Below are 72,089 nucleotides of genomic sequence, written 5' to 3' on the forward strand. Positions count from 1 at the left end.
AGTGGGGGGGATCACAATGGAGCAGAGCTGCAGGAAGTGCTTAGGGCAGCGTCCTTGTCCATGCCTAGATAACAGATGGCCACAGATAAAGCTGCTGCTACTGTTTGAGCCTTAAAAACTCACCTTCAGCAGGCCACAGCTATTGTCTAGGCCATAATTCTTTTCGTGTCCGGTTTTAGACAGTATTGAGAAAGCAGACCCATGATAGGCCAACTAACATTTTTGTCTTGCTCGTCATTTCACTTTTCATGTTTGACTAATATTGAAGACAGACTCAGACTGCATTATTTGACATAGAGATCCTATGAGAAAGCTTTATCCCTCTCCTTCTGTTGCACAAGTTCCTCTCATTTGGAAGCGCCGAGGATAGAATTTCCCACCCTTAGTTTACTTGTTCTAACCCCCACCATCACTTCATCTATAAATCACTGGGAAAGGGGTGCTCTCACATAGAGCACTTCTCATTTACTCTGCTGGAGAGTCGGCTGCCTTTCCTGGAAGGAGCCCTCAGCACCTCCCAGGTTATGAAGGTGCTGCACCCGCCCTCAGCACCTCCCAGGTTATGAAGGTGCTGCACCCGCCCTCAGCACCTCCCAGGTTATGAAGCTCTTCTGCTGGTGTCTGCCCACTGGTAAAAGTGCAGTTCAGGCACTTTTCCTCCTCTCACACAAGTTGTTCTCTCTTAAGCCAGCTTTAACAATAATAAAATTGGCAATCCACTGATTCGCATATTATAGTTGTGTCTAATTTTGATTGTTAAATAAGCCCTAAAAGACAAGCACATGATTAAGTGAAGATTTAAGCCTGCATGTACAATGTAAAAGAGGTGGTTTCCCTCTTTCCTGACTTGGTGCATGTGTGTTGGAATAAGGGGAAGAATGAGAGTATAGAAGTATTATATTTATGCTTTTTTAACCTAAATACTAAGTGAGGGGGCATGATCTAGTCTCTTTTTTAAACTTGGCATTGTAATGGGTAACCTAAAAGCACCAAAAAAAATCACTTTTCCTAAAAAAAGAATTAAAATTTTTTGGTGGGGGAGCAGGGTCTCACTATGCAGCCCTGGCTGGCCTGTGACTCAACATGCAGACCAGAGATCCATCTGCCTCTGCCTGTGGAGTGCTGGGATTAAGAATGTCAACCACTAGGCAATCATGAGCTACCAGGCAATCAAAAGGAACAAATTAAACAATGCATATTCCAATGACCATTCTTGGGAAAAATCAATTTATATTTTAAATATTTTGGAGTTTAACTTATTTTTTCTTTAGGCATAATGTATTAGAGATTTGGAATCTGAGGTATTCAGTTTTTCATTTATAAAGGAATTCAATTCTACTAATAAATGTCTTACAAATGTTTATATCAAATGAATAACATCATGGATGAGTGTGAACATTCATTTTAATGGGCACACACAGTAGACAGGGTACATTTCTGTATAGTGTTCAAAAGGGTTTAGAGTCACTTTTATTTTAAGTTATTCTAGAATATGATGAAAATTACTTGCCATTTCTTATGGGAAAAGAGCATACATATGTTCACACAAGTTTTCCCAGCTCAGGCAGGTAGGTCTGCATCTCCAGTCAAATGTCATCACCACCTCTTTTACGTTCTGAGACCTTTGCATAGCGTCTATGTTTTAAATGACAGAAATCATAGCAAAAGAACATTTTTGGCACATATAAAGTTTGAATTCAGTTTCCTAAATAAAGCTACAACCAAATACCTGTATCCTATATTTTTACATTCTTTAGAGTGGAAGGCAGCCACGCCCATGCCTTAGCACACTGTATAGTTGTCCTGGAATGTGCCCTTACACAAGCCTTTACACACTGTGGAAATAGCCATGGCCATATGTCTAATTACAGTAGAGTGAAGTCACACTCATACACAGAGCACTGGCTAGCTGCAGTGGAGTGAAGTTATGCACAGTCACAACACACTGGCTAGCTGCAGTGGATCGCAGTTGTGCTCATGCACAGCACACTGGCTAGCTGCAGTAGAGTTAGATCACACTCATGCACAGCACACTGGCTAGCTGCAGTGGATTGCAGTTGTGCTCATGCACAGCACACTGGCTAGCTGCAGTGGAGTTAGATCACACTCATGCACAGCACACTGGCTAGCTGCAGTGGAGAGAGGCCACACTCATGCACAGCACACTGGCTAGCTGCAGTGAAGTTAGATCACACTCATGCACAGCACACTGGCTAGCTGCAGTAGAGTTAGATCACACTCATGCACAGCACACTGGCTAGCTGCAGTGGATCACAGTTGTGCTCATGCACAGCACACTGGCTAGCTGCAGTGGAGTGCAGTTAAGCACAGTCACAGCACACTGGCTAGCTGCAGTGGAGTGAGGCCGCACTCATGCACAGCACACTGGCTAGCTGCAGTGAAGTTAGATCACACTCATGCACAGCACACTGGCTAGCTGCAGTGGATTGCAGTTGTGCTCATGCACAGCACACTGGCTAGCTGCAGTGAAGTTAGATCACACTCATGCACAGCACACTGGCTAGCTGCTGTGGATCACAGTTGTGCTCATGCACAGCACACTGGCTAGCTGCAGTGGAGTGCAGTTAAGCACAGTCACAGCACACTGGCTAGCTGCAGTGGAGTGAGGCCGCACTCATGCACAGCACACTGGCTAGCTGCAGTGAAGTTAGATCACACTCATGCACAGCACACTGGCTAGCTGCAGTGGATTGCAGTTGTGCTCATGCACAGCACACTGGCTAGCTGCAGTGAAGTTAGATCACACTCATGCACAGCACACTGGCTAGCTGCAGTTGAGAGAGGCCACACTCATGCACAGCACACTGGCTAGCTGCAGTGAAGTTAGATCACACTCATGCACAGCACACTGGCTAGCTGCAGTGGATCGCAGTTGTGCTCATGCACAGCACACTGGCTAGCTGCAGTGGAGTGCAGTTAAACACAGTCACAGCACACTGGCTAGCTGCAGTGGAGTGAGGCTGCACTCATGCACAGTACACTGGCTAGCTGCAGTGGAGTTAGATCACACTCATGCACAGCACACTGGCTAGCTGCAGTGAATCACAGTTGTGCTCATGCACAGCACACTGGCTAGCTGCAGTGGAGAGAGGCCACACTCATGCACAGCACACTGGCTAGCTGCAGTGAATCACAGTTGTGCTCATGCACAGCACACTGGCTAGCTGCAATGGAGTGCAGTTATGCACAGTCACAGCACACTGGCTAGCTGCAGTGGATGCAGTTGTGCTAATGCACTAGCATTCTTGCTTTGGCCACCTGGCACCTGTAACACTGGGGTCAGTAGTTTTAAGGCCCCAAATGTTTACTGGTGGTTCTTAACATAAAATATTTGCTGACCTGTGATTAACATTTTCTAAGTATATTTTGTGATTTTAATTCTAGTCTGCTGGACTGTTGCTAAAATAAGCTTAAGTCTGACTAGGATTTAAAAGGTTTTTCTACTTTTAAAATAACATTACACATCATTGGCATGGTGATTGTAATGGTATTTAACAGAATAGTAAAATGTGTATATTGCTTTAAGTAAAAATTAAATAGAATAAATTAAATATTAACTATATGAACATTTTTAAAAAGTTCAAAAAAGGAAGAAAACATGACCAGATGTTAAGCCTCTTGACTTAGGTCACAGAGTTTTTAAAAGTTTTAATCTGCAGTACTTTGGAAATAATATATTGTAAACTATCACTTTGACAATGAGAGAAATATTGGATAAAATTAGAGTACAGCTGTTCAATTTAGAAAAGTTATTGGTCAAAGGTCAGAAGTTCCTGACATAGTATAATTATATAACTGTTCCTGGAACAAACAAGTAGATATAATTGTGGACTAAAACTCACTCCTAAAACAGAGTCTTAATTTAGGCTGCATAGCAGCTTAATGTCAGCTGCCTTCACATTTCCCCAATGACAGCTACATCCACACAGCCACTAAGGAAATGAGGCTTCAGGTGAAGAGAGCTTGCACCCAGTAGAAGCATTGGTAGCTCTGCACTGGCAGGCATTTCATCCCAGTTTATGCTAGGAACCCCTTTCCTCATAGGAGCCTGAACTTACATGCTATAGTCATAGGATTGTTAATATTTTTAAGAGTGCTAACACTTCTAATGAAAAATATCAAATGATTATTTTTTATAGAACCAGAACCACAAATTTATGCCACCTATCAGCTCTTCATTCATCTATCATTAATTCATTTACTCATCTAGATTGTCAATTTAACACTACAGAAAAAAAATGGTTAAGGTGTTCAATTTCCTTCCTTCCTTCCTTCCCTCCCTCCCTCCCTCCCTCCCTCCCTCCCTCCCTCCCTCTCTCTCTCTCTCTCTCTCTCTCTCTCTCTCTCTCTCTCTCTCTCTCTCTCTCTCTCTCTGTCTGTCTTTCTGTCTGTCTGTCTGTCTGTCTGGTGCTAATGACAACCAGATACACTGCTACACTGTTATTTGAGAACCAGACCATCCAGCCCAAGAGTTCTCCTTGACTTTCAGTGAGGTCTGTAGACTGTTAGCATCCCCAGAACCTGGGAGACAAAACTGTCATGGAGGTTGGGCTCATGAGGCCTCAACAGGAGGTGGGCGCAGGAGGGGAGCTATTCCTTCTGCTGGTGGCAGCGAGTTAGTTAAAGGGTTAATGCCAACCAAGTGAAAGAAGATGGGGCTGAGAGGAAGAGGAAATGATTCCATCCTGAGGCACAGCCTGAATCATGTGGCGTCCCGATGAAGTACAATTTGAAACAGAAGGAAGAAACTACTTGGCAGGTGTGCAGTTTGGGAATAGTCAGACAACCAAAGAGAGATGTGTAGCCAGGGCCAACGAGGCGGTGGCGGGAAATAACATGTTATTAGGCCATTGTGGAAGGGATCCTCGTGTTGTCCCTGTCAGAATCTCCAGCTGTGCTGCCCTGGGTGCCCCCACGCCACTACATTCAGTACACTGTTGTTATTCGCAGAAGGGTCTGTTGCTCACGTGAGCACACTGAGGTCTTAGAGGCAGGTACACTTTCAGGTTGATCATTTTGAGAGGAGTTGAGGTATTTTTGCAGAAACGCCCTTATCGAGCCCCCATCTTTCTCTTCAGAGACCCTTCGTGGCATCAGTGCTTACCCAGGAAGCAAACATTATTTGCACGAGTAATGAAATGCAAACTTAACTGACAGCTAATTCAAACTTTTATAAGGTGAAGTTTTTCATCTTCAGTTCTAAACAGACATAGTTTCTATATTGGAAATCATCAAAAAAATTCAAAGCTTCCATAAAGTGTTCCATAAAAACACTTATTTTCAGTATAATAAGTAGATAAGTATAATAAGTAGAAGATATTTTAGCCTTGCCTAATTCAAATTAATAAGTCTTTACTTAAAATTCTGCCGTGGGCAAGCACGTTATGAAGGAGAGAATGCTTGCCAGGGTGACATTGCTTTAGACAGAAAGCTGGCACTCAGCTAAGGTCAACATGAGAATCTGCAGAATGGAAAACAGACATCTGACTTTACCTTCCTCATTATGCAACTTGGCTTGTGACTTCAGGCATATATCTTGATACATATGCTTACAAATATTTTGGGGGATTTACATATATTTGTGCCAAATTTGCTTGGATTTAACATGACAATATTGTAAATCTGAAATACTGGCCTAAGTGGCTTGCGTATTTTCTTTCACTGTGGGTTCAAGAACTGCATGTTTTATTAGTGTTTAAAGATCCCACACTTCTGTACTCCAAACAGCTAGCATGCCCAATCTGACTTCTAAGGGGTGACAGGTACCGAAGGGAGTATGACTAAAAGAGGGAGACAGCTGAGGACTTTTTGCCCAAATAATAAATTCTCAACTTCAAAAAGCAGCACTTTGGATGTGTATGTCATTTATCTGTCGGGGCTAGGGTGGGGAGATAGAGGCATTTTACTTCACACTTCTGGAAACAGGTTAGGAATTGCTCTATGCCTGCCTCTAGAGAGTAGTAAGATTTTTCTAGAAAATAGGAGGATTCCAATTAACGCCTTCACTTCTAGGCTAAGACTAAGATGTGTTCTGTACAAATAATTTAGTCATGAAATATCCCCAATGAGAATGCTATTCACTCAAATACATTAAGCAGAATAAAATCTGGACTATCTCCTTTTCCCCTTTTACAAAAATGAAAATGTTACTGTTTTAAGACAATTACAAACTCAGGAGGCAATTCCAGTTATCAGCCTACACAGGTGTCATCAAAACGAGAAATCCATAAAACTCAGGAAATAAGAAATCAGATACCAATCATCTCTAATTGCCAAGGCTTCCCAGTATGTACCCACCCTCCAAGCTAAAGTTGATCTTAAACCTTTCCTGGAAAGTTTGAGTACCTCATCCTTAAAAAATTTAAGAAGCCAAAATACCACATAAACAAACATAAAGGATGCATTAGGGAGAAAACTCACTTTTCTTTGGCTGCTTTTTCTTTGGATCTACACAGTCTGGAAGAATAGGTGATAGATTCGCCTCTTAATCACAGGCATGCCAACTCCAAAAGGAACAGAACGGGTCATCAGCATGATTGGATCCTCCCTACAGTTTTTCAACTTTGGAGGAAAAAATAGGCTCTTTCCTCCAGATCTGTGGCACGTACACAAGGCTCCTCCTCAGACAGAACCACTCCTGTCAATGTCTACTTAAAACCACAAGGAAAAAAACTTCCCTTCAGAATGTCCTTAAAGGGAAATTTGACCAGTGCTAGAGCTGCAATATCTGACTAAGCCCCCGAGTTTAAAATATAGAACATTTATGCAGAGACACACACTTGAGAATTTCCACTAAGTTCAATTAAGGTCATAATTATAAAAACTATGTTCTCTGAAAGTATTTCGTATTTCCTTAACCAATCCATTTTTGGTTTTGTTTTCTGGTGGCTACCAGAATCCTCCTTAGGGGTAGGAAACAGCTGAAGGGCGGGCAGATGTTTTCTGTTGTCTGGGAGAGATGAGAGGAACTCTCACCTTTGGAGTTCTTTGTAGAGCAGATGAGATGTTGTGTGCTGCCTCTATCACTTCCTTCTTGGGAAATTTGAGAACTTGGAGTGCTGGACTTGAATAAAATAACTCAGGATAGTTCCCTGCTTTCTGCACTTGCAAAGTGGATGGATTTCTGCCTGAGTCCCCAGGTGCGAGCACCTATTGTTAGGTCATTAGCCACACTGTGTGACTTCACTTAAGCTCAGCCTTACCTGGGCTTTTGAAATCTTCAAACTCTGAAAAGTAGCCAGAGAAGCCAACTGTATCAGAAGAAAGCTTTTGTCATGAACTAATCTATCACAAGAATTCTCAGTGGGTCACACAGACCTGTATGACAAATGGAATTCGTTCTTAGAATTTCCATTTGAGACCATTCCTTCAGTTTAGAAGCTGGGATAAGAGAAGAAATACTCAAGCCATAACTTGATTTACTTTCTGACCAAACTTACAGTGCTTTTGTTTTCAGCCATAAAGGCATATGTTAATATTCCTGAAGTCAACTCAGCTAAACACAACTAAAGAACCGGGAGTAGGAAACGCAGAGCCCATGATGAACTGTTTTATTCCCTTGATGAGTGGAGCGTTACAATGAAAGATGAACAAATCTCATCAGCAAAAGTACACCTCCCTTTTCCTTAGTGATGGAGTTCAGTACTTGCTAACAAGGCAGCTCCTTTCACCTTCAAGAAAGGAAGCAGTCCTGGTTTTGTCACAGCACCTCTGTCCCCATCAAGTCATGAGGCCACTGTTCTCTAGGTCACATACATACTTTTCAGGATGGCTTACACTCACAGATTCGACTTTACTGACCCCCTTAACTTACTGCAATTTGTCTTTCACTTGAACTCCTCCACCAGAAAGGGCAGAAAAATTTTAGGATCATAAAGGATGCCGACTAGAATCTCCCAGAGCACTGCATACTTTATAGGAAGTTCCTCTGGCCGGGCCTATTATTGAAACCGGATTCCTTTTCTCACTGTTAGACTTCCGGTTTCCCCTTCCCCTGCAGGTTCAGTGTTAGTTCAGTGTTTCTCTGGGCATTCCATGCTGCTCCTTAAGAGCTACTTTCCACGCTACAACCAGTAAATCTTCAGTGCCATCTGACGTGGCTCTCCTAGGTTGCCCGAACATATCCTATGATTTACTGGGATCTTTGTGACTTGTAGCCATCTCAGCTTTGAATGAAGCCTTGTATCTTCTTTCTATATTTTCTCAGGGCACGGCAATGCCATCCTCATGTCATCGTAAATCTTAGGTTCCCTCACTTATTCTCCACTAGCCTCCATTTTTACAGCTTGTTGGATTCACTTTGTTAAATGACATCTCTTAGGCATATCATTATCCGTGCATTCCAGACTTAATATAACTACATAAATCGCTTTATCAACCACAAACAATTTCCTCTGCCTCAGTGTGGTACCCTCTTATCCTTTCTTTTTTATTAGTGATACTTAATTTAAAATGTCTTACTGAATTATAAAAATGCATGTTGCCTAAATTCTGAATATAGAATTTAAAATTACTTTCCAGCATAACCTAAATATTTTTTCTGTAGAATTTTGTGTGTATATGTTAACTACATAAGGTAATATTTAGGTATTTGTATAAATGTTTCCATTATAACAAAATGTTCACTTTTTATATTACATATAGCTTTAGAGTTACACAATATTCTTAATCAGAAAAGACCAACTAAATAATGCATAGCTATAGCAAAGGATCCCATTTCTAGGTTCACTGATAACCAAAGACAAACTAAAGAGAAAAGCATATGTATTATTCTGTTTTATAATGCTGTAATAAAATTTCATGGCCAAGGCAACTTACAGAGGGAAGGACTGGCAGTTCCAGAGGGACGGAAGTGCATCGCTATCGCGGCAGGCAAGCCTGACAGCAGACGGGCATGGTGACTGAAGCAGTGAGCTGAGACCTCACAATGCCGGGACAGACAGCAAACTTGAAAATTGTGCGCAGTTCTTGAAACCTCAAAGCCTGCCCTAATTGACATATTTCCTCCATTAAACCCACACATCCCAAACCTATCCAAAAGGTGCTACTAATGGGAACCAGGTATTCAAACGCCGAAGCCTATGTGGCACAATCTCATAAAAACCACTGCAGCAGCCAGGCGGTGGTACGCGCCTTCATCCCAGGACTGGAGGCAGAGGCAGGTGCATCTCTTGAGTTTGAGGTCTATAAAAGTGAGATCCAGGACAGCCAGATCTGGCTTTGATCTTGTAACCCTGTTACAAAGTAATTCTGTTTCAACTCCCTCCCCCAACAAACCAAGAACAAAACACTACAGCATACAAATTTATTTTTCACTTGACCTGAAAATTTTGAAAGTATCAAAAAGTCAATTATTTTTTTGCCTAGGTTTGTTGAAGAGTATATAGTTGTGAATTATGAGTGGACTTGGAGGAGCTAGGATATTGGGGGTAGGAAAACAGCAGAGAATTAACAGCAAGCCATGATTATCCATACACTTCTAGTCACCTAGGCTTTTACCTAAGATACTGAGACTTTCAGCATCAATAAAATATTATCTATAAAGTAGCTGTGAATAACAGCTGTAATAAACCTTATGACGAAAAGGTATTTCTTTCCCGGCAAGCCACTGTTTGTTTCTATCAGCACCAAAGGTACTATCAAGCATTTGTTAGCCCAAGAATCATAGGAACTTGACTTAGGCAGAATTAAAAATGGAAAACCTACTGCCTACACTTAACTTCATGTATATTTATCAAATACTACAGAAATAACTGCGTTTTCTTAGTGTATTTGTTTTGTCTGAGACATCTACCACATAGCTAAGGCTGACTTTGATCTTGTAATCCACCTGAGGTAACAGGTGTGCACTAACATGCCTGACTTAACCCTGCATATCTGTCCCAACCTTACATTATACCATCAACCGCTTATCCAACCTTGATAAAGAAGTTAACAGTGTTAATTAAAATCTAAAGGCTAAGAAGAAAAACAGGTTGACAATGTGGTTTTCCTTGCTCCACTGAAGCACAAAAGATGAAGTTCTGGAGTTGTGGCTGGTGAGACAAATGAAAGGTCTCTTTGGTGGAGCAGATGCCAAGTGAACATGAATACCGAGTTCAGAGGGACGCTTTCTCTCTGTGTAAGGTGCACGGCTCTTGATTCCTGCTGTAAAGTGGGCACATTTATTTATTTTTAATTTTTTAGGCTACATTTACTTCTGAATTAATACTGGTTTCACAAATATGTCTATTTTCAAAGATGGGGGAAATTATCAAGTTGCCTTCCTGAACGGAAATGATCCTTGGCTAAGCTAATCTTGTGATAGATTCATCTGTGTGTTTTCAAGGGTATGGGTTCAACTTTTTAGCCTAATGTATGAGGCACTTCACAGCCTCTTCTTCCCTCTTTTACCTTATACCATCATACCCCAGATAGTTCCCTAAATGTCACATTACTGATGTTAATTAATGCCATAATACTTCCGCATTTCATTTTCTCAGCCTGGAAATACCCTGTTCCCCTTCTTCCAGTTTTTGAGGCTTATCATTTTTCTTTCAGGATTGAGCTGAGAGCTCATCTCCAACCTCTCCTCTGTGGAAGAAGGCCTGAATCACTTTGAATTCCATCTGTTCTCTCATGAAACCCTTTGTAAATAAAACTCTGTAACTGACTTTTGTCATCTGCCTAAAGGTATCATCAGAAGCACATCCTTTGATTTTACAGTTGTGGTCTTAGCTGCCAGAGAAGATCCAGGAAACTGCGAAGCTTCAGATCAACAGGTTCTTTCTCTTCCATACCAAATTTATCACCCTCATCAGAACAGCACCACGCTGCATCACTTGCCACATGTGAGATGAACAGAGATGCAATAAAGAACATGTGTGCCAAAACAATGTAACACCAAAAATGTACAAATTTAATAAATGCTTAAATTAAGTTACTCCTGTTGTGTGTGATACAACTCTTCTCTCAAGACTGTAAGTCATGATTCTTACCAAATGTATAGTAAGACTCTTCTATTTTCTCACTTGCTACCTGTCCATAAAAGTAGAGCAATCTGTATGACCCCTTAAGGCTATTTATTTATCATTCTATATTTTTAGTATTTAAAAATTGTCATTCATTAAAAATAGCAACACATTAATAATAGTGATTCAAGACATGTGTGAAAAATATGCACCCCAGAGGCATTTTCTCTGTGTGTTTTTACCTTATCGCTCATGCAACATTGAGGTTAAGGTTTCATGGACTTCAGCGAAAACAGAAAATCCAACAAGCCTTCTGTTGCATCCTTTTATCCAGTTTATCATAAGTAGTTGATACAAAACAACAAAAGCAAGACATTTGGGTCAGGAGTTGATGACAATACGGCCTATCATCTGAGTAAAGCACTTCTCCAAAGATTCCAATGGAGCCCCACACAGAGGTTTAGCTACTATGTACTCATGCTCTACAACATGGTGGCTTTTCTCAAAGCACACTGAGGTTCTGACGGTCCCTGCTACTGCTCACTTCTGGGTAGTCTGAAATGGGCTACTGTTGACTATACTCGTCAGTAGACGGAAGATAATGAACATTAAAACTAGGAATGTTTCCCACATTTCTATTAGAATAGCAAGAGTTAACAGATAATGAGAACATGGCTATACAGTTGCTGAAATCTGGCTGAGAAATTATTTACTAAGATGATTCACAAATTTTCAAACAATGAAAAACAACAAGATGTAAGAAATTATTTTTGTGTAATAAAAATATCACATTCTTTAACAAACAATAATTCAAAATATAAGTGTCATATGAATTGCAATTGTTAAGTACTTTTCAGAATAGCATATACAACTTAAAAGAATAGACAACTTTATTTTAAATAATATTCTTAACCTAATTCATTAAGACTATATCAGAAATTAAGTCTTTACAGTCGGCATATAATTTTATTTACAAAACAATAAACTTTATTTGCTAAGGGAAAATAAAAAATTTGGGGACAAATAAAGTAAATTCAAGTAAGATTAACAAAGCTTTACTTTTTCTACTATATTTTTGTAAATTAAATTAAAATGAGTTTAGTGTTTTCTGAAACAAATAATGTTATTAAACAAAATTTGAAATTCAGATTATTCACAAATTTGGAAGCTGAATAAAAAAATAAAATGATTTTGGAGTCACAGAGAATTTACTACTTTTCTTCATTTGTTTATATGAAAATATACAATAGAAAATGTGAAATCATTTATATTATTTTCTTTTATGTGTAAGGGTGTTTTGTCTGCATGTAGGACTAGGCACCGTGTTGTGTACATGGTGCTCAGAGGCCAGAGGCATTGGATTTCCTGGGTGTGGAATTACAAAGCAGCCATGTGGTGCTGGGACTCAAAATCGGGTCTTCTGGAAGAGCCGATGCTGTTCCCCCTGAGCCGCCTCTCCAGTGCCTTAATGTTTTCTACAAAGTTTTATCATAAATTTTAACAAGACTCCCAGTGAGTAATTAATTGCTTCCATGCAGTATTAACACTCTGTCATTTCAGAAAAGAGGTAGTCTTCTTTTGTATTTAAACATTTGAAAATATTACAATTACAATGTCACCTGAGGCATTATATAAAACAGCATTCTTTAAACATTTTATTACATTAAAAATAACTAAACTTTTTAACAAGTAATAGGACATTGCTTAGAACTTACTTGGTTTAAATTATTGTTCCAAGTAACTATTTTAGTAAGCCTTAACTAATAATAGCAAAACCAAAAGTGCAATGTTTTATAATTTCTATTCTTGGAATAAAAGTTCTGTGATTAAATTAAGTTTAATCACATTTACAGATTCTGTGTTCATTAGAAAGAACACCCTAGCAACCTGTTATACAGGTTCCAACAAAGAACTCAGGGTTAAGCAGCCACTGAAATCAAACAAGCAAAACTTAGAAATCTAAACTGGGCCAATCAAAGAACACCTCTGTCCTTTTAGCCACCCCACTGTACAATGTGCCTTGTGTTCTCACAAGAACCTCAGCTTTGCCCTCAAGGCTCCTTCCCTGGGTTTGCTTTAAGAGAGCACAGCACTGCAAGCTTGTCCAGAGTCCCCGCTTGTCAAAGCGCCTCTCAGACTCTGGACAGGTTTATGCAGGAGGCCTTCTCTCAAAAGCAAGAGCCTGAGCTTAGTAATATAAAATATATTTGAAATTTCTAGTTTTAAAGCATTCTCTATAAATTTGAAAGTAGAACTCCCTATTTATTCTTATTTCAGATATAACATTTTTTCATGAAAAAAATACAATATTTTAAATATCTGCCAAAATAGAGGAGTGGTACTTGGAAATTAAATAGAAAACAATTTTTTCCCCTAGAGATGAAAAGTATTCTACTTTATTTTTCATTTTAACATCTAGAAGAAATTAAAGCATATAATTGCTCTAGATTCAAAACTCTTTGAAAACCTTTTTATTATATTACAAATTATACATAGGATTATGTAAAAAGAAAATGTTTCAAGGAGAACTCAACTTGTAAAAATTTCCATAAGATTGGCATCTAATGCAATATCACTCTTTTATTTGAATTGTGGGGGGCGGTTAGTGGGGAGAGTGGGGTGTGCTGACTGATTAATTTGTGATCACTCATCTTCAACTTTGTGGAAAAGACTCACTATAAAAGCAGATGAAGGGCATCACTCCTCTGTCACAGATGATTTCCTGGACTTCAGAACAAGGTCCTTAATGGATAAAGACAGTTCCTGAAGCTCTTTCCGAGTAGCATTGGTGACATCATGCTGTTCCTTGTCCAGTTCATCAGCTGACAGGTCCTCTTTCTGCCCACTCTTCTTATTTTGATTGACTAACTGCTGTACAACCAAGCCTTGGTACTTTACCAGGAGAGCATGCTGGTCCTGTCAGAAGGAAGAAGAACCTGTACCAAGCACATTCGATTTGCTGTGACCAGAGAAAGGAGATATGCTTGAACAGTACAAACTGAAAGCCTTATCTTCATGAGACAATGGCCATGTTAGTGCAAAGCTGAGTACGACAAGAAAGGTCTGTGCTCTCAGAACTCAGACAGGGTGCAGATCGGGAAGAGCAAAGCTTGTGCATACGTCACAGGAAGCTGATTTAGTTAGGCTCTATCACCAAAAACACAAACTAGTAAGACTCAAGGAAGCTGAATTGTTCTTAGCTATGGGTTGGCTTCCTTAAATGAAATGGAAAAGAAATTTGAAGGGGTCCTTGGAGGCTAAATCAAAACCAGGGAAACTGAGAAAGAAGTTCAGACATTCTTGTATCTTTTCTGACAACTTAAGTCTAAAATTAGAGGACTTATCACCATAGATCTTACAGAGTGCTAAAAGACCCTTAATCTACACTTAATTAAAAAAGAAAAAAAAGCAACCCCTAACACACTGTCCCCATTTCTGGGTGCAGACAGATGTTAAGGACTTATATCATTCTCTCTCCCTCTCTCCCTCTCTCTCTGTCTCTGGCTGAGTGTTGGCAAAGATTCACATCCAAAATACTCCAAGTTTAAAAGCTTGAAAAATGTGCAATGCATTAAAATGTAGTACCTCTGGGATTTTGTTGTGAAGAAAAGCAATGATCTGTGGGACACATCTCCCAGGTGCGTGGAGCATGCTGTGGGTGGAGAACTGAAACAACAGGACTGATGTGAGGTGCAGAACAAGAGCAGGGTCCTCTGTGACCTTCAGCTGCTCAGCCAGCGCCTGCCGATGCTGGAACAGTATCTGCCTGCAAACCCAAATCACAGAAATACATAATTAACACAGACTCACTGTTTATACATTTTCCTTTCAGCATTCATTGCTTCACCTTCTCTAATGACTTGGTTCCTCAGCATTTGAAGGAATTTTTTAAATATGGGGAATATGTACACATACTACTTTAACTTTAGATGAAACCGGTAGATAAACATGCTAAGAAGTTACAAACAAAGCTATATAGCAAGGGACTTGAAGTATACTTTCTGAGGTTGCTGGGATCAAACAAGTTATAATGACTTAAATAAGGTTTCAGGTAAGGAAGGCTTCAAGTCCAATACAATGTCCCAGGACTAATCATCTGTGGGATTAGGATGGTGAGTAGACTCTCAGTGAAATGCTCAGTCCCACCCAAATATCAGCTAGGAAGCAGCTCATGCTGAGGAGCAGCAACAACAGAGTCAACGTTACCTCTCCCTTTTTTTGTCTCCCTTTTTCACCATAATGTCACAAACTTCTGTTGCAGAATCCAGACAAGAAAGGAAATCTTCTATGCTCTGAAGACATTTAATTACATAATTTACTTTTAAAGACATTTAATACTGGTTTGCAATTTCACACCCCATACAAAAGTTTTCACCAGGGCATTGGGTAAACAGAAATCGTGATTTAGGATTGAACGGTGAAGTGCTCCCATCTTTCTTTGCCCTTCAGCTCCCGCAAGGGATGGGCACACGGAGCACTAGTTTTAGACTCAGGCTAGAAGGGTTGATTGGAATGGACATATGGCATGCTATTCACGAGTTCTCATCACAGTCACCGGTTAGCACTGACTTACTTTGTCATTCAGAGAGTTGTGGAGTTTGGTGAGAGCTACTTTGGTTTCTTCTGTCAATTTACTTAAAATTTTTTTCCTTATCTGTAAGGGAAAAATTATTTTGGTTATGTTTTTGATATATTTTGGATACTAAGACCAAACAGACAAATAAAAATTCTACCACATATTTAATGCTATAATACACTATTAAATGCAATATATCTTGTGTTCTGTTAGGTCTCAAACCAGGAGTTAAAAATGTTAAACTACTACAGAACCACAGAGCTAGCCAAACATTAGCCAAAAAACTTCTATGTAGCCCTCATCTTTACAGCCCCCAGTGAGATTAGATGATTACAGAGTGACAGACACGTGGCAACAGAGACTTTGGGTAAAGAGACTGCAGTTTTTCCTCTCAGTGCCACCAGAGCGGTGTCACACAGCCGCTCGGCTTCCACACAGAAACGGATGCCTGTAGGAAGAACAGTGGATCTTTTCTGTGGCCAGACGCTTGTGTGGTAAGTGGTATAAGGAATATGTCTTCATCTTTCACAGATGGAGACACTGAATTTTGTGGTCCTGTGGACTAGACGGAACATTCTTCTACAACATTTCAGGAAGGGCCACTGAAAAGCTTGATGGAAAGGCTGGCAGGTATGCTGTGTCTGGGAAGACAGGCGACTCAGTCTCATATCAGTCTGTACAAGGCCACAGAAATAGACTGCACGTAGTTTTACAGGAGAAGTAGGTAAAGAGACAGGAGACATGACACAAGTCAGAGTGTTGGGCATTGCTGTCAAAGTGAAAGAGAGGGAGTCCAGTATCCTCTGCGTAGCAGCGGAGGTAAAATAATAACTGCACTTCTGTCTGGGGTGGGAGGGGCCTTAATTATGTAAGCGAGTCACCTAAGATTAAAACACACCAAGAAAAATCATGCTACCTCTGTGGCAATAAACCATAGTAATGGAGGCCACAGCATTTGATGCATGTGGTTTTAGCACTTTCAAAGCCAGTTAAAAATGCAGGGAGCCACATGACGACCTTCTCACTCCTTTTCCCTGAATCTCCAACCAGAAGGAACAGAAGAAAGAGAATGAGGTAGAGGAACGGTTATCATCAACAAAGGAAGAGACCAAACCCTTTTACCTGTAGGTAACTGGGCACAGCTCTACCTCACACAACAAGTGCAGAAGTGATGGGTTGCACTGGACTTTAAGATCCGAATTTTAAACAAATGAACTGGAGTTTGTCTCAGTATTTAAGAGGTATATTCCCATCAAAAGAAAATGACTATCAACTAAAGGAACTCTGACTAACTATTAAGGGAGTTATAAATCAACGAGAAAAAGGGGAAGACTGATAGAAACAATTAGAAAAGGTTTTACTTGTTATAAAGTAATTAAACCTCTTTACTATAAGTACTTTGGCCATATTATCAATCCTTATAGAATGATATAAGCATTGTACTATACTTAAATTCTTTAGTAATTTTGCCATATAAACACTCTTATTTTCCCTTTGAACTATTTCAAATGAGAAAAAATAAAAATGTATTCAGACTCAAATTACATCATGCAGCAAGCAAATCACTAACATACATCACTTGTAATGGCTGCAGGGTCCTCTACTGCCATCATTAAATCTGAAGCTAGGAAGTTGAACATGAGGTTAGTGATATCGGTACACACTGTCTTCAGCAAGTGCTTGGTAAGAGCAGTCTGTGTGTCATCTGGAAAAGAAGAACACTTTATGAAGACCTAACTTCCTCTCAGAATTACAAGAATCCATTAAAAAAAGACACTGTTAAGTATACCTGCAAAATACTTCATCCCCTTTTCAAATAATCTAATATTGTTGTACAGGTTTGAGACCTCTTCTTGTAAGTCCTTGATTGTACGTTTTCTGCCAGTTCCAGAGGCAGAAGTTGAAGACATGAACACTGACCGTACCACTTCAAGATACATTTTATTAAGAGGTCTGTGACAAGATAAATAAAGTCAATTAAAATGTATTATATTTATGTATTTAAAAATTTTGTTTATAATAAAATAACACATTAAAAATCTCCCATATTTCTAACAAATAAAATTAATCTGAAGCAAGTTTCAGTAAAGAGTTTGCTTTACAGGGCCAGGAATAATAACTTAAATGAATTTTTAAATTTTTTTTTCATAATTTTGAAGTATTCAAAGTAATTGCAGGAAAGATGACAAGAATGATAATAAAACTCTATAAACTGAAACAGACCTTTAAAGTTAATTTGCGAACTAGCAGAAGATAAGTTTGCTCTTCATTGTCAGGAAGCATAGCAGAGAAGCTCTCAGGGTCCAAAGTACTATTTAAGATGATAGATTAAGACACCCCTACATGCTCTATCACTGATTACTTCAAAAACGGTGCACAATTGTCAGCTATCTATTTTCTATTTTCATAGACTATGGCTCTGCAATATATTTATGCATAAAATTTACATATATTTAAAAAAATCTCACTATCTCACTACAAAAGTCCTACTCCAAAATAAAGAAGTTAGATTCCCCGAAGTCTTTGATAATCTCTATGAGACTATTTGCTGGGCTTAACCTGAGGGCTGGGTAACAGTGGTTATGTTATGTAAAATTTCTTTCATTTCTGCATGCAAATCTAGCTTGTTTCATTTACAAGGTAGACATTTCTGGACATATTCTTTTTGAGGTCCATTTTCCCTCTTCCAGAAACTAAAAGTAAATACTGTTTATTCTCTGTCAAATAAAAATAGAAAATGATTCCTTTCTCCTTTTAAATGCTGTTTTTTTATGCTATGTAAGGAACCAGTTAGTGATTAGTTCCAATCAAGACATAAGACTGCAACTTCAATGAACACTTCAGGGTTCTCAGCTTCTAATGTCCTTACTGTCCAAATCATTTACCAAATCTTAACTGCCTCTGAAGGAAAATGAACTTGGAATTCCATTGATTAAATTAAATCCAAAGATTTGGGGGGGGGGGGTCTAGCAAGGTGTTGATGGTGCACACCTTTAATCCCAGCACTCTGGAGACAGAGGCAGACAAATTTCTGTAAGTTAGAGGCCAGATTGGTCTATAGAGTGAATTCCAGTATAACCAGAAACCCTTTCTTGGGTAGGGGTGCTAAAATGTGGTTTTAGAGATATTAGTGAAAATTACATTCTGTCAAAAATGGTAAGACTACCAGTAATTTATACTTGCTTTATTAGGTATTCTGCAAGTTCGGAAATAAACTCCTCAGGGGCATCTTGCACATGTTTCTTTAAGTAATCTTCAATTTCATCCTGGAACATGAACATGATGTCTGGCTTCTTCTTTCCTGTGTGTGTATCAGCAATAAGAAAATGAAACACATAGTCAAGAGCAAAAGCCAGGCAGAATTACACACCTCACCAGACAGCAACACATTTTATGTCAACAAAACTGCTACTTTCAAATATAACTATCTAATAAAATTAAATTTTGAAAGTCTGTTTGGTAGAATTTCATTCTTTTTAACTTCCTTTAAAAATGACTGTTCTCTGTAAGATGTCACAGGCCTAGGGGCCTCTCTCCTCTCAGCTAATGTAGGAAATGCAAATAGTCAGGTATCAGGGCATCAGGACAATTAAGAGATGATCTTTCAGAAGAGAGTGATTTCTCTTCTGTCAACAGCTGACACAGAACAAATTTTTCTTCTTCACAAAACTGAGTACTTATTGAAGACAAGTCAGCCTTGGAATTTACATGAGAACTTCAGAAAGTGATAAGACTATGTTAACATTTACCTTTTTGGAAAGATATAAATAAAAACCTTTATAATTTATTCTTGCTTTCACAAACACAATTCTATACTAATGAATAATAAAAATAAAGATTAGTGTGCAGCTAGTGTATGGAAATGTTGTTAATTGTAGAAATGTCATGGCTAACCACTTACTTGAAAAAATATTGGTAGCAAAGAAAATAAACAACATTTTCATTATAAATAATAAAGCTATACCTTTAATACAAGTGATTATTTCCAGCTAAATCAGATATTGATTCAATAAGTGAAACCTTAGCAATAAAAGAAAATGGCTCAAAAATCAATTTTCTGTCTTAATGAGAATCTGAACAGATGAATTCATAGCTTCAAGGTAGATACCCAAGTTTTAGACCCTTCTAAGATCTGTTCTGTAACCCTAATGTTCACACTAAATAGTCTTTTCCTGTTTGTTTCTCACAAGCCTTTTATAGGTGGTTAAATTAAATTTCTTTCAGTAATCTTTCATACTGATTTGATTCTGTGTTTTAGTTGAGAACTTAATTTCACCCTCCATTTCAGAGATTACAACATAACCCTGTTTCAAAGCACTAAAATTACTTTTAAGGTAGAATGGTTTTACTACTCTTATAGTGCCTCATAATCTATACACAAAAGAATGTCACATGCCTCATTTCTCTATGATCACAGGTATTAAAGAATAACTTTAAAAATTCCTCTTTATTATTGTTCCCACTGTATCTTGGGAATTCATTAATAAGCACACAAAATGAAAAATAACATACACAAAGCCATATTGATGCTGTTTACAGTAAGAATAGACAGAGTAAACTGTTTCTATTGGACACTCTGCTTTAATTAACAGTATTTTCTGTATAATAACAGTGTTAGTTATTTTATCATTTCTTAGGTACTTTAAAGGGAAGCCTAAGCAATTATGATGTTGCATATAGTAGCATATTATCTTCATTGGAGGTTTACTTATCACTTTTTAAAATTGTTGCTGGGGACGAGGAGGCTATATTCCATGAGCCTTTATTCAAAATGGGAAAATATAAATTTATTTAGAAGAACAAAATACGATGTCTCTTGCAGTTAACCTTGGCAAACATTAAGAACTCTAGGAAATGAAAGATGCAAGAAGCAGTTAATTAATTTCCTCTCAGATGTCAGCAACAAGCCAGCCATGTACTGTACAATTTCAAATAACCTTGTGATTCTTTGTATCAGCTTCCAATATCTATTTTTCCCCTTTCACTGTCTTCAACTATTTCCAAGAATTCTTTCAAGGAAAAGAGGCACTGGGTACACAAAGGTCCTTGGTTTTTAGATACAATTAGGGAAACCAGGAATGTAAACCATGTAGTTGTCTTTTCAAAAGAAAAGATGTGTGATGTGGGATTCCCCTCTGTATAATATGAATATATTTTATTGCCAATGGTTAATGAATAAAGTTGTTTCGGCCAATGGCTTAGCAGAGCAAAGCCAGGCAGGAAATCTGAACACAGACGTGGAGTGAAAGTAAGCGGAGTTAAAGAGATGCCATGTAGCTGCTGAAGGAACAGATACAGGAACCTTACCTGGTAAGCCACAGCCTCATGGTGATACACAGAATAGAAATGGGTTAATTTAAGATATGAGCTAGCTAACATGCCTGAACTAATGGTTGAGTAGTGTCATAATTAACATAGTTTCCGTGTGATTATTTGGGTCTTAGCAGTTGGAAATGTACAAGCAGCCTCCATTTACAGACATGGAGCTTACTTTCGGCCTGGAAGGTGGGGAATGGAGGTGAGTAATAGCCTAGAAGATCCTTGCCCTATCTGTAGGCCAGGTTATGCCAAAATCCCACAAGCAGACTAGATAGAGGTGGCTAATACGCCAGGTGACCTGTACTATCTCACAGGCCTTTAAGGTACTACATATAACTTTGCTCTAGAACCCACCTTATGGGGGAGACTGGGTTACATTAGTAAACCTTTTCCCAAATTGTACTGCAATTTTAATGCCTAAAACAAACTGCCTAGGGTCAGACTAGAAGTTTGAATCAACACTGGCTACTGAGTTATGTAGAACTGGATTCCTTCTCGTCTCATATGGATCAACACTCTGCTGGCTCTAGTAGTCAAACTTTTTGTTTCCTTGCGCTTTTCTTCATTTCCTTCCCTACCCCACCCCTTTTTTGTATTCTACATCTTCTAAAAATTTTTCACCCCTTTTGTTATAATTATACCAATAAGTGAGCCAATGCTACATTCCTCCATTTGCAGCTAATCTCAAAAAGGAAAAGCCAGCATTTCTAAATACCACTCCAGCATTAAGATTGATTCCAATTCTGATTTAGTTTCGGGACAAGGTCTCATATAGCCTAATATGAGTAAAACTCAAGGCTGGTCCTTCAATTCCTGGTTCTTCTGCATCTACCTCTTTTTCTTTCTTTCTCTCTCTCTCTCTCTCTCTCTCTCTCTCTCTCTCTTTCTTTCTTTCTTTCTTTCTTTCTGTATTTCTCCCTCCTTCCCTCCCTCCTCCCCTCCCTCCCTACATCCCCCCCTCCCCCCCTTCTCTTTTTGGTGGTTTTTCAATACAGGGTTTCTCTGTGCAACAGCCTTAGCTCTCCTGGAATTCACTTTGTTCACTTTGTAGACTAGGTTGATCTAAACTCACAGAGATCTACCTGCCTCTCCCTTCTGAGTGCTGGGTAGGATTAAAGGTGTGTACCACCATGCCTCTACCTCTTTAAGTGCTGGGATTATAACTGTGTGCCCCAATGCATGGCTTGAAAGTAATTTTGTTTCCAGTGTTACTACTTTTCAATTCTTTTATCTTCTAACTGTGCATTTTTATAAACTGTCATGAGTTTATCACTGGGAGCTGAGTGGCAATACACACTATAAGCTGTGCTGTTTTTGCATGAAGAATGACTATGCACTGACAAGCCTTAAAAAAAGGAGTGACTTGACTGTCAAAGACCATAGAAGACACTTTCTGTTTAGTGATTTCTGGCATGAAAACTAAGAGACAAGTTTATACTTTATATTATTAAGCTGTGAAATTTGTAATCACTGAAAATACAAAACAAATACTTTCTATTTGAATGCACATACCTAATTATATGCATTGTAAGAAAAATGTTAAAACATATACACACAAATAAATAGTGAAGTAAAAGCTACACACCAGCATGAGATGACTGAGACTCATCATCACTATCATCATCTTTTCTTCCTTTCTTCTTGACTTTTTTAATTTTGTATTCTCTGGCGTTGCCCCCTCCTCCTCCTCTCACACTTCCAGAGCCCTCTGGTAGAAACACATTAGTTAGTATTATTTAATTAACAAGTTTTAGAAAATGACGATAATATGTTGCTGTATAAACAAATGACAGAAAAATGAAAAGCAAGCTAAAGAAAAATTTGAGTTCCTTTAGAGGCCAGTTTTCATACCAAGGTGATAAAGATAGTAACATCAATAGGTTCTATCACTAAAAATAGAAATCTCTTGAACTTAAGCAAACTCCTGAGATTGTCTGAACTGTAATCTACTCCATGCTGCCTCTTTTCTGTAGCTTCCTGATATCCTTGCAGCCAAATCCATTCCTTCACCTTTCCTTTCTTGTCTTTTTTGAAAAATTATTTCAAGAGTATGAGTGTTTTTCCATATGTTTGTGTACCACATGCATGCAGTGCCCATGGAGGCCCGAGAGGGCCCGGGCCTCTGGAACTGGAGTTACGGAAGGGGGAGGCTGTCAGCCACCATGTTGGTGCTGCGACTTAACTCGGGATCCTCTGCACGAGCAGCCAGTGTTCTTAAACACTGAGCCATCTCTCCAGCCACCCCTCCCCTTTTCTTGTACCCTCAGAGAAACAATCATTTATTCATCTCTGTTATCACAGCACTATTTTACCCTCTGCCTAAAAGACTGATTATTCCCCATGCTTGGAGGAGTCTGACGCACACAGCACTCATCTAGATTAAGAATACTTGAGATGTAATAGTTGAAAAAAACCAGATACTTGATAAACATCTGTGTGCATTAAATCAGTAACAGAAAAATGCCATTATCAATTGATTTATTAACTAATCAATTATCAATTAGTTATTCTCTCTCTCTCTCTCTCTCTCTCTCTATCTCTCTCTCTCTTTCTCTCTCTCTCTCTCTCTCTTTTCAAGATAGGGTTTCTCTGAGTAACAGCCCTAGCTATCCTGGAACTCACTCTGTAGACCAACCTGGCCTCGAACTCAAGAGATTCTCCTACCTTTGCTTCCCGAGTGCTGGGATGAAAGGCGTGTGCCACTGCCCAATAATTAGTTATTTTCAATCAAGTAATTTATTTACTAAAGAGTTAATAAACACAATTCATGAGAGATGCTTAAATACTGTGCAAGAGAACAAAGACACATTACTGAGGTAGTTATCTGGCATTAGATATCCACATTTAGGATCTCGTCTATAAAACAGAATACTCATCTTACAGTGGGCTATACGTAGTAAACAGTTTTCAACATAAAGGTTCTTTATTGAGTAAAATAAAGTGATTTCTATAAACACACTTTTCTAACACCTGAGCAGAATTTTCTTAGATTTCATTATAACTTAGAATTTATTTTCTTTGGTTTTACAATGACAAAAAATAAATAAATAAATAAAATCACATGCCTAAAGTGAAATGTATCTTTAATATTTGGAATTGAGTTTCTTATGGGCAGACATTTGAATTGGACAGGATTCAGTGCACCATAATTAATTATATAATTAATAACTGCCATACAACTGCAGTCATGAGAACAAAGTAGTGTGAGAGACAGATTAGTCACCTACCACACTTGTGTGTTTCTAAATACCACTCTAAACACAGCGATAACATAAGTGTAAATAGTATTGGGATTCACTTGAGGGACTTAATGTGCCTTTCTAGAAGGATGGAGAGAATATCCAAAACATTTCCAGAGTCTTGCAGAAAAAGGTTTTATAAGAGGAAGAATTTTAGCTAATGAAATATAAATGGATTTTCATAGCAAAATTATGTTTTAAGCATACATGTTAGATATGTTTGTGTTTATTAAGGAAAAAAGTCAAATATCAGAGTTTTCAGCACTGCAGAGCATTAATAATTTGTTTCTACTAATAAGAGCAGGGAAAGTGCATGTGCTTTTCAACTCCATGAAAGTGCTCCCTAGAACACTTACTACTGAGTGTAAATGCAAATTTAATGTTTAAAAGGGAGATTTGCTGGCTTAGGAAACCTGAAGCCATGCCAAGTGGTGTTTTAGGGACTAGGGATATGACCATGGGAATGGTTTCAAAACAATATAACACACTACAATGGCAAAATCAGCTGAGGAGGAGTCACTCCAAACTAGAGAAATAATACAAGTATGGCCACTATTATGAGGGGTTAGAAAGGCACCCAAGGAGTTGAAACTTGGAATTTGACTCTAAATGAAAGGTGAATCCAGTTACTTTAAGTTTGGAAGAAGCAATAAAGTTAAGCAGCATAGTTATTGCTGAGGCCTTGAAGTAAAGATGAACTCGGCAAATAAGAGAACACAGACGGGAAAACAGGAGAGATGGGGAGCCACAAAAAAGGCTTTGTATCTTTTCACGAATACAGACAGAGTCAGAATAAACTGTCATTTCTATTTTCAACATTAAAATTTAATTTACTAGGAGCTAAAGAGAGAGCTGGCTAACTAGTTAAGAGCACTGTCTGCTCTTACAGAGAATTCATGTTCAGTTCTCAGGATCTACATGGCAGCTTCACAACTGTCTGTAACTCCAGTTCCTGAGGGTCCTGAGGCCCTCTTCCGGCCTCCTCAGGCACCAGGCACACATGTGGTGCATAAACATACATGCAGGCAACACATCTATACACATACAATTAAAAATTAAAAAAACTTAAATTTTAATTTAGTAGCAAGATTTGGTTCAGATTAGAGTTAAAATAAAAAAGAATCAATGAAATATAAAGTCTTTCAAATAGCCTTAGTACAAAGTTCATGCAAAAAGATAAAAACGCAACTTTCCCAGCAGCACTTGCTAAAGGGGCATCATTTTTCCAATGTAAGTTTTCAGCCCCTTTGTCAGGAACTCAATAGCTGAAGCTCCTTGGGCTGATTTCTGTGTGTTGTACCTGTGCCAGCACCATGTTGTCGCTGCTAGCACACATGCCTGTGGTTAGCAGGTACTGAGAGAGTCCCAGCATTGCTCTTTTCTTAATGGTTTTTCAGAAGGGGGCTATCTGATTCGCAAGTCTGGAAATGCACTAATGAAACCCCTTTGTACTATTACATGTACTTACAGACGACTCATCTTTGAGTCTCACGTATTATTGATTTATTACCTGTTGCTTTCTTCCTGCGCTCATCTTTTTTATCCTTTTTATTTGTATTAACACTTTCTAAAATGGAAACTTGCTTCAGATCTTCTTCAGTGATTAAATGCACAGGGTTATTTTTCATTTCCTGAAATAAAACATGCTTTTTGGTAGGTAATATATATTTATATATACAACATTTCAAACAGCAGAGAAGTTGCTTGTTTACTCACATATCCTAATTATCACTGTTAGGTTTCATTGCTACAGATGATAACACTCATAACTGCTGCTCTGAGGATGATTCTTGGTACCTTGGTCTCATTTGCTGCTCTTCTTGGCCTGGCTAATGAAAGCAGCAAGGCAACCACAGAGCATCTGACTGCAGAGCGAGAGATGCAGTCTTCGCCAGCTGTCACTGGTTTTGGCATGCTTAAGAAATCAGTTTTTTTTTTTTTTAAATAATGAGAAATAGTTCTTTAATCTCTAGTGACAAAAGAATGTTTTCACAGTAAAAATATTATGATTTTCTTTTTGGCTTCTTAGGGAAGATGCTTAGGATAATAAGGATTCCAGTAATAAGATAATCTCTCTCTAAACCCAATTTTATTTTTTATTTTTGGTTAAACAGAGTTCAAAGAAAGACAATGAACAATTTTTTAATAAGTGATAGCTCACACACACACACACACACACACACACACACACACACACACACTTCCAGCCTTGTATTTACATATATTCTTACCAGAGTATCATTTTTTTCCTTTGAAGATAAGCAATATGTCCAAGCACAGAATAAATCAATAACCCTAAAGTTTACTGATGTTACTTATATCTATTTTTGTCTGCTTAACAGGACACCTGCAGAAAACTATCGGCAACTGTCACATTAGGAAGGTTTAAAAGAATATAGTTAGCCACAAGTGATTTACACATTTACTAGGTCTGCATGAATCCGGCAACAGTAAATTAGGACATAGGGCTTGTTTTATCTAACAATAGGTTTTATACACGGGTGGTGATTTTAACTACAAGCAGGAACTGAATAGCTGTGAAGACAGGCCTGGCAAGAACTGTGCTTCAAAATATTTTTAGACAGAAATCAAATACTAAAATTTAAAAAAGAAAATTGTTCAGGAACTGTAGAGATGGCAGTGGTGATGAGCACCAGCTACCCCTGTGGAAGATCCAGCTTTGGTTGCAGCACCATCATGGCAGCTCACGGCTACCTGTGACTTAAATTTCAGGGGCCTCAATACCCTTTGCTGACTTCTGAGGGTACCCAAACACAGGTTCATACAAACATATTTTTCATAAATGATCAGGTTTAGATTGGTTAGGACAGGCTCTTACTATAGAGCTTGGAGTTGACTTTGAGCCCAAAGACTTACAGCACTGCACCCTCATTCTTGAAAATGAATGAACTTCAAGTGACAAAATTTCTGTTCTCAGTGAGTCATCCTGTCTCTTCTAACCAGGTAAAATCAAAGAGGATTTGCCATATTTAGTGATTATCTGTGGTGTTGTGCAGGCTTTGTACTAAAAATATGCTCACTGATTTTCTTTCTTTGATGTCTCTCTGATCACAAAATAAGCTTAACTTAAATATGAGTAACTTTTTATGAATTTTAAGATTTACCAGTTAATAAAATCCTTTGGCGACTTAAATTCAAAAACTATATAATTTTATTGATAAGATTTTCATTTGTAAAATTCATTTGCTAACTTTTAACAGGTTCTAATGAAGATGAAGAAAAGGAATAATGAATCGTAGAGGACATGGAAAAGTTGTGTAAGATGATACTCCTTTGTGGTCAGACTGCTACAGCATTTCCCCAAAGGTAGGCTGGCCCTGAATGGAAAGAATGCAGCTAAGGTTAGCAGGCAGAGAAAGCTGGGCTACCTTTTCTGCCTTCTGGTGCATCTGCTGGCTGAACAGCTCTGTGCAGTCGCTTATGAACTTCTCACTGACCACAACTGTGTCGCTGAAGATGAGAGCTGAGGCTTGCTTGCTGAAGGGTCTCATCACCTGCTGAAGCAGCATGGCAGCATCCTCAGATGACAAAGAACTGGGCAGCAGAGGCTGGAATTACAAGCAAAATGAAAATGCGAGAAATGCAGTGAAACACAGGTTATCTGTTCATATGTATAACACATATGTGTGAAGATACAGTTATAAATGTGATTCCCCTTAAGTGTCCTCATTTAAGTCAGTAAGTCAGTCAGTGGCTTTCAGAAGCAGTTATGATCCCAACTTTGCAAATTGTATAAAAAATCATTTTTTTATACCCAGTTTCCCCACTTGCATGCCTTATAGGACTATCAAGTTGGGCAAACCACCACCAAAATCTACAGAACCCTCTGTGTTTCTCTCTTAAACCTACATACAATTCACCAGTAAGTTCTGACAACCTTACCTGTACAAAGTTTCTTTTCAGCTCTATCACCTGAATTATTATATTTAATTACTATTTTATGTATCTGTCCCTATGAACTGTCTATCTTAAGAGAAGACACGGGTTTGTTTGTTTACCATTATTTGTAGCCTATAGAACAGTGCCTACCACACAGAAATTATCTGAGATCTGCTGTAAGAATAAAGAAGCCTTAAGAATTCATACCCACAAGCAGCTTTCCTATCTTATAAAAACACCTATGTTCTTATTAGGAATAACAGACTGGTCTCCAGCTTACCTTTACCCATTCTGAAGTGTTTCTGCGGCATGAGGGGCAGCTGAACCTTGAACAACACTATTGGTGCTAAAGCAGTTCATGGTAATACATTAGATTACTGGAGAAGGGATAACCAGGCCAGGGCAGTTGTACACACTTGGAAAAGGCATTATGATAGCTACTTTCAATTGCTAACTGACACAATGTAGAATCACTTGAGAAGAGTCTGAATGAGGGACAATCTAGATCAGGCTGGCCTCTGGGCCCATCTGTGGAGGACTGCCTTGCTAGTGTTAACTAGTATGGGAAGACTCGGCCTAAAAGTTAGTGGAACCATTCCCTGGGTTTTGGTCCTAGACTGGATAAAAAGGAAGAAAGTAAATCGAGCACTGACAAGCAGGCATGCATTAGTCTGCTCTCTGCCCTTGACTGTGGATGTGTTATGACTAGCTGCTTCACATTCCTTCTCCCTTGACTTCCCATGATGATAGACTGGCAAGATGGAACTGTGAGCTAAAACAAGCCTGCTCACCCTGAAGTTGGTTTTATCAGGGTATTTTTTCATAGCAACTAGAAAGAAAACTCATTCAGATGTGCAAAATCTCACCAATTTTACTTTCAGGACTGAAATGTTTGCTATATTATTTTCTTTGTTTCTGAGATTTATAAAATTCTGGATTTGATTATATGTACTCACAACATCATTTTAAGCCTAAAATAACTAAAATTTCATTTCTGTTGTAACAATGACTGCTAGAATTTACTTCTAAAGGCAATATTAGTTTTACATAACTTATTTCTAAAATGGACACATTTTAGTAAAGTATCACTCATTATTGGTTTAAGAAAAACTTAATAAAAAAAGGTAAAACATACAGAAATATCAACCCATGTCCCCGAGCTGATGGCTTCCTCTACTGATGCTTCCACCTGGTCCACAAGTCCTTGACCAACACAAGCTGCCTTCAAAAACAAGAGTTGTGTATTCTTGTATCTTTTCTTTATATAGTTCACGGCATCTGGGATTCCAAGTCTTGATAAAGCATCAAATTCTAGAAATACACATGAAAGTTGAATAGAACTCATCCATACCTTCCTGAAGTCTTATAAAAAAAGTTAATTCCACACAAACCCATTCTTTGACTGTGAATGTAATGTATTCCAGCATTTTCTTAGGAATAAAAGAAAAGAAACGTAGTGTAGCTAGTTACATGGGGTTATTTTCCTAGGTGTCTATTACTAAAGATCCCTGTAGGAAACCTGCTTCAAGGGCTCCGTGAATACAAGTCAGGGTCAAAGGAAAGCTGAACTATAGAGCAATACAACGAAAGACAGCAGTAAAGGGAATGGAAACTGTTCAAATTAAAACCCAAACTGCAATCTGTTTTGCTTATTTTAGTTAAAGGAGTGAATTTTATTTTTTTAAAATTTGTTACTGTACAATAAGCCACACCATTCTCCAAAGCAGACAATTTAACATAATAGACTCAGAGCTACAGAAGTTACTGGTACTGAAGGCATTACAGTTATTAAGAAAACTAGTAATAAAGCTCTAGCTTAAGGCTGGGGTTGAAGAAACTGTATGTAGATTATTAGAGATTGAGTGATCTGTACTAGAGTATACATTCAAACCGTTCTTCATAAACTTAGGAGAGCGTGCCCCACTCTGCAGCTTGATCAGGTCTGCATTCAGCAGAGGACGTGGCCACTGCTTTCAATCAGTCTACTTTACAGAAATGAGGGCAGAACCTCAGAAGAACACTTTAGAATAATACTGTTTCTGAGCAGTAGATAACTGATAAAAGTAAGCACTGAAAAACCAGCCAATGCATATTTCTAAAATGAAGTAACTTGAAAGAATAAGCACACTACATTAAACACAATAATTGCTTTTGAGGTTTAAAACACTTAAATTTTACAACACCTTTATACAAACTGAAGGTTAGTAACTGTCCATACCATCTTTTGGCAGTTTTAAATTTCAGTGATAATGGAATTAATTTCAGTTCCTATGCCCCACAGAAATGAAAGTGACAACTTTTGCAGTCAAAGGGAACTATGACAATCTACCTAGTCAACCACAGGAAAATGCATGTGGACTCTGGAGAACAATGCTTTCTATGAAGAGTTCAGTGTTAGGTAGAAATTTAAGTTTCAAAAAAAAGAAAAAAATAGTTACCTAGGTAACCATTTTGCCTGAAAAAGGAATCCACCCAAGCACTCTGAGTCTTGGAATAAATATCAGGGACAAACACTGCTTTATCCTGTCTGCCGCCAACCACAGTGCCTCGCAGACGTCCAGTGCCAACGAGTTCCTCGAGCACAGCTTAAAGCAAAGACACAATACACACAGGTCAGAACGGGGGGACAAGGCTTTGAAGGCCAATACTTTACAATCAGTCTCCCTAAACGTGATGCTTCTTCAAGATATATTACAATTTAAACACCATACATGAAATTACATTTAAAAAACATGCCTAGTATTTATTTTATGAGACTACTCAGCCTGTAACTCAGGAAAAATTTAGAAACCAGTGTAACTCGAACCAGATAATATTTACACATTGAGTAATTTTGAGAAAAACTCAACATCTTTGTCAGAAATGGAGGCCACTGAAGAGAAGGAAGCATTGTAAGAGAGTGGGAAGAGTTGGAAAAGAGGGGGCAATGCAATACACGCGACATTAAAACAAAAGGGAGGGAACTCTTTCAGGGAGGAGGGAACCAGTAAGAGAGAGTGGTAGAAATGGAGATGAAAGACAAGAACAAAATATGACATATATGTATGAAAATGCTATAAGACCCATTATTTTGCATGTTAACTTAAAAACTTGATTAAAAAATCATCACCCCATCATTTAATAATTTGATGTAAAAGTATAACTTGATTTTTACTTTATAGATAATAATCAATCACTAGCATTATACATTCAATTTCTAATAACTAGAAGAAGCAAACACCAGGACATATTAGATACAGCAGTGTGGTCACTCTCCATTTCTGATTAACTGAAGCAGGGCATCAGCCGTTCCTAATGCAGAAGTAAAATGCCACAGCTCCGATGATGGACTCTGTGGCTCCAGTGGTCAAGGACAAACCTCAACTCTGCCATCTACTAACTATAAAACCCTGGGCAAATAATTTACTTAGTATCTTGATTTTCTTATTTGTGAAATGGGTACAATAACAATACCCATCTCATAAAGGTACAGTATTCAAATAAATGCTACCCTTAGCTGAAATTATCACAAGCACTCAATACACACTGGGCACAAATTTCATTATTACCACTACCATCTTCCTAAGTCTAGGGCCAATCTGCAAGCTAACTGGACTTTAGGAATGTTCAACAAGAGGGAAATCATGCCTCATATGGTAATGGTGCCTGAGGCTGGTGGAGTCATGGACCTTGGAGAAGAGCCAACAAACACCACTTTACTAAACAAGCATAATCTCTAACGTCATTCTAAATATCTGTCCTTATGCCCACAGTGTAGTCCTCATCCGCTTTCAAGGAAACTTCTTTCTGTAACACACTGAGATCACTACAGAAAACCACAACCAATCAAAATGCAGAGCTGTGGAGTCCAGTCACAATGGATCCACATATAATCCAACTCTTGCACCTAAGGCTCAGGGACCACCATGAAAAAGACAGTGGAAAGATTACAGGAGTCAGAGCAATGGAATTTACTGTGAAACTGCATCTCCTAGGAATGACAAAATCTCACCAACATGGCTGCCTATAATAACAAACATGCTAATGTGGAGGGGAGAAAAAAATCCCTAGGAGGCCTCAACATTAACACACAGAACTATAGGCAACTTAGAAATGCTGAGTGCAGGAGAAAGTCTTCCCCAGGGAACAGCACCCCAATTAGTTATCCAATAAAAAAGTTATGCATATCCACATACTACCATAACCACCATCACCACCACCACCACCACTACCACCACCAAAAACAACAATAACCATTAATGAAAAAAGAGGTCAAGAATTTGGACGAGAACAAGGAGGGATGGATGGGAAGTTAGAAGCAAAGAAAGGGAAGTGAGAAATGACATGGTTATATTATAATGTACAAAAGTAAAAGACATAATAAACTTTAGAAAAAGAAGAAAAAGAAAAAATCAATGACTTTGTTTCATCAACAGTCCATACAGCAATGCTATACCCTGGATGCTGAATGTCTTCTTGGTCTCACTGAGGTGATACTGGGGCTCATGGAACTTGTTAGAGGTAGAACCCACAGAGAAATCCTTGGGTCATTAAAAAATGCATGCCCTTGAAGAGAACTATGTGGAACTTTCTCTTTATTATCATTGGAGATGAAAGCCAGGTACTTATGTATTCTCAAAAAAACACTATATTACTGAGTTACATCCACAACCCAAATAAAACAAATTGAAATAAAACTCACAGTAAAGAAGCTGTTCCTGAAATCCATATTTTGAAATCAAAGAATTCACTGCTGTAGGCCTTTATGGGAAATTAAAAGAAAAACATTGAAACTAGTTCACTATAGAATTGTATAAGACTAAAAAAACCCCAACAAACTGGAGATTATTAAAAGAAAACATCAATTAAAGAAAAAATGATGGCAAAGTTATATCAACTCTTAAATACCTGATCAGGCTTGTGCCACCCAGATAGCAAGAATGAGTCTATTCATAACGTAGATCAACTTCTATTATGATTCCAGCAGGATTTTCCTTTTTGTGAGATGCTGGGCTTGCCCTTGTCCCTTACTGTGCAGCAGACTGAAATTCAAGGATGCTCACACCTCTTACTGTACAATGCTGTGGGATTTCCCTATAACTTGTGCACTTAACAGTTCTAGATGTCCTTATTTTCTAATGCAATATGCTATTTGAAAAGTTTAGTGCGTATCTAATTTTCTTCCCAAGTATTTTCAGTACACGGCTACATGCATGACACAGAACTCACAGACATGTGAGCGTGGGTGAGCATCGTATTCCTTACTGTGGTTTCCCTCCTTTTATGTGAGAACACTAAAGGGGGCGTCATATGGTTCTGTTTTTCAAGAAAAGTGAGATAATATGTGTACTTAAATGTATCTGAAATATTTCTTGACAAAAGTATTTCGAAGATATCAATTTTAATATGCTATTTTTACTCATCTGTGTTTGATGTAACATTTTCTAAACTATTTTAGTACGTTATGATTTATATATAATTAACATCTACTATATTTCAAGTGCATACTCAGTGATCTTAATTTTAATAATTTACAAACTTGTGTACCATCACAACAATCCAGTTTCACAATGTTTTCATCACGGCTGAATCACTGCTGCCATTCTGCAGATAAGAATCATCCGTTTCCTGATTCTGTAAATTTGACCTTCTGGACATTCAACAGAGTTGATTCAATACGAGGTCTCGGGTTCCTGTTTTTTTTTTGACATGCTGTTATATTACTGAATGCTTGTCAATAATGAAATGTGCATGAAGTAGTTCAGGCATGAACATCACTCTATAATACAGATATATCCCAGTTCATTTAAATGCTCAGCTGATAGATATTTAGTGTCTATTACAACAGTTTGAAGCATTATAAGTAGATTTAATGAATGTCATCTATTCATGTCTTTATATGACCACTGTATGTGAATGTGGTACTGAGATAAGGGGTGCTATAAGTTCATTCCACGGCTTTGTGCATGTATAGTTGGCAATCTCCCACAATCTTATTTACATCCCAGACCATCATAAGCATTTACATAGCTGAACCTGAATGCTTTTTGTTTCTTTGTGTAGTATGTATGTATGTATGTATGTATGTCTCCCATTTATTTATTTATTCATTCATTCATTCATTTATTTATTTTGTTTTTTTGAGGCAGGGTTTTTCTACAGCTTTGGAGCCTGTCCTGGAACTTGCTCTTATAGACCAGGCTGGCCTTGAATTCACAGATCCACCTGCCTCTGCCTCCCCGAGTGTAGAGATTAAAGGCGTTTGCCACCACTGCTCCGCTCCTGTTTATTTTTTGAGACACGGTTTCTCACTCAACTTGGAGCTTCCTATCTAGCTAGAGTTAGCAAACTCCCAGAATCTGCCGTCTCCACTCTACAGTACTTGGGTCCCAGATGGGTGCCTCCATGTTTGGTTTTAAAGATCATGCTGAGAACACACGAAAACACTCAGATTCCTATTCTTGCAGAACATGTACTTTACCCACTGAGCCATCTCCACAGTCCTGTATTTACTTTTCATTACTCATAGTTTTAAAGTAAGGTTTCATTTCTGTTTACTTTAAGCCAGCATCTGTATTCTCCAGTCAAGATTTGAATTGTATACATATGCAGTCTTTTAACTAATTACAATTTTTAATGCCTTGCTGATTACTTATAATGCCACAATATTTTTTCTTTTAAATTCTTGAAAACACTTGGTAAAATAGAAATACTTATTTATGAATGAATGAAATACTTAAAGCTGTGCATTTGGAGAGATTTGATAAAATTATTTGACAAAATTTCATATGGATCAATTTGTTTTATTAAACTGTTTGATCCTAAATTTTCTCAAACTCCCAAATTGCTGTGAATTGTGTCATCTCTGTTTATTGTAATTATCATAACCTTCTTATATATTTATTATTTTATTTGTCTTTGCGTCAGCATTGAACAGCAGACATTCCTTTTAAATAGGGCAGCTGCAGTGATTTCTTTTTCATCATTTGACAACAGTGTGTATTTATTGAGTACAAGAATAATGCACCCCTTCTGTGAATTCCTGTCAATGATGAGCAACTTAATAACGACACTAGGTACAAACAACAGACATGAGAACTTAACATGTGTCCTTCTCAATATTGAAATCAGAAAAGTCAGAAAAAGACCAAACAAGTGTTCCTGATTAAAGGTGACCGAAGACTATACAATTAAGTGAAACACATGGTTCTGAACTGAACCTGAAGGGGCTAGAAAAGGCAGTGCTGAAGCAATCAGTATACCGATGTGAATCCGAATACTAGATGGGTGTATGTATCAATGTTAGTTTTCTGACTGTGAGTTCTGGGTTATATTATATAGAATAATGCTCTTTTGTAGGAAATACAGACTAAAATATTTGTGGGAAAATTTGAGCAACTTCTATACTGGTCATACAAAAACTTTCTAGTAGTTTACTTATAAATTCCAGATTATTTAAGAATGAAAAAGAATGAACATTGTTCCAACTGAATAAGCTTCCTCTTGAAACTGCTCAGCCTTTTGTACTCCTTGTACCTTGCATGTGTTCAATACTCAATAAATACATACTGTATGTCAAACTATGAAAAAGAAATCACTCCAGCTGCCCTATTTAAAAGGAACGTCTGCTGCTCAATGCTGATGCAAAGACAAATAAGGATAGCAAATAGATATCAGATTAGTGATACTGACAATATAAATGGCAAAAACCAGACAAATGGCTTGAGAAGTGAGAGAGGGTAAGAATATGGGCAGTGAATACAGACATCAGTCTTAAGAGACCTTAAAAAGAAAGAATGAGCAGGGTATCAGACAGAGTGGTGGTGCGGGACAATTGTCTATATTCTGTCAATTATGTTCTAAATAAATGCTGACCAGCCAGTAGCCAGGCAGGGAGTATAGGCGAGACAACCAGATGGGAAGCAGAGGCAGGTCAATGAGAACAGGAGAATTCTGGGAAGGAGGAAGCCCATTCCTCCCCAGTCCTGTCCCAACCACAGGAGAAGGAAGTTGTGATTGCCCCACTGAAAAAGGTACTGTGCTATGTGGCTAAATAGATAAGAATAATGGGTTAATATAAGTTATATAAGTTAATAAGAAGCCCAAGCTAATGGGCCAATCAGTTTATCATTAGTCTATAAATGTGATTTTTTTTTGAGAATTAATGATTGCAGGAACCGGGCAGGACAGAAACCTCAGTCAACAGAGTGGAATATGCCACTCAGAGGTGTAGTGACATCTCAAGACTGATGTAAGCGCGAAGCTACTCAAGAGAAACTATGTGACAGGTGAGGCAACAGCCAAGAATGTAGGCTTTCTGAATTCTATATTAAATAAACCTGAACATTTTACAGACTCTGAGTACCTTTCAAAAGTAATACTGTGGACTTTTAGCATAAAGGATTCTAAAAACAGTCCTATCTAAACTCCAAGTAAGTTAGGTTACTGACTTATGTGCTATCACATGGCTCCTTTGTGGGCTCAAATTCTCCCATTTTAATAACTGCATGATCTTTCCATGATTTCTGGGTGATTTTTCATACAGTGATGTTAGCATCAGATTTTAACACCGTTTTCTGTAAAAGTACAAGAGTTGTAGGAGCAGGAAAAGGAAGGTGATGTGAGTGGAGGGAGCGGGGTCTGGGGACCCTGGAGGCTTTACAGTACCATTTCAGAGCTCTCTTTCTACCTATTTCATACACTGGGATATTTAATGAGATTTTGTTTTAAACAGATTCAATTACTTGATAAAAAATACAAATCGTATTCAAGAAGCATATAAGTATATCCATATATACGTACTTAAAACACGCTTACCGGGTGATAGCACTGAAGAGCCCACGGATGCGTGCTTTATGACGAGCCACAAAGGCCTCAGTGAAAATCACCCCTCTGTTGTCAAGGTCAATGTGGCCATTGATAATTCGACCAAGTCGCTGAGTTAGTGCCTGGGAATAAGGCATCCATTTTTGTTAATTTGCAATAACAAAATTAAAGTATGTGTTTGTATATTCCTACTTAATTTATGCTATGTGCTGTGACAAAGTTCAACTGTGTAAACTATATCATAATAAACTAAAATGATGAAGTAGTGGTATCTAGAAAGCTTCATTGTCTCAAAGCAGAGTCCAGAAACATACCAAATGGTTAAATGATTACCTATACTAATAGCAATTATTATTATTAGTTAATTGATAAAGGATTAACTGTAATAGCCCCTGCTTACAATACTTATTTCTAATGGAAAATAAAAATAATTGATTATCCAGTTTTCTAGATATAAGTGATTTCAACATACAAATAAGAAGATGGGTCTCAGAGAAGCCTCTACTTGGACCTTTGGACACTAACAGGAGTAAATGTCATTCCAAGATTTGGCAGCTAAGGGAATCATAAGATCTGGAAGTTGATATTCTCCAACAGTAACAAGAATTTTTTCCAGATTTAAACTGGCAGACTTCTGGTTACTTGACTGGTTTTCAAACTTATTTTTTCTCAGCTATACCACATGTGTACAAGTACATATGAAATAGGTCTGGACATATTTCATATTCCCCCAAAAGCAGATGTATTCATTGGTTTGTTTAATAGTTTTACATGTAAGCTTTTAGAAACATGCTTGTGATGTTCAGAAGACAGAGCTGAAAACTCTGAAGTACCCAGAAGTACAGTTGCACAGAAAATCATTGGTCAGAGCCTTTTATTTCTTTTAAGTTTAACTTTCGATGATTTATAGTTTCTCAGGTAAAAACAGGACTTAGACCCCTAAAGTGCTTTGTTAAACATCTATTATCTCTAAATTGTGTTTTAAATACTAGAAAAGCTTCTTCTATTAATATGCTTGAACAAATCTATAAAACAAATTAGTTTCATGTACTTATGGTTTGGTAACTTTCTCAAGTCAGATTTCTGAAGACGAAAGGTCATTGTGGAGGTTTGAATGAAAAGGCACCGCGGACCAGCATAGGCTCACATACTTGAACTTGGTCTCTAGTTAAAGGAACTATTTGGGAAGGATTAGGAGGTGTGGCCTTGTTGGAGGAGGTGTATCCCTGTGGGTGGCTTGGAATTCAAAAGCCCATGCCAGGCCAGGGTCCCTGTCTTTCTGACTGGCTATCTGTGGATCAGGAGTAAGCACTCAGTCTCATGTCTGCCTATTGCCAAGCTTCCTGTCACAATGACTTTGGACTAACCCTCTGAAACTGTTAAGTAAGTCCCCAATTAAATGCTTTCTTTTATATGAGTTGCTTTGGTCATGGTGTCTAATCAAAGCAATAAGACAATAGTTAAAATGAGATTCAGCTGTTTCCTTGTTTCAATAAACTAAAATCAAACTACTGTTTCTAGAGTGGCACCATTGTGCTATCTTTTCATTAGCTCATTGATACTCATGAAAAGGACATAGCTATTCCTTCTCAAAAGATATGATATTTGAAACACCATACAGAGAAAAACATGTTCTTAATGTCTGGTTGACTAAGAAGTGGCACCAATTCAAATTCAATTCCAGGTCTGTTGAACACTAAAGCCTATGGGTTTTTACTGTATCTCACCAGCATCTATGATTATAAGATAACAAACTACAGATAACACATTGCTTCAGTTTTTAGGTAACACCATTATTACACTATGGTCATGATCTGAATTTAGTATCAACACAAAGGCCTAAAGTTAGAGAATATGTGACAGTCTTATTTTTCTGTCCTATCAGTTTAGAGGAGGAAAATGGATGGCAAGAAAAGGATGGTTCTACTGACGTTTTCATAGGAAAAACCTTTGCTGGAAGTGTTTTTCACTGCAAAGCATTCAGCAGCAGCCCTTATATTTGCTCCCTCTACATTATAATATTTACCGATTATAGAAAAGCAGCATATATCTTGGTTAGTTTCTACAGTGGATATTATAAGCACTAGGCAAATCCATGCACTTGTGGAACACGCCCTCCTGTAGCATCAGGACAGTCCTAAAATGCATTCATTAACTACTCTTCAGTGTCTTGGGGCGTGGGATAGTTGTAATTATTTTCAACAAGTCTCTCTAGAGACATAGATGGGACACACGAAATCCATGGCTGTGAGAGGTATCCACTGTACCTTATGTAAAACCACCTGATCCAGTTCCCCACTGACTCTTTGACATTCTTCACACTTTTAGGGGGAGAAAGTACCTGTGTCAGAAAATCCCCAGGAAGGTCATAGGTTTTACACAGATCTGAGATGGTTACTTGACCACTTTCTTGCAATTTATCATTTACCTCTTCTGATAACCGATCCAGATAGTTCCTAATATTGAAGAAAAGAGTTTTAAAAACTATAATGTGTTTTCCTTCTGCAATTTCCCATCATGTTTTTCTTGGAGTAATGAGCAGAATGCGAATGAACATCAGTCACTGTTCAGATTCTAAAGCTAATTCTGTCCTCATGAATGCAATTAAATGTATGGTTAATCAAATGGCAGGTTTTTTTTTCCCTTTGCCAATAGAAATTTTATAGTCATTTCACTTTAATATTTTTAAAAGACATTGGCTTTGAGTTCAGTTAATTCATGACAAGTAATAAAAGCTATGTTTTTATATTGCCTTAATAGGAAAAAGATCAAGATTTAGACTATTTATGAAAATGTATTCCCCATAACTAGTACTTATTTTAAAATGAAATGACTTTTATAATAAAATGATTTTTATATCGTATTACATGAGCTTAAACAAAAAGCCTAACTGGCCGTCACTGACCTAAACTTAAAGGCTAATTGAAAGAAGGAAGAGAGAACTTCTAAACATTTTACTTACTCGTCTATCAGTTGACCCAATACAATTTGGACATGCTTCTCTGATTTAATAATGTCACTGATTCTATTTTCAATATGAGTCAGGTCCACATTAATGACCTAGAATTAGATAGAAATTAAATAAAGTTTACACTACTTGTTAAATTTAAGATTATACATTAAGAGTTATACTTTTATACTCACTCTTAGATGAATTGCTTTAAAACATTGATAGCTAAGTATAGTGGCAAACACCTATAATCTGAACATGTGGAAGGATAGTCACAAGGCTGGTGTTGTCTACATAGACAGTTCTAGGCAAGACAGGACGACAGAATAAGACAAATACTGCTAATTACAGAAGAAAGAGAAAGAGAAGAGGGTGGGGGAGGAAAAAGAAGAGGGGGGAGTGAGGGAGGGAGGGAGGGAAGGAGGAAAGGAAGAAAGGAAGTCCCATTGCTTATTTATTTACTTTTGAATTCTGATGAATTACATTTTTTCCTGGAAACCTTGTATTAAGCAGTGAACTCATAAAACACATCCTTTCATATAAAATTTTCTAGTATTTAGATTATATATACTTTTTAATATTTTTAAAATATTTTTCTTTCCTTTTTAAACTATTTATTATTCTCTATATATTAAAATATATAAATATGAAAAACTAAATTATGTTTTACCCAAAATTACACAAACCTTACAATTTTATAAAGTAATAACTATTGAGTTTTATCTGTAAAGAATGTATTCAAACAAGAATGAAGCTGGGCAGTGGTGGAGCATACCTTCAATCCCAGCGCTTGGGAGGCAGAGGCAAGTGGATCTCTATAAGAGCTAGTTCCAGGACAGCTAGGGCTATTTGTAGAGAAACAGTGCCTCAAAAACAAACAAACAAAAACAAAGACAAAACAAAAACGAAAAGAAAAAACAAAACCCAAGAACTAAAATGTAGTAAATCAATTCAAGCCATTAGCCAAGGTTTTACAACTATTTCTTCACAAATATCACACCACACAACACCAGTACTAGTGAATACTTAGAGAGGAACCAAACAAACCCATAGTATTAGATATTAAGAAACTTTTAAGAAATCAAAGCAAAATTTTTACAAATTTACCTGTTGTAAGTCAACAATGTTTACTCGACCTTTGAACAAAAGACAGGCATTTAAATTACTTGGAAGTATAGCTGAACAGCATAATTCTAACAGATACAGTGTTGATCAGTCCAAGTCCTTCTACAAAGAGCATTGGAGCACAATAACTGATACATTGAGATATAAATTACTAGTTGACCAATCTTTATGGTTAAAACCATAGGCAATACTGTTTCAAAGATGTTTTTATCACATCAGATCCAATTATGAACATCAACCAATACAAGGTGGACAAACCTAGGAGAGCCATTCCCTTCCCCACACAATTCAGTTCATCTAAAATGACCAATGAAAAAAATCTACAATAAATTTAGATGAAAGAGCCATTCTTTGAAATTGGAAAGTGGGTGTTTTTATACCAGCAAGAGAGAATGTGTTAAACATTCCAAACCACAGCTTGTATTTTATTAGAACTATTGCAGGAAGACAGGAAACAAAACACCAAGACTACACCCTAACAGTATCCAATGAAGAGTTGGTTGGGTTGACATCCAACTGTGCTCAATCTGCTTAAATCATAGTTCAAATTTTAAAAATACAAAGAAAACAGTATTCTGTGTCTGCTGGCAGTAACTGCATTTCATATAATATGATGGACCTCAGATCATAGTTTATAGGTTTACAAAGTTTTTAAAGAATTTAGCATTAACATCTAAGAACTTACAATCTTACAAAATCTCTATTCCTCAGATACAGTTGACAGCTAGGTACCCACCCTTGGTTCATGACGTAAATTAGTATGAAAAGAAAAACCCTGCATATAGAGTACATTTAATTCAATGCAACCAAACCATGGTATTCCTTAAATGGTAAAAATCAAGATCACCTTTGGGTGATCCTAGGAAGGCTGATTGAGTTACCGGCCAGGAAGGGTCACAGCTCAGTGGTAGCATTTGCCAGCATGTGCCCAAGTTTGATTCCCAACACAAAGTGGGGAGAAAAGGGAACAACTGAGGAGTGCCCTATAACCTCCATATGATTATTTACTTACAATTCTAATGTATTTCCCAAACATCCAGTAAAAAGAAAAACATCCACAACACTAAGGAATTACTTACCCCCTCGGACATGGAGCTCCTCTTTCATCTCTTTGCTGATCTGGGCTGGAGTGATGTATTCCTTCCCATCAAGCGTATGGACTACGTCTAGCTGTTTCTGAGAGATCAGCTTATTCACAATCTCAATGCAGTTCCGCTCTGACAACCTGCGAGAAACCAGAAGTTTAAGAGTATGGCTGATATTCAAACCCACAAAAAAAGGGTTTGAACACAAAATTCTGAGCAACTTCTACATTACAAGATCTGTCCTTTATCAGTACAGCGGCATTAAGTAATTTAAAAAGGAAACTTGAAGAGTAAGCCACTTTGCGTTCACTTGAATTATTTACTTAATCCAGACACATCATTGTACTATGATTCTAACAGTGTTCTCTTCTAGTCCGGTCCTCAACTATCAAAACTGTGGACATACAAGGTAAGAAAGAAAACACCAGCTACGCCTTTGATTTTCAGATGGAACGAACTTTTCCAAAAAGCACAGCATGTTGGTCTTACTGTACAGATGGTGTACAGATAGGTCATCTGACTTAGCAAAACCAGTCACTACTGTCAGTTACTCACACGGTTTATCGTGTCCTAGATTTTGTTTTCTTGGGGTTTGCTGTTGCTTGTTTGGTGTGTGAATGAATGTGTTTGTAGCTCTCAATGCTATAAACAGCAGCAAAGGGCTAGTGTCTGTAGGTCCCGTAGTAATAAAATACTACAAGAACACGTTTACAAGGAGAAAAAAAAAAATCTGTTCGCATTATATATGCGATCTGTAATCCTGGACGCGGAGTCAGGGTGTTCTGGTCACTCCTCCAAGGGTTCACGGAATACAGAAAAGTCAGGGACCGGGAGTCCCTAAAACTGACAGAGGGCGGCTTAGATCTGCGCCCGCGGATAAGAAGGGATTTAAGGAGGGACTGGCTACTTGCTGCGCACCGCCCTGGAGTCTAGGCCGGGCTGCGAGCGCCTCTACCGGCAGCCACAGCAGCCGGTCCCCGGGGTCCCGCCGACGCCCGGCGGCCGGAGCGGGAGTGGGGCAGCGTCCCGGGCCTAAGCCGGCTCCAGACCGGAGGGGACCAGCACCTCTGCGCCGCCTCCGCAAACTGCGCCCGCTGGAAGTCAGCCGCCAGCCGCCGGATCTCCTCCCAGGCGTCCGCCATCACTGTCTCGCTCGCGCCGACACGGGAAACGGCAGACACGTCAGCCCTCAGCTCGCCGCAGGCGCCCAGGGACGGGCCGCGCCGAGGGCCAAGACACCCGCGCGAGCGCAAAATCGCGAGCGGAGGCGTGGCGGTCATGCTCGGCGCCCTCGGCTGGGCGTGGCCTCCGGGAGGAGGTGGCGAACCGCATCAAAGCCCGGCTAAAAGCTGTCTCAGTAATCCTTCAGTGTGTAGGAAGCCAGTTCAGGTCCAGCAACCTTCAAATGTCCTTGCAGAGGGGACAAGACACATTTCTTTTGTCGGGATGTTACAAACTATGACCAATCCACTTTGAACAATGAGTCGGACTTCTACTTGGGCCAAGAATGAAGTCATTTTTGTTTGTTTGTTTTTTGGAGAAACATGGGCTTCGCTACTACATCAGTTGGAGTTTTGTTTTCCCAAAATGAATCCATTGGGATATTGCAAACGCCATGGAATTGAGTTCATGTGTTCTAGAGCCTGTTATTTTTCTTAAGGGAATATACACTCAGACAAAGGAATATCTATGGCTGGGAATAAAATGGTGGAAAACAGGATAACACGGCCTCTCTGAGCTGTCATCCTTCGACAACTGCTGCCACTTTTCATTCACATCCACCACGTTCCCCACTAAATCAGTGGGCAAATCACACAGTAATAAAATATTTTGGTACATAGTATTATTAGTAAAGAATATTTTACTTCCTTTCCATGTAAATATATTAGTCTAGACAATACAACCAGCAGATAAATATATTTGTCTTCTCAAGTACCTAGCTTTGATTAAAATTTAGAGAACTCCATCTTTAAATTTGTATTTTGCTGTGCTCTCCACCCTACCTTTTGAAGCAGTGTCTCTCAGCAAAGCTCGGTGTTCTCCATTCCAGATAGACTTACTGGTCAGCAAGCCCCTGGGGGATCATCCTGGCTTCACCTCCCAGGCAGGTTGAGCACCATATCCAGCTTCCTGCCTGAGATCTGGACTCCGAACTCAAGTCCTGTGCTTGCTGAACCATCCCTCCACCCACCAATTTCAGTGCTTTTGAGTCCGGGATATTTCAATTTTGCCCAATATGTGACATACAGAGAACTTTTAAGCCATGTACTGGGTGAATTCACGAAGCAAAGATGAAGCGACTCTTTTCTGGAGGATAGACGATCCCTTTGAAAAGTGAACTTTGTGTAGCTTTGGGGATTTGAAGTTCTAGTCTTTATAAAATGTTCTGAGAGTTGTCTGTGTTTATGTGCAAACCATCTTAATGTCCAAATGCAGGCAATCTGAAGACAGCTGGTATTGTCTATAGCTACAATGTGTACATGATTTATGACACATTCTCAGACTTATATATTGTCCTATAATTAAGTACTGTGATACTTAAATATATGCATACATGTAGAACATTTAAATTATGCCAAACCCCTAACACTTCACCTACTCTCCATGAAGAAAACGTTCAACATTCTTCCCTCTAGTGCTATAAGATATAAAGTACACGGTTGTCCAGTTGACAAGAAGGACCTCAGAAAACTAAAAACTAGCTACACAGCTAAGGAATCAATCAAACAAGTGAAAAGGAAGCCCACAATAGGAGAGACTCTTTGTCAGCTATATATCTGTCAGAGGATTATTATTCAGAATATATAAAGAATTGAGAAAAAATCAAAGAACAAACAAAAATCAACAATAACAACAAGAGAAAACCCTGTAGGTGAAGGTTCTCTGTGTCTTGTCAGCTCTGTCTTTCCAGCTATCTCCCAAAGACTTATAATTAATTATAAATGCTTGGCCAATAGCTTAGGTTTGTTACAAACTAGTTTTTACAACTCAAACTAACCCATATTTCTTATCTATGTTCCTCAATGTGGCACAGTACATTCATTCACCTTCTGCTTCCTCTGTGCCTGGCTGGGGACTCCCTTGAGTCCCTCTTCTTCTCTTCTTCTTCTTCTTCTTCTTCTTCTTCTTCTTCTTCTTCTTCTTCTTCTTCTTCTTCTTCTTCTTCTTCTTCTTCTTCTTCTTCTTCCAGTGCCCCCCCCTCAGTTTGGCTCTCCTGACTGTGAGACCCTCACCCCCTTATTCTCAAAGAGACGGGAATTTCCTAGCAGAATGTTTTAGAATTAGAAACACAGATGATCCTCAGGTTCCCAGAAAGACAACACTTTCCTTCCTCCCTTTCACCTGGAGATTCCAAGCACAAGGACATTCAGCTCAGCCCAGCCAGCCACCTGAATTGTTCCTACCAAAATAACAAGTAGACTAGAGACAAACCCACACCTCTCCTACTGCTCCTGTGATCCAGTCCCTCCAGCTAGCTCTGTAGTTGGAGACCTGCTGTGGTCTTCTATTACTCTGACCCCATCCCCAAAGGATCACAAAAATCTTCTCCCCAAGTCTCCAGCACCAGCAGATATTCCCTATTCACAAACCCAGCCTTACAGAAAGTACTAGGAGGAAAAACTTCAACCCAACGAAACTAACTACACCCCTCCCAAAAGAAAACCACAGGCAACAGATAACCTCACACTAGCAAACTTCAAAGAAGGGAAACACAAATCACTATCACCAAAATGTAACAGAAATTCACAATCACTGCTTATTAATATCTCTTAATATCAATGGACTCAGTTACCTATAAAAAGACACAGACTAACAGAAAAAATATGAAAGCAGGATCCATCCTTTTGCTGTATACAAGAAACACACCTCAACCTCAAAGACAAACATTATCTCAGAGTAAAGGAATGGGAAAAGATTTTCCAATCAAATGGACCCAAGAAACAAGTGGGTATAGCAATCCTAATATCTAAGAAAATAGACTTCAAACTAAAATCAATCAGAAGAGATAGAGAAGGACACTTTATATTAATCACAAGAAAAATCCGTCAAGATGAAGTTTCAATCCTGAACATCTATGCCCCAAATACAAGAGCACCCACATATGTAAAAGAAACATTACTAAAGCTTAAATAGCAAACGAAACCCCACACACTGATAGTAGAAAAATAGAAGACTTCAACACCCCACTCTCCCCAATGAAAAGGTCAAGCAGACAGAAACTTAACAGAGAAATAAGAGAACTAAAAGATGTCGTGACTTAAATGGACTAAACCGACATCTATAGAATATTTTACCCAAACACAAAAGAATATACCTCTTCTCAGCACCTCATGGAACATTCTCTAAAACCAACCACATTTTCAGTAACAAAGCAAACCTCAACAAGATCCAAAAAAATTGGAATAACCAGCTGTATCTTAACATATCACCATGGTTTAAAGTTAGAATTCAACAACACTAATTGCAGAAAACTTAAAAACTTATGGAAATTGAACAGTGCTCCATTAAATCACTCCCAGGTCAAGGAACAAATGAAGAAAGAAATTAAAGACTTTCTATAATTCAAGGATAATGAAGGTACAATGTACCCAAACCTATGGGACACTATGAAAACAATGCTAAGGGGAAAGATGATAGGACTAAGTACCTACATAAAGAAAGTGTAAAACTCTCACACTAGCGACTTCATAGCACACCTGAAAGCTCTAGAATGAAAAGAAGCAGACTGACCCAGGAGAAGTACAAGACAGGAAATAATCAAATTGAGGGCTGGAATCCATAAAATAGAAACAAAGGAAACAATACAAAGAATCAATAAAACAAAGAACTGGATCTTTTAGAAAATCATCAAGTTAGACAAATCCTTATCCAAACTAATTGAGAGGCAGAGAGAGAATATCCACATTGACAAAATCAGAAATGAAAAGGATGACATAATAACAGACACCAAGGAACTCCAGAGAATCATTAGGTCACACTACAAAAACATGGACAATTCCACACAATTGGAAAATGTAAAAGAAATGAACAATTTTCTGGGTAGATACCATATACCAAAATTAAATCAAGACCAGGTGAAAAATTTAAATAGACCTATAACCTATAAAGAAATAGAATCTGTCATCAAAAGCCTCCCAACCAAAAAAAGCCCAGGGCCTGATGATTTTAGTACAGAATCCTACCAGAACTTCAAAGAAGAGCTAATACCTATATTTATCAAAGTGTTCCGCGTTACAGAAACAGAAGGAACACTGCCAAACTCTTCCTTATGAGGCTTCAGTTACCCTGATACCAAAACCACAGAAAGACTCAAGCAAGAAAGAGAATTACAGACCATTTTCCTTCATGAACATTGATGCAAAAAAAAATTACTGGCAAATCAAATCCAGCAACACTTCAAAAAAAATCATCCACCATGATCAAGTCAGCTTCATCCCAGAGTTGCAGGGCTGGTTCAACATACAAAAATCTACCAATATAAACCATTATATAAATAAACTGAAAGAACAAAAACCGTATGATCATCTCATTAGATGCTGAAAAAGCATTTGACAAAATCTAACACCCCTTCATGATAAAGGTCGTGGAAAGATCAGGGATACAAAGAACATAAATAAATGTAATATAAGCAATATACAGCAACACGATAGCCAACATCAAATTGATAGAGAAAAACTCAAAGTGATTCCATATCTATTCAACATTCATCTTGAAGTTCTAGCTAGAGCAATAAAACAACCAAAGGAGATCAAGGGAATTCAAATTGTAAAGGAAGTCAAACTTTCATTATTTGTAGATGATATGATAGTGTACATAACTGACCCCAAGAATTCTACCAGAGAACTCCTACAGCTGATAAATACCTTCAGTGAAGTGTCAGGATACAAGATTAACTCAAAATAACATCAGTAGCCCTCCTATACACAAAAGATAAGAAACTGAGAGGGAAATCAGAGAAACATCACCTTTCACAATAGCCACAGGTCACATAAAATATCTTGGGGTAACACTAACAAAGAATGTGAAAGACCTATATGACAAGAACTTTATGCCTTTGAAGAAAGACATTGAAGAAGATACCAGAAAATGGAAAGATTTCCCATGCTCTTGGATAGGTAGGATCAACATAATAAAAATGGCAATCTTACCAAAAGCAATATACACATTCAATGTAATCCCCATTAAAATTCCAACAAAATTCTTCACAAACCTTGAGAGAACAACACTCAACTTCATATGGAAAAATAACTCAACCCAGGATAACCAAAACAATCCTGTACAATAAAGCAACTTCAAGAGGCATCATCATTCCTTACATCAAGCTCTATTATAGAGCTACAGTAATAAAAATGCTTGGTATTGCCATAAAAACAGATAAGTTGACCAAAGGAATTGAGCTGAAGCCCCAGATCTTAATCCACACACCTTTGAACACCTGATTTTTGACAAAGAAGATAAAAATATACAATGAAAAAACACATCTTCAACAAATGGTGCTGGCATAACTGGATGTGAGCTTTTAGAAGAATGCAAATAGATCCATTTTTATCCCCATGCACAAAACTCATGTCCAAATGAATTAAAAGCTTCAATATAAATCTGATCCCATTGAACCTGATAGAAGAGAAAATGTGAAGTAGCCTTCAATGCATGGGCACAGGAGACCACTTCCTAAATATAACACGAGTAGCACAGACACTGAGAGCAACAATGAATAAATGGGACCTCCTGAAACTAAGAAGCTTCTGCAGAGCAAAGGACACAGTACATAAGACAAAAAAGCAGCCTACTGAATGGGAAAAAGGTCTTCACCAACTCCACATCAGACAGAGGACTGATCTCCAAAATATAAAAATAACTCAAGAAATTAGACATCAAACTTCCAAATAATCCAATTAAAAGGGGTATACAGATCTAAGCAGAGAATTCTCAACAGAATAATTTCAAATGTCTGAAAGACACTTAAGGAAATGTTAACCATCCTTAGCCATCAGGTGTTGGGGCAGCTGGCCCAATCCCTGCGTTCAGGGGCGTGGCTGCCCCAGCGGAGTAGGATACCCCTTAAATAGGATCGGGGGCCGGAAGGAGCCCCGTTTTGCTATTCCCCGCGTTACCTTCTGCTCCGCTGGACCCTTGGTTCTGTAAGTTCCCTTATTTCCCCCTTTATTAAAACTGATTCATTATATAAGGACTATTCTGGTTATTTCCTAACCCCTCCGACCGCCGGTACCGCCGGTACCCGCCGGTACAATCAGGGAAATGCAAATAAAAACAACTCTGAGATACCATCTTACACCTGTTAGAATGACTAAGATCAAAAACACCAATAATGACTTATGTTGGAGAGGATGTGGAGTAAGGGGAACAGTCCTCCATTGCTTGTGGCAAAGCAAACTTGTACGACCACTCTGGAAATCAGTACAGCGGTTTCTCAGAAAATTGGGAATCAACCTTACACAAGACCCACGAATGCTCAACCATACTACAAGGACATTCATTCAGCTATATTCATTGTAGCATTATTTACAATAGCCAGAACCTGGAAGCAACCTAGATGCTCCTCAACTGAAGAATGCATGAAGAAAATGTGGGGCATTTACACAGTGGATGTAAATTTCACTCAGTGGTTAAAAATAATGATATCTTGAAATTTGCCTTATGGATGGCGCTAGAAAAAAAAATACATCTTGAGTAAGGTAACTCAGATCCAGAAAGAAAATATGGTATAGCCGGGCAATGGTGGCGCATGTCTTTAATCCCAGCACTCGGGAGGCAGAGGCAGGTGGATTTCTTGTGAGTTCAAGACCAGCCTGGTCTACAGAGCTAGTTCCAGGACGGGCTCCAAAGCCACAGAGAAACCCTGTCTAGAAAAACCAAAAAAAAGAAAGAAAAAGAAAATATGGTATGTATTCACTCATAAATGGATAGTAGCTGTAAAGCAAAGGATAAGGACCCTATAGTACACAACTCCAGAGAAGCTAAGTAACAAGGAGAACTCTAAGAGAAACATACATAGATCTCCCTGAGAAGGGGAAATAGACAATATTGCCTGAGAAAATTGGTAGCATGAGGGTGTGAGGAGAAGAAAAGACAAAAGGGGAGGAGGAGGGGAGAAAGAAAGGGGGAGGAGAAGTAGAGGTAACTGGATGGTTGAGATGGAAGAAGGACAGAGCCAGAGAGCAAGGAAAGAGATATCTTAGAGATATCTTGATTGAGGGAACCATTGTGGGGCTAGCAAGAAACCTAGTACTAGAGAAATTTCCAAGAATCCACAAGCATGACCCCAGCTAAAACCTTAAGCAATAGTGGAGCAGGTACCTGAACTGGCCTTGCCCTATATTCAGATTGATGACTATATTAAATTTCATCATAAAACCTACATCCAGCCCAGTCAGACCAAATCCCAGCACAGAGACTGGAGTGGGACATGAGCTCCCATCCCCCAGTCATCCAGCAACTATCAACTGTTAGCTGTTGGGAGTGGAAGAGACAGTTTCCTCTAAGAGGACAGCCCTGGTGAATGACCACACTCCAGTGGAAAACCTCATCTCAGAATATTTGGGCAGCACAAAATGGCCTACTTGGTGGTAAAAGTTGTGGAGTGGAGAATATTATCAAAACGCAGTGTGCATTTTTGAGGTACCTGGTTTTTTTCTCCCTTGTAAATGTTATGCTATACCTACATACATTAATTTGCTTACATACATTATAGACTAAAATTCACATGTGGTCTTTTTCTTTCTGTGATTGGGCGACATCACTTAATATATGTTCTATGTCTATTTTCCTACAACTTTTGGGATTTAATTCTTTTAGAGCTTCATATTATTTCATTTTATTTATGCACCAATTTGTATTGTCTATTAATCTGCATATGGGTAAATACATTGGCTTCATTTCCTTGCTACAGTGCTACAGTGAATAAAGCAGCAATAAAAATATGGTGGTTCCAATATCTCTATGGGGTTCTCAAGGTAAATGCCCAGGACTGAAATAGTTTTTCATATGGTAGTTATATTTTAAATTTTTTGAGAAACCCCAAGCTGATTTCCATTATGGGTGTATTCATTTGAATTTCAGCAGCAGTGACTAATGTTCCTCCTCACATCTCCTCCAGCATTTGTTTTTAGGTTTCTTGATGGTAGCCATTCTGAGGGTGAGGTGGTATCTCAAAGTAGCTTTAATTTGCATTTTTGTTGTGAGTAGGGATGTCGAACACTTTAAAACATAGATATTAATAATTTATGGTTCTTACTTAAAAACAAAAGAAAAACTGTTATTGCTTATTTGTTTATTGCAGTTTTATGTCTGTGGTGTTTAATTTCTACAATTCTTTGAAAAGTGTGACTATTAGTCTTTGTCTGAAGTGTGGCGGGTCAAGTTCTCCCATTCTGTGGGTTGTCTGTGCTCCGCTAATAGTTTTCTCTCCTGTACAGAAACTCTGTTTTTCATCTGTTACTGTGCTATTGATGCTCTGCTAAGAAATTCTTTTACTACACCACATCTTTTTCTTAAAATTATTAAAATTCAAAATGTATTTATATTGTTTTTTCCTCTCCCCTTCCTCAAATTTCTCCATTTTCTCTTCATTCCTCTCAAATTCATGTTTTTCCATTCTTGAATTATTATTGTTATATACACACACATTCATACACACACTCGCACACATATATATTTATATATAAATTCATAAACATATAAATAAAATTTGGTGACTTTACTTAGGGATGCTTCTATGTACCTGATTTCAGTGCTGACCTCCTATTATCAGATAACCAATTAGAGAGTATCTTCTTGGGGAAGACTAATTCTCCCTCTCTCAGCAGTCATTGGTTTCCTGTGGTTCTTCATTGCAGATGAACTCTCATGTTCCTCTTCTCTCCAAGATAGCATGTCTATTTGTGATGTCATGGTCCTTGTATATTGTAGGCAGCTATCCAGTTGAAGCACCAAGGGTGAAGCTTCACTGTGATTTCTTAGGAGGCACAACCTCACAAGAGACTTCCTGGTCCATTGGCTTACAATCTTTTTACCCCCTCTTAAGTGATGTTTCCTGAACCTTCTGTGTGTGTTTGTGTGTTGCTGATGCATCCACTGGGGCTGGGTACCGAGAAGTTGTAGATTTTTTGTGATGACTTCTGTAAGCTGAAAAGAGGAGCTTCTTTAATGAGAAATGGGAGTTACACTGATCTATAGGCATAAGGACAAGAAGAAGGAGGTTAGGAATTATGCCGACTTCTTTAATTGGTACTACTAGGCTATCCTCTAAGATACCACTAGCACTGAATAGTTAGCGAGGTCTCCAAGTACCCGGCATGTTTTTCCTCTTGTTGAGTGGGCCTGAAGTTCATGCCATCGGTTACTTGCGATGTTTAAGTGTCACTGTCTCACCATCAGAGATCTCTTGCCTGTTGGTCACTGATGTGGTTCATAGAAACCACATCTGGAGAGGACTGTTGATGAAAGCTTGCACAGTACCTTCTTGTACAATAAAAGGTCCCTATGGAGGTCAGATCCATCTCAGATATTCTGAGTCCTGTATTCAAAGTGCATGGTGTCTTCATATAAGGACTCATCTTTAATTTCTAGCAGGCAACCAAAGGCAATGGGAAATAGACCATATTGTTTTAGGAGTCTCTTGTACTTCTTTGTTATTCTATGGCTCTTGGGAGAGATTATCACCTTAAGAGGCTTCATTGAAAGCACACACCACACACACACACACACACATGACTGAAGAGAGAGAATGTATGTGTATGCACAATTACATATAAGTACTATATATAATTTTAAGCATATATTAAATAATGATTATTTGGGAATTTTTGAAACAATCTTAAGTGTAGTTTATTCCCCTGCTTCTTTCTCCTTTTGCATTGACCACCATCCTAGCTAAACACCCTATTTCCCCTTCATACCATTTGTATCCTATTTTCTTCTCTAGGAGTCCTCCCTCCTCAGCTTTTATTTTCCTGACCTCTGTAGTTATTCATTCATATCTGAAGAATTAGAACAAGGAGCTTCAGATGAGAAAGAACATTGAGGGTTTTTCTTTCTGAATCTAGGCTACTTCACTCAATATAATACTTTCTAGTTCCACCCATTTATTATCTGTATGTTTGCTTTTCTTTGCAGCATCAGATGAGCATTTAAGTCATTTTCATTTTCTATGCATTTAGAGTAGAGTGGCAATGAACATGCTGATCTAATATCTGTGAAGTGGGATGTTGAATGCTTTGGACATATTTAGAGGAGTGGTCCAGCTAGGCCATAACGTAGATGAATTTTCAGTTTTTGATAATTCATTACACTGATTCCAGAGTAACTGAACTCTAGTGTCTTGAAGACTATGCTCTTTGCTTTCTTTTTGGTTTTAAAATTAACATCTTTGACATATTTTAATTTGATTTTATACAATATAAAAGATATAAATTTAGCTTATTCTTCTACAAGTGAATATCCAGTTTTGCCAGCACCATTTAGTCAATAGGCTATTTTTTCTCTGAGGGGTATTTTTGTCTCATTAGTCAAGAATTGGTGGACATAGCTTTTTTGGGTGATTTCTGGGTCTTCTATTCTTTTGGTCTCTATTTCTGTTTTATTGCTAGGCTATTCTATCACTATATCTTTGTAGTGTAATTTGAGGTAGGGTATTGGGAATGTCTCTAGCTTTGTCTTACAGCCTTTTATCATGAAGACATATTGAATTTTCTTCAGTTTTTTTCAAAATCACTTGAGATGATTATATGGTTTCTCTACTTACAGTCCTTTTATATGATATATTACATTTGTATATATTACATTTGTAACATCTCCATATGTTGAATCAACTTGAACTTTTCTGAAATGAATACGTTGTATCATAGTGTATATTAGCTGTAATGTGTTCCTAGATTTGTTTTGAAAATATTTTGTTAAGAATTTTTACATTTATATTAAGCAAATAAAGTGTTTGTGATTTTCTTTCTTTGTCCTATCTTTACCTAATTTTGGTATCAAAATAATATTTGCTTCAGAGAATATGTTTGATAGTGTTTTTTATCTCTTTTGTTAATTTATTAGTTGACAGGAATTGATATAAGATCTTTATTGAAATTTGAGAGGATTCAGCCATGATTCCTTCCATTTCTTTTATTCCTGAGATTTCTTTTACTAGGACTTGGTTATAGCTTCTATTGCATGACTTGAAATAAATCTGTTCGCTATTTCCATCTTTTGACTTTAATTTTGGTTTCTGATATGCATTTAGAAATTCTTCTATTTATTTTGGGTTATCCAGTTCTTTAAAGCATAAATTTCATTGTAGTACCTGGAAACAGTCTGCAATTCTTTGGCATCTGTTGTAACAACACAATTTTGATCTCTAATTTTGGTCATTTGTTTCTTCTTCCTCTTTCTTTCTGACAGATTGGCTAAGGGTTTTTTGATCTTATTCTGCTTTTCAAATAACTAATTCTTTAATTGATTTTGCATGGGATTCTTTTAGTCTATTTTATTAATTTTCCCAAATAATTATTATTTATTACCAGTTTCTAGGATTGGGACTCTCTACTTATTGTTTTCTGAGCACCTTGGGATAAGACATTAGATTGTTGATTTAATATCTCTCACATTTTTTAAAGATTTATTTATTTATTTATGTATATAATATTCTGCCTACATATATCCTATAGGCCAGAAGAGGGCACCAGATCTCATTATAGATGGTTGTGTGCCACCATGTGGTTGTTGGGAATTGAACTCAGGACCTCTGGAAGGGCAGCTAGTGCTCTTAACATCTAAGCCACCTCTCTAGCCCCTATCTCTCACATTTTTAAATATGAGCTCTTATAAACCTTCCTCTTTGGTCAGCGTGGACTATGTCCCAGAGGGTCTGATAGGTTTTGTTATTCTTAACACGTATGTATAAGAATTTTTAAACTTACTCTCAATTCTTGCATAACACACTGATCAATGAAAAATGTTCTGTGCATTCTCCAAATTCAAAAAATGGTTTCTGCATTTTATTTGGCTGCTCATTCAAGTTTTATTTCATTATGGTCTGAAAATGATAACTTTTCAAGATATAGCATCTTTAACTTACTTGTGTTAATATCTGTGTGAGTTAGTCTTTCAGTCTTGATTTTCCCTTCTTCTGAAACCATTTGAATCCTTTGTTTTCCGTGACCATTTATAGAGGATGTCTGTATGAAGTCCTGCTATGGGAACTTGTAAAACTTGGTGTCAGTTGTCAAACGGAAAAATCTTGGTCACTCTAAATTCTTTGAACTGTTTGGGGACAGGATGTCAAACGTCAGACAAATCTTTGTGCTTTCTGAGGACTATGGTTAGAGCTCCAGGCCAGAAGTAACCTCCAGGACAAGAATATAGACCCTGGTTCTTCAGTGACCACTGAAACCTACCACACAGACCTGAGAGAGACATAGAGCAGTCTCTAGACTCTTCTCGTACTTTAAACACATTGGAGCCAGAAATTGGGCCCTGCATTCCCCTCTGAGCCTACTCTGTGGCTAGAGGGCTGTTCACATCATACTCTCTGGTCTTATGTTACTCTCTGGATCTGCACTAGCTAAAGACCTGGTTACAGGTGCTCTCGGATCCTGTAAGAGTCAAAAACCTATTCACAAGGTGGTCTCTGGCCAAGCAGAAAGTTAAAGACCTGGCATGTTGCTCTCTGAACCTCAAGAAACCGAAGGCCTGATCAGGCATCAAGATTTTGGTATAACAGCCTCTTTGCTCTGCAAATATTATTTAAAAAGTTGTTTAAATTAGTTGAGATAATTTTTAAAATTATATCTTATTTCACATTGTCGAGAAATTTGATAAAGATTATGCATTTATTAAAGTGGCTGACAAACTTGATTGAGGGAATTAAAGACAAGCCAGTGATCCAATATGTTAGACTCCTGTATTTAAAAACTAACTGGGACTAGAGACTACCAGATTTGTTTGTTATTTAAGAGGCTAGGACATTTATTTGGGGATGAAGAGAGAACTAAATGACGAAGCTCTGGCAGAGGACCAGAGTTCAATTCTCAGCACCTATATCTGGTGGCTCAGAACTGCCTGGGAGATCTTAGGCTTCTGGTTTTCACAGGTGTTTCACGTACTCCACGCCCCTCCTCACAAATCACATAATGGACGGGCTCTGTGTGAGCCTTGTCAGTTCGGTTGCTCACCTTCCTGGACCTGGGGGGAGTTGGGAGGACCTTGGACTCAACATAGTGTAGAGAACCCTGATGGCTGTTTGGCCTCAAGAGGGAGGGAGTGGGGGTGTGGGTGGAGGGGAGGGGAGGGAAGGGGGAGGAGGAGGGGAGGAGATGGCAATTTTTAATAAAAAATAAATAAACTGGAAAAAAAATAAAAAAAAAATCTTAAATTTTTAAAATGTACTTCACGCATTATTAATTTTATATAGTATAATGTGATTGCCCTAAGTCTCACACTTTTATTAGAAGGAAAGATGTGGAATGGTATCTTCTTTTAGGAAAGTTAAAGTATTCAAGTTTTTAATTTTGTAAGAAAGGTTTTTCTTCTAGATTTGACCTTAAAGAATTCATGTTGGTCCTTAATAACCACCAAGGCCTACGACCTTATTTTTTATTTATTTGTTTTAGAACCACTTTTGTTTATTTCTCTTCTTTTTACCCCCAGCAAAGTGTAAGTTCCGGCTACCTGTTTTCTTGATGGATGAGCAGCCTTGCTCTGATCCTTATGGTCTTCAGTCCTCATTAATAAAATTGAGACTTACATTTCTTTGCTCAATATCATTTTATTATTTTGTATGTAATATTTGTACTCTGACCTGTCCAGTCAAATCCACGTAAATATTTCCAAAGGTATAAATTATCTTTTTCTATTTCTGCTTCCACTTATTTCTTAGCAGTATTATTTGTTATTATATATGTTATTATGTTATTATTTCTTATTATGTTGTCAGATTTTTCATTTTAGTACCACATCTCTGTGAAAATTCTGTTGTAAATATATTTTCCCAGAAACAATATTATTGTTTTGTTTCCAAGGAAACAAATTCCATATTAGTCCTTTTTCCCTTTCTCGCACAATGCCAGATTTATTAGCTGAAGGGCATCACTTGTTTATCTCTACAGTGTAAACCTCAGGAAAATGATAAAAGGCAAATCCATGAAAGAACCAGTTAGTGTGCTTGTCGGGGCTTCGATTTGTCCCAGTCCCAAAGGAGATGAAAATTCCCTTTCATCGACAAAAAAGTGATTTAAAAGATATATCGACAACTTTTTATCACTGCTCTGCACTAGTGTTCACGGGACAACTCATAGTACAGCTATAGGAACACATTCTGAATAAATACAGAATAAATCAATGAATATCTGCCCCACCTGCCAAGGAAGGAAAAGCCAAGATTCCCAAATGTTTTGGAACAGCTTGTATCCTCCTTCATCTTCTCTGTCTTCTCCTTTTCCTCCTTGTATATAGTATATATTCTACAGTATATACCATACATATACTACTTGTATATACACTACAGCAGCAGCGGTGACAACATTACAACTGGCATTTCTAAAATCTGCCTTCCAGTATTCCATACAGGAAAAGTCATTTCTGAAGACAATATCTGGCTGAGCCCCTGAAAGGGGCAATACTGATGGGAATTTGAAAAGTAAATGCATCTTTAGGTATTGTCTTAGTTTGCTTTCTATTTCTGTGATCAAACACTGTGATAAGAAGCAATCTGGGGAGGGAAGGGTTTGTTTTGTCTTTCTGTTTACAGTACATCACGGAGGGAAAATGGAACTCAACATAGAAATCTGGATGCAGAGCCTGAAGTGGAAATGATGTTATAATTGCTACTTATCAGCTTGCCCAGCCTGATTTTTTTTTTAAATATAACCCAGGATCTTCTCACTATTCCCCTACCAACACATCAAAATTAGCCAAGAATATACTACAGATTCCTTGTTTTCAAAGTCAATTTGCTGAAGACATTTTCTTAATTTAGGTTTATTTTCCAGAGGATCTTAGTATTGAATTGCTAAAACCTAACCAGCACAGGCATATAGATTCATAACCTATGGTATTGCAAGCTTTAAAGCAATGTATATATCTGTATGCATTTTCCCTTTGCTCACATTTGAACAGAACCATTTTCCTGATGAGGGAGATGCTATTACTAATGCCTCTTATTGTTCTACATAGTAATTATATTTCTGTGTAATTTTTACATGGACTAGACATTTATTTTCTTGCTCCACCTATGTTTGACCATAGTAAATTCAGTTGACTTCATAGGGCTAGCAAATACACAGCACAGAAGCTAAGGTCTCCTGGTAGACCACTAATCAATCATGGCATTTTCTGAGCCAGAAAATAGTTCAGAATCCTGGCACTTGCTTTACCCAGCAAGGAAACAGCTTCAGAATCCTTCTAGAACAATGTTCCAGCCAGTCACTAACAATTAATCAGAACTGATGCTCACTATGTGCTATATTTGCCATTGAAGACCAAGGTCATTCCTCTGACAAATAGCATCAAGTTTAAAGTGACTTCTGAGTGATGGCATCATCTATATGAAGGTCAGTGATGGAGATCAGGGATCTCTCTGGATGAGGGATAGTTGCTGGAAAATCACTGCAGAGATATCACATTTTATCAGCTTCTAGAAATTAACAGCAGCCCGGGCTTACGGTAGACACAGACGGAAGTAAAATGAATACGCTTTTTTTTTGGGATGTGTCTCTAGAATTATAGATTGCCTGTCTGGGATGCCATTACTCAGAATCCTATCATTCTACGGAGTGACTTTTTGCACGGCCCAGTGTGTGATGCCAAAGGGCATCAACGTGGATTTCCCTATGATCAGTGATCTGAAGGAGCAATGGAAAGGGGAGGCCTCTTCTTATTGTTTTAGTTTTCCTATACCATTGAAGAAGAGGCCTCTTCTTTGATCTCATGGCTCCTACTTTTTGTCTCAGGAAACTTACAGTGTTAAACATTCTAGGAGCTAGTCACATCCAGAGGCGAGGCAAGGGCAGGGAAAAAAATGAATGCATCTATGCCTGCTAGTCAGCTTATTTTACTTCTTTACTCATGTACAGTCAAGAACTCAACTCCAGGATTTGAGTTATAACATGGAGTTACAATTTTGTATTATTCATAGTGTTCTGGGTCTTTCCACATTAACTAGCATAATTAAGTCAATCTCCCACGGACATTCCCATAAGCCAACCCCATTTAGACAAACCCCACAAATGTTCTCATAAGCCTGCCTCACCTAGACAATCCTAAATTGAAGCTATCCTCCCAGACAATTGTAGTATGTGTTAATTGCCGAATAAAACTAGCTACCACAAATGTCTTTGAGTTTAGAATAAGCATTTTATTGATAAGAGTGGGTATCGTTTTATATTTTCTCAAATATTTTAGATATTTGGCTTAACACAACACTAGTAAAGGTTTCACTTAATTTATGACACTATATTTCACAGCACCGGGAAAATTTTTGCTATATCCTCATGGGAAAATGAAAACACTTTCAATCTGACAGACCTCCTCTGAGATTCAGCAACACCACAGTTCTTGACGTATACTTTGGAAACTGCCACCTTAGACAGTCCTGAAGTGACTAGTGACTCAATGCAAGATGAATGCAGATGCAGAATGTCTCTTGCTAAGATTGCTCTTTGCAGTGCACCATTCAAAAAGGAAACAGCACACATCACCTCATGTTAGCATGATTTTATTAAATGTTTCTTGATTATACTTTCAGTAATTTTTATCCTTTGTTTGAGATAAGAGCTTATATATTTCAGTTTGGCCTCAAGCTCACTGTGCAACTGAGGATGACTTTGAACTTCTGTGCTACTCTTTTTTTTTTTTTTGGTTTTTTTCGAGACAGGGTTTCTCTGTAGCTTTGAAGCCTCTCCTGGAACTAGCTCTTGTAGACCAGGCTGGTCTCGAACTCAAAGAGATCCGCCTGCCTCTGCCTCCCAAGTGCTGGGATTAAAGGCGTGCGCCACCGCCGCCTGGCTGACTTTGAACTTCTAATCCTTCTTCTCCTACCTCCCAACTGTGGAGATCATAGGCATGTGCCACCATATTTGTCTCAGGACTTTTATCAATGCATAAATTCACAATGTAGAGTAAATACCCCAAAATGGTTATCATATGCAGCACAAGAAGAGAAATTTCAGGCTTAGAGAAACACAAATAAGAAGATAAGATCAATATTCCAAAAATGCTATATTCAGGATATAGATAGCTGATTTGTTTATTTATAGAACACCAGTTCTAGGAATATAACCTGAACAAATAATTAAGATAGATCCAGTTGTTACCCCCGTGATTATATTATAGTTGTGCAACTTATTTCACAAATAAAGCTTTGGAAAGATCAAATATAAGAAAAACTCAACCAAACAAATATGTCAATTACAAGATTATTTCTGATCAAAATGTTAAAAGAAATCATTAAGGCATACAAACATTTTTGGAGATGTACTCGGTAATTTTTATGTGGTAATTGCATAACTGATGTTTGAAGTTTTGTTGTTATAGTCTCAATTAATAAAACCTGAGAGCCTATGAATAAAAATAATGCATCTAAAATATAATATAAACTGCTTTTTGGAAAAAAGTATGATTTAATTGTTGTCAATTGTCTTATTTGTTTTTATATTACTGATATTATGATATTATGATATATTAAATACCATGACCAAAGCAATGTAAAAAAAGAAAGGATTTAATTTAGTATTTACAGTTCCCGAGGATTAGAGTTCAATTGTATCTTTGTAGGGACCATTGCAGCAGGTAGGCAAGCATGGCACTGGAGCAGTAACTGAGAGCTCATATCTGGTCCACAAGCAGATGAGGCAAAGAGAATTCGTCTCCAGTATCTATCACACCTCCTCCAGCAAAATCATACTTTTTAATCCTTCCCAAACTGTTCCACCAACTAAGACACCATCATTCAATATATGAGCATATAGGGACCATTCTCATTCAAACCACCATATCTGTATTATGAAGCAGTGTTTCCAAACTAAAGTTGCATTCCTTTCTCCTATTCCTGTTTTCAAACTAAACCCCCAGTCGTTATAGAATTATAGTACTTCCTACACAAACTTTCTTCAGATACTTCTCCTATAGCAAGAGCCTAGGCAAACGGAAAGACATAGCACACCTGAAGAAAATTCAATGACTAATGCAGCTGGTAATTTGAAGTAAACTTTTAGATGGACAGTTTCATCTTTTTTTTTCAAGAATAATATGAATTACAGGCTCCTTCTAAAGTTTATAGGTTAAAACTTGAATCTTTAGTACTTCAGGACTTGGCCGATTACATTTGAAGATAAAGTCTATCAAGCAGTAATGAAGTTAAATGAAGCCATTGGTTTAGGTCCTAATGCACTCTGCTAGATGCTTACAAAATAGGGTCAAGCAGGCACCTCTGTAGGGGAGACTGTTTGAAGACACATGGCAAGAGGGCCATAACAAAGCAGGGAGAGGACTCAGAAGAAATTATGTGGACACCTGCATCTATCTGATGCAGGCTTTCAGCCTCCTAGGTGGTAGTAAGGTGTCATGGCAGTCTCTGAAAACTGAAACTGTAAATTTATGATGGAGAGGAAAGAGAAGGAGACAGGAGAGAAGAAAACCTTAGGCTTAGCAGAGAAGAAACAAATAAAGGAGTAGAATGTAGTGTGGTAGAATAAGAAGTGGCGATAAGAAATGGCAGAAAAAGAAATTCATGCCAAGCTGCTTATGATAGTGTGCACCTGTCTAGCAGTCCTCAGGGAGGAGGCTGAGGCAGAAAGCTCGTTGGCATGGACCACGTGACAAAAGCCTAAACCAAACCAAAATGAAGTAAAATTCCTGAGACAATTAAATTATGTGATAAAATTTGTGATGAATTTTAAGGCTATTAGGAGAAATGGTTTATCTCTTTTTGTATAGGTAGATTTTAAATACGATCTCACATATCATTGAATAGAAGTAGAGACATTTTTAAGATTGAGATATACACTAATTCTGATAGGATAGAAAGTGGAAAGTAGCTTTCAATGCATTGGCACAGGAGACCACTTCCTAAATATAACCTCAGTAGCACAGACACTTAGATCAACAATAAATAATTGGGACCTCCTGAAACTGAGAAGCTTCTGTAAAGCAAAGAACACAGTCAGTAAGACAAAAAGGCCTACTGAATGGAAAGAGATCTTCATTCAGCCTCACATCAGACAGAAGACTGATCTCCAAAATATGTAAAGACTCAGGAAATTAGACATCAAAATTTCAAATAACCCAATTAAAAATGGACTACAGAACTAAGTAGAGCATTCTCAAAAGAAGAACCTAAAGTGGCTGAAAGACACTTAAGGACATGTTCAACATCCTTAGTCATCAGAGAAATGTGAATCAAAACAACTTTGAAATACCATCTTACACCTGTCAGAACGGCTAAGATCAAAAACACCAACGATAACCTATGCTAGAGAGTATATAAAGTAAGGGGAATGCTCATTCATTTCTGGTGAGAATGCAAATTTGGAAATCAGTATGGCAGTTTCTCAGAAAATTGAGAATCAACCTACCTCAGGATCCAAAATTACCACTCTTGGGCATATACCCAAAAGCTACTCAATCATGCTACAAAGACAATTGTTCAACTATATTCATAGCAGCATTATTTGTAATAGCCAGAACCTGGAAACAACCTAGATGCTCATCACTGAAGAATGGATAAAAAATGTGGCACATTTACACATTAGAGTACTACTCAGCAGTAAAAAACAACGACATTTTGAAAATTGCATGCAAATGGATGGAACTAGAAAACACCATCCTGACTGAGGTAAACCAGATTCCAAAAGATGAATATGGTATGTACTCACTCATAAGTGGATACTAGCTATAAACAAAGGATATTGAGCCTACAGTTCATGATCTTAGAGAAGCTAAGTAACAAGGTGAACCCTAAGAAAAAATTAAACAGATCCACCTGGAGAGTCAAAATAGACAAAATTGCCTGACTATATTGGGAGCATGAAGGTGGGGGGAAAGGGAAGATGGAAGGGGAAGAGGGGAGGAGAAGGGGAGGGGAGAGAACTTGTGGGAATGGAATGTCAAGATGGATGAAGGACAGAGATGAGAACAAGGAAAGAGATATCTTGATTGAGGGAGCCATTATGGGGCTAGCAAGAAACCTGGCTCTAGAGAAATTACCAGGAATCCACAAGGATGACCCCAGCAAAACCCTAAGCAATAGAGGAGAGGGTACCTGAACTGGCCTTGCCCTTTAGTCAGAGTGATGAATATCTTAAATATCACTATAGAACCTTCATTTAGCAACTGATGGAAACAGTTAGGAAAATAACCTAAACAAAGGAGATTAGATTCAGAGTTCTTTTTTGAAAAGATTAAAAGAGTAAGTGTTGTGGGATAATGGTCTTGTATCCTATAAAGATTTGTCACTTGCATTGGTTTAATAAAGCATTGATTGTTCAGTAGCCAGGCAGGAAGTATAAGTAGGGTGACCAGACTAGGAGAATTCTGGGAAGAAGAAAGGCTTAGTCTTTAGCCACCAGACAGACACAGAGGAAGCAAGTTGAGAATGCCTCACTGAGTAAGGTACCAATTCACATGGCTAAATATAGATAAGAATTATGGTTTATTTTAAGTTGTAAGAGCTAGTTAATAAGAAACCTGAGCTAATAAGCAAACCAATTTATAATTAATGCAAACCTCTCTGTGTGTGTGTGTTGGTACTGAATGGCTGTGGGGCCATGTAGTACAGAAGCTTCTGTCTACAGTAGACTAGCTGGCATACAGACTGAATATCAGATAGAGTTACAAGCTGGTTCTTTTAAACATTTTACCATTTATAGCAAGACAGAATAAACATTTGATTTTATGTCTTTTAAAATTTATGTATAAATAATGGATGAGACAGTGAACATATTGTTGGTAATGTCTCATCTGTCTTAGAACTTGAATGATGATTTATAAATTGCTGGGAATTCTAATTGCTTTGGTTAAAGTGGAAACAACTTTCACAAACAATTTGCTTGTCTGAAATATTGAAATGACACAATGTTCTAAATTGTGATAGCCTGCAACACATTACAGTCCAGTGTATTTTGTTTATAAGTAAAGTCTGTAATTTGGCTATGGTTGAACACTGTTCAGAAGTTGGTAAATATAGTCTGTCTTAAATCTTGTTTTTGCCATCATATTTACTTTGACAGGTAAAGATGGAAGGGTGTTGGATAATGTTTGCTGTTAACAAGAGCATAAATTAATTTTAGAGCACACATGGCACTCAATTAATTATAATCCATTTATGAACATTGTTCACTAGAGGTTTTAATCACTGTAATAGATAGGCACATCAGTCTTTACTGTATAGAATGTTTGTCTTTTGAACAAGTGATACATGCTGGGATGAATGGAATAGAGAATCTCTTCTATAGCATGCAATGCCACACTAAGCCTGCAGGGGTTTCATATGACTTCCATTTGTCCTTAAAACCCCTTTAAAAAACAAAATGACACTCTGACCAGGGATGCAGAACCAAAATTCAGCAAGCATTCCCTGTGAATCAGAAGGCCATTCCTTCCAGAGAAGGAGATAGGCTAACTGCAGGTCTTCAATCTCCCTCTTCTCCTCCAGAAGCAATGCCCCAGTCTCATCCTCAGTGCTGCATCAGACCATCTGCTCCAGGCTCCCTTTCTATCCTGCATCCATCTCCAGTGAATGACACAGATCTTCCTTCCTATCCTACCTCCCTCAACATAGTGATTTACCAAAGCCTCCCTTTCCTTCAACTCTAGCTGGCATTCCCTGGAAATCCACAGGTTACTCAAGCCAGAGAAACAGCTAGGCTAACTACAGATCTCCACCACTCCCTCCATCCCTCCAAATCTACTTCTCTAGTCTTGTTCCCAGCTCCACTGTAGAACACTTGTTCTGACCTCTCTTCACTCTCTGATCTCATTCCCAGGGGACTACACAGATACTGGTGGAACACCCTGCTTTTTTCCCTTCTATGGACCTCATCAGTTCCCACAAGCTTATAGCTATTCCTAGGCATCTGTTTCTAACACCCACTACTGGAAGCCATGCTCCAGATGGGTTTGATGACCTGGGATGGCTATGTGAAGTTGGAGCCATGAAGAAACTGTGAACACCTGTTGTTCAAACAACTGGCCCTGGATAGCTTGGGCTGTTTTTATTTTTACAGTTTCAATGGTTTGCATGATAAATTTAACAATCAATTTTTACTTCCTCAGTTTCCAAAAATGATTAACAGTTTTTTCCTTGTTTCTTTCCCTTCTGGCCCCCAGGTTTCCCACCAGTAACCATTACCTATTTGATCTATATATCTCTACTGTTAGACACACAGGTAGTCTTGCAATGTACAAAGGAACTTTTCTAACTAAGCACACCTAAAGGTAGGTAGAACAGTGTGCCCAGTTTACAGCATATGCACATACAGCATCATGCAGTGTGAGAGGTAGTTTTGTCTCTAGTGATTAAGATTTATATCTAGTAGGGTCTGGGTTCTCACCATCAACTCACTAGTCAAAGCTGTTCAATCTATTTTACATTCTGCACTACTCTATCTCCTCTGGAGATATACCACATTTTTCCATTTATACTATAGGCAACTTACTTTTAATAGTTGGCACTGATTATTCCTTGTTCTCACATCTTTCTCTCTTAACTTCTAAGAATATTGGCACAGTTATTAGAAAGGAGGGAACTGTGGGTTTTTACAATTCTGCTTCATTCCCTGTTCCTAGAGTGTGCCCATTAATTCTTGATACCATCTATTTAATAACATTTCTCAAAGACTCTTGTGGTTAAAAAATTGTGCTTTCTGGATCAGTTATGCAAATATGTATTATTAAATTTCATGAACTACTGTGTCTCATTCAAACGAGCACTGTGGCTTGCAAGGCAAAAGTAAAGAGAGCAGATACACATATGCTCCCAGAGTCATGACCAAAATCATGTAGCAAACTGTCCACAGGTTTTTGTCAATGGGCTAGTGTCTCCAGGGCTTAGCCATTGGTGTTAGTTTTGGGCCTAGTTTCCCCCAAAAGTCACATGACTCCTGCCAAACCACAAACACATTTACCAGGAACCCCCAGCTATGAAAATACAAAAAAAGAAAAAAGGAGAAAAAAACTCAACCAATAGAATGAAATGAATAAAAGAGTTCAAGACCCAAAAGTGGAAATAGAATAATAATAATTATAAAACTGGAGTTACAGACAATTGTGAGTTACCAGTTTCAGGAAACCTGGCATTCTCACACAGACATACACACATATAAAACAACAATACACATAAAAATAAATAAATTATTTTTTAAAAACTGAGGTAATTCTGGAAATGAAAACTGTAGGAACTCAACAGGTACCACAGAGGAAAATCTCACCAACAGAATAGCAGTGATGGGAAGGAAAATGCCGGCATTGAAGACACGAGAGAAGAAATGGACACCTCAGTCAAGGAAAACACAAAATCGTAAAGATTCTTAGTACAAAGCATCCAGGATATCTGAGACACTGTGGAAAGACCAAATAAAACTAAGAATAAGAGTAACAGAGGTAAAAGGCAGAGAAAATATTTTCAACAAAATCATTGAAGAAAATGTCCCTACCCTAAAGAAAATAGCTATTAAGGTACAAGAAACCTACTGAACACCAAATACATTGTACCAGAAAAGAGAGTTCTCTTGGTACATAGTAATCAAAACACTAAACAGAAACAAAAGGAATATTAAAATCTGCAAAGAAAAAAAAACAAGTAACATATAAAAGCAGAGCTATTAGAATTACACCTGACTTCTAAATGTAGACTCTAAATGCCAGATATGCTGCAAATTCTAAGAGACCACAGATGCCAGCCCAGTGTACTGTGCATGGTAAAACTTTCTATTAACATAGAAAAAAATATTCCATGGAAAATCAAATTTAAGCAATATCTATCTATAAATATTATTCTATTTATAAATATTGTAATAAATACTCTAGCCCTACAGAATGTGCTAAAAGGAAAACTCCAGCCTAAGGCGATTAATTACACCCTAGAAAACACAGGGGATAAATAATCCCAGAGCAGCAAATCAAAAGAGGGGAAACACACACACACACACACACACACAAACACACGCACCAGAACACCCAAACAAGAAACAAAATCAATAAAACAAACAAAAATCCACCAAAAACAAAATAATAAGAATCAAAAATCATTTGTCATTGATGTCTCTCAAAATCAATGGTCTCAATTCCCCAATAACAAGTCACAGACCAACAGAATGGATGTGAAAAAGGATCTATCTTTCTGCTTCATCCAAAAAAAAACACACCTTAATGTTAAGGATAAATATCATCTCAGGGTAAAGGCTTAGGAAAAGATTTCCCAAGAAAAAAAGACTGAACAAACAAGTTGAGTAGTCATTTTAATATCTGACAAAAAATAGATTTCAAACCAAAACTAATCAATCATAAGAGACAGGGAAGGACAGTATGTATTCACTAAAGGAAAAACCCACCAAGAGAACAAGTTTGTAAAAGAAACACAACTGCAGCTTAAATCACATACTGACACTCACACCTGATCTTACTTAGTCAGTGTTTCTGTTGCTGGGAGGAGACACCATGACCACGGCAACTCTTCCAAGGAAAACATTTGATTGAAGTGATGGCTTACAGTTTCAAAGGTTTAGTCCTTTGTCATCATGGTGCTGAGCATGATAGCTGGGAGTATGGTGATATGGAGGAGGACATGGTGCTGAAGCTGAGAGTCCTACAGGCAGGCAACAGGAAGTGGTCTGAGACACTGGCATGACTTGAGCATGTATGAGACCTCAAAGCCCACCTCCACAGTGACACACTTCTTCCAACAAGGCCACACCTACTCCAAGAAAGCCATGCCTTCTAATAGTGCCACTAGCTCCCTCTTGTGGCCCATTTTACTTCAGACTACCATAAATCCCACTCTCATCAATAGACACAGGTCATTTAGACAAAAACTAAACAGGGAAAAACTTCTAGCATATGACCTGATGATTTATTTTTCATATACATTTAAACATAGTAAAACTTTGGGGGGGGGAAGTTTCTACATAACAAGTCTTTCTCCTAGCTCCTGCTAGCGTCGCGCTGACCTGTATTTCAGTCTTCCCCTCATTGTTTTCCTGCCAGCCTTGATGCTTGCAGGGACCTCAACATATATTCTACTGGGTTTGGGTAAAATGTTATGTAAATATGTTACATTCATTTGGTTTATAACGTCAGTTCGAGAAACATCATTTCTCTGTTTAGAGAGATCTCATACTAATTGAAAGGCTACTATACTATGATATTAAGCCTTTCTCCTAAATGTAGTAATCCAAATCAAACTGAATTAAAAGTTCAAAATCCAGGTTTATGGGTAAAATGCTCCTGGATGATTCTCTGGCATCCAGAGAGGAAATTGAGAGGAGAGACTAGAAAACCGCATGACTGGCTTTTAGGAGGCAGTTTAAATACCACATAGGTGTGGTTTTGAGCACCTATGGGGTTTGGAGAGAGAGAGAGATGGGGGCGTTGAGACAGAACTTTCACCTGAACACTAGTAATTTAATAGCACACTTGAAACCTCTAGAACAAAAAGTAGAGTTTTGATGAAGAATCCAGTAATACAGTGGGAAAAAGACATCATCTTCAACAAATGGTGCTGCTCAAACTAAACAGCTACACGCAGAAAGATTCAAACAAATCCATATTCATCCCCCTGAAAAAGCTCCATTCCAAATTGCCAAAGACCTTGACATAAAATCGGATACACTGAACACGAAAGAAGAGAAAGTGGGAAATAACCCTGAAGTTATTTGCATGAGAAAAGACTTTTTGGAATAGAATATTGCTCACACAGGCTCTAAGAGCAATAATTAAAAAGTGGCACCTCAGGAAACTAAAAGACTTCTATATTGCAAAGAGCAATGTCATTAGGATAAAATGGAAGACTACAGAATGGGATTTTTTTTTGTTTACTAACTCTATATTTGATAGAGGACTCATGTCCAAAATATATAAAGAACTCAAGAAACTAGATAAAAAGAAAAGCAATAACCCATTTAAAAAGTGGTATAGATTTCTAAACACAGAATTCTGAAAAGAGGAAATTCAAATGTTCAACATTGTTAACCATCAAGGAAAGGCAAACCAAAAGTACTTTGAGATTTTGTTTTACACCCATCTGAATAGCTAAGATCAGTAGATGGCTAAGATCCTCTCCATAGCTTATGATCGATAGGATGTGGAGTAAGAGGAACACTCTTCTGTGGGAATCGTTGTAGTGGTTGCTCAGGAAGTTGGGAATTCATCTCCATCAATTTCCTTCTATACCACTCGGTGTTATACCCAAAGGACACTTAATCCTACCATAGACACACTTTCTCAATCATATTCTTTTATAATAGCCAGAAATTGGAAACAATTCAGATGTCCCTCAACAGATGAATTGATTAAAAAATGTGATACATTTGGGATGGCTTGCTTACTGTCTCAGAGGTTCAGCCCATTATCATCATGGCAGAAAGCATGGTGGCATGTAGGCAGACATTGTGCTGGCTCAATCTTGATCACAAGGCAACAGGAAATGGAATAAATGGAATGCGTGTCACACCGAGGGAAGCATGAGCAAAAGCAATCTCAAAGCCTGCACCCAAAGTGACACACTTCCTCCAACAAGGGCATACCCACTCCAACAAAGTCATACCTCTCAATATTGCCACTCCCTATGAGGATAGGGGAGACAATTACATTCAAACTATCACAGACAGGAAGGAAACAAGGCCCTCTAACACAATAGGACTGATGTACTTATGAACTCACTGAGACTGAGACAACATGCACAGGACCTGCATGGGTCTCACCTGTGGGGTCCTAGATCTGAAAAGAAAAGTAGATGCATGTTCCCATCCCTAACCCAGAAGCAATCTCCAATTGATAATCTCCTGCAAATGAAAATTTAGTTTTCTACAAAGAAACTTGGTGAGACAAGCAGCTCTTAAAGGGAGGCTGGGTCCTTAGCAGTGGATGGCCAAGAGAAAACGAAATCAATGGCGTTATTAGAGGTTCTCATAATGTGATGTCAGATCTCTTTAAAAGATTATATATATATATATATATATATATATATATATATATACTTAAAGTGAAAATGCTTTTGGATTTTCATGTTGTTTCTGTTTTTGAGTTGGGATTTGTATAACTGGAGTTAGCTTGTTGGTTACATTTTTTTTCTTATTTTCTCAAGTCGCTTTTCTTTTTGCAGCAGAGGTGAAATTCTGTTCACTGCTTAGGAAGAAATAATGGAAGTATGCATAAGACATTTGAAAACTGTTGTTGAAGTGATTAAATCTATCAAAAGTTTTTTATACCAGAAAGAATAAATTTTAGTTATCTAAGATTTGAAGCAATAAACACCAACCAAATGAACTATTGTGAATTTCTTCAAGTTTGTTACATTATCAAAATGATTGCTGAAAAATTAAATATGATAGGAAGATAAACCTGTGAGAAACATTTACAATGCAACAAAAATCTTACTAAATTAAATTCTTCATTAGCACACTCTGACAAGAACTTCCTAAGCCTTTCTTTCCTTTATTTTAGCAATGGATTGTGGAGAACATGCAGTTTCCTCTGAACATGAAAAGGTTTTGATATATAATATTCTTGCCTGACTGGTCTAGAACTGCTGCAGGCCATCAGTCATAATTCTCCATCCTGAGGTAGAGGACAGAAGAAAAGAAAACAATTTATGCACTAAATGTTTTGTGCCTTGGTCTAATATTTAACACAATGTCTGAACAAAATGACAAAAAAAATTAAGAATGATGTTTGATGGTGGTGGCTCACACCTTTAATCCCAACACTGAGGAGGCAGAGGCAGGCAAATTTCTGTGACTTTGAAGTCAGCCTGGACTATGGAGTGAGTTCCAGCACAGCCAGGGCATCACAAAGAAACCCTGTCTTGATAAACAAAACAAACAAAAATAGAAGAATTGGTGTTTATTCATGCCATATCCTCCACCATTGCATTATCCTACATGGCTAATGTGTTCCATCTGAGAAGCATAATTGGACGATTCTATCCAATCACTATTGTAGATGACAATTTTGCCATTGATAGAGATTTTAGTGTTTAAAACGGGAAACAGAAGGTTATGCTATTTTCCCAAAACTGTGTGCAAAATGTCTTCAGTTGAATACAGTGTAGGGAAAGCACGGCTCGCCTCTGATCTGACTTGTGATAGGTCTCTAGAATACACTCAGTAAATGGCTAGCAAGTCAATAGCAAATAATCTGAATGTGCAAACCTTGGTACTGGTGCCTAAATCTCCAAAACAGTTGTCATGATCTTAAAGGTTGTTAAAAGAAACTTATGAACATAACATGTCAATGAGAACTATAGGTGAAACACCGATGAATGCTGAATCCTCGTGCTGCAGGTATGTGTTTCCTGTTCAGCTTTTTCAGTTCTCTACTGTTTAACCATGTTTCCCATTTAAATTCCCTACATGCTAACTTGATCTATGCAATTGAAATAAAATTTCTATATATGTGTATAATTTATATTTGTATATATAGTATATCTATTTTTAGTTGCATATATAGTGTATCTCTCTATATATAGTGATTGTTGAAAAATAATTCTTCTTTCTTTTACTGTACATAGAAAAGTAAGGATCATAGTCAACAAACTTCAAAGTTTAAATAGATGTCTCCAAAACAACTCAGGCATATGTGAAAATATAGGTGGCCAAAAATGTGCATTATATATACTTTAAGTGTTTTAAATTTTATCACCGCAGTTATGGGAATCCCTTACTGTGTGTTAGTTCTTCTAATCATTTCTTGATCTGGCAGGTAGTATGGCAGCCTCAACAAGAGCCCTATCATGCTTCTGTCCAGATGAGCTGCTGAGCCTCAACCCCTGCTGGGAAGAAAATTAAATATGGACGAATAAGCTTTTTGATTTCACTCCCAGCAGGTTCTACAAACAAACAAACAAACAAACAAACAAACAAACAAAACAAAACAAAACCTTTGTTTCAGGATGTACTGAAAAAA

The 72,089-nt window shown here is 37.9% G+C and overlaps 1 protein-coding gene across 1 annotated transcript; it reads right to left on the reverse strand.

Annotated features, from left to right (window-relative positions):
* Nucleotides 1-13,426: 13,426 nt before the first annotated feature.
* Ufl1 (UFM1 specific ligase 1) lies at nucleotides 13,427-43,188 on the reverse strand. The gene is made up of 19 exons (XM_038347297.2): nucleotides 43,035-43,188; nucleotides 41,964-42,109; nucleotides 40,867-40,895; nucleotides 39,772-39,869; nucleotides 39,151-39,265; nucleotides 36,801-36,931; nucleotides 32,686-32,744; nucleotides 30,443-30,589; nucleotides 29,140-29,315; nucleotides 27,494-27,673; nucleotides 25,615-25,735; nucleotides 22,451-22,573; nucleotides 18,730-18,847; nucleotides 17,336-17,499; nucleotides 17,121-17,251; nucleotides 15,544-15,624; nucleotides 15,177-15,262; nucleotides 14,556-14,736; nucleotides 13,427-13,886 (listed from the first exon to the last, which is right to left on the reverse strand). The coding sequence occupies exons 1-19, from the start codon at nucleotides 43,109-43,111 to the stop codon at nucleotides 13,668-13,670; spliced, it is 2,382 nt and encodes a 793-aa protein (XP_038203225.1). The 5' UTR covers nucleotides 43,112-43,188; the 3' UTR covers nucleotides 13,427-13,667.
* Nucleotides 43,189-72,089: the final 28,901 nt, after the last annotated feature.

This window comes from Arvicola amphibius, chromosome 11 (genome assembly GCF_903992535.2).
Source record: "Arvicola amphibius chromosome 11, mArvAmp1.2, whole genome shotgun sequence".
In the NCBI taxonomy this organism is placed as follows: Eukaryota; Metazoa; Chordata; class Mammalia; order Rodentia; family Cricetidae; genus Arvicola; species Arvicola amphibius.

What these genes read in the sequence shown, in the direction of transcription:
- Ufl1 (XM_038347297.2), bottom strand. Translation starts at nt 43,111, where the DNA reads ATGGCGGACGCCTGGGAGGAGATCCGGCGGCTGGCGGCTGACTTCCAG. An exon ending in TTTGCGGAGGCGGCGCAGAG is followed by an intron (nt 42,110 to 43,034) that starts GTGCTGGTCCCC and finishes GGTTTCTCGCAG; the next exon opens with GTTGTCAGAGCGGAACTGCA. An exon ending in TTGGGTCAACTGATAGACGA is followed by an intron (nt 39,266 to 39,771) that starts GTAAGTAAAATG and finishes CTTCAATATTAG; the next exon opens with GAACTATCTGGATCGGTTAT.